The sequence below is a fragment of the Carettochelys insculpta genome, chromosome 26, assembly GCF_033958435.1.
Source record: "Carettochelys insculpta isolate YL-2023 chromosome 26, ASM3395843v1, whole genome shotgun sequence".
NCBI classification, from domain to species: Eukaryota; Metazoa; Chordata; order Testudines; family Carettochelyidae; genus Carettochelys; species Carettochelys insculpta.
Window position 1 is genome coordinate 3,612,450 of NC_134162.1, and position 55,686 is coordinate 3,668,135.

A 55,686-nucleotide genomic window follows, 5' to 3' on the forward strand; every position below is an offset into this window, starting at 1 on the left:
TCTCCCCAAAATCCTTCCATGATCCTGGCCCTGGGTGACTTAGCCCTTTGTAAACATTCTGTCCTCCTGTTTACTAGATTTTAAACAGGCAGGATTTCTGCAGTGCTGACCCTCTCTGCATCAGGGGAAAGGCAAGGGCACTAGCTGGACCACTCACTAGCCCTGTTCCTAAGCCACAAGTGTATGTGGGACCCCCCTCGCTGATGAGTGCGAGCTACAATGAATAGGGAGCCTTATCCAGTACTCAAAATGAAACGCAACCATTTCCATAACTCTAGACAGGACCCCAAGGTAAGAAGTAGGAAATGGCCTAGTCCAAGCCTCCTGTGAGTTACTGGCGTGGAGTAGAGACATCTCTGAGTTCCCAGGCTATAACAGCAAAAGGGTGGTGGTCTACACTTAAAGTAGACATCGGTTCCTCTGACCATTCATGGGTCAGCTCCCATGCAGAGGCCTTCTGTCCTGCTTTCTGACATTTCCTGTTGTCCAGCTACGCACCAGTTTGGTTAGGGCGATCAATGCTTGGTTCCTCTGACATAATTTCTTTACAATGAATGAAATAACAGAGCCTAAGCCACATTATAGCAGGACTTGGCCCTGTCCACAGAGCCATGGGACCTTTCTAGGAAGAGCTGTATTATAAAGGTTGTATTTGTGAAATATATCCCAAATAAAAGAAATCCTATCAAGAATTTAAGTCGATTAGTGATGGAGATGGTAAAACTGTATATGTTGATTGAGAAACCAGAACCTTCTGTGTTTCAAAAAGTTATATGATGTAGTCACATCTTACAGTGATAATGAAATACTCCGATTTCAGCAGCAATGAGGGAGGGTATTAAAACAGCTGCTAAAAGATAAGCATTCTTAAGTCAGCAAACTGCATAACTTGTTCCCACGAGTTTGAGAACTGCCTGAGTGGTTACATCAACCATTGATGAGAAATTTTTAAAATCTTGGGTCATTCCAGAAGTTTCAGAGGACTGCTTTTAAAAATAGGCAGTGTAGTATCAGGATTTAGAAAGAGGAAATGGGGTAACTGAGGTGACTTTTTTATGTGGTAGCACTCCTCCCAGAGCTAGCATAAATCCCAAGATTCCTGATCCCAGCATCCTGCAGCTGTCTGGCAAATAGTTCAAGTAATGCATCTGGGGGTGCTCCACTGTAGTTGTATGTGTACCCTGCACGTCTAATCAGAGATTTTTTTTTTGGTACCGCTGTGGGGAGGTGGAAAAGGATCCCCCCAACACCTTTTGCCTCATGGAAAGAGCAGTTTCAGTGTTAGTCTGTATCTTTGCAAAACAAAGCAAGCAGTCCTGTAGCACCTTAAAGACTAACAATTTTATTTATTAGGTAATGAGCTTTCATGGGAAAGACCCACTTCTGCAGGTTGTGGAGCAGAATAGAAAGAGAACTGAAGCATCAGCTAGACATAAAAAGTAAGTGGGGAAGGAGGAAAGTGGGGGAGAGTTGTCTCCCATCCCTGCCAATATCAAAGGTAGGGAAATTTGTCCCTGTAATGCGAAAGATGATTGAGATCCTTGTTTAGTCCCTGTGAAAAGGTATCAAACTTGCAAATGAATTCCAATTTAGATGTCTCCCTTTATAATCTGGGGTTAAAATCTTTTTGTAGTAATAAACAAACCTCACTCATTTATGGAGTGCCCTGCCAGGTTAAAGTGCTCAGTTAGCAGTTTAGGAGCATTCAGATTCCTAATGTCTGATTTGTCCATTAATCCTTTGGCAGAGGGGCTGTCCAGTTTGCCCAGTATACATGGAAGAGGAGCATTGCTGGTACGTGATGGCATATACCACATTCTTTATCTACATCATTAGCATAAAGTACCTGGCTTTGGTTTTCTTTTCCTTAATAATCTAAAATATCGTTTCCTTTTTAAACTCCCTTAGGAGTTTAAAATAAAAGTGAAAGAAAGTAAAACAGAACTTTAGTCTCTTTTCTGTCTGGTGGCCTCCTCTTTACACCCCCTTGCCCCACCACTGTTTCCCCCTGTGTTTAGAAGACAAGCTGTTTTTCTTTTCCAGAGAAGGAGAAGAAAACCTTTCTTCTGCATTCTTCATTGCTGGAGCTATTCTGCTCTGAGGGGTGCCTTCTTGCAAGCAATTCTTGTAAAAGCCAGATGTTCTCACTGTGACTGCTGCTGGACTCAGCCTCACAAAAAGTGCTTCACCTAGCACAGCTAAAAGCGCAGTCTCTTCAGAACTGGGAGCTGAAGTTAAAACTCCTCCTCATGGAGAAGGCACTTCAGTCTGCAGGGGACTCCTTTGCTGAAGGACCTGTCCCTGAGCCGTAACTTCAAAGGGATAGATTCCTGTAAAGAGCTTGTGAAAAGGGGCTCTGAGTGGCCGGCCAGCCAGAGGGGTACCTCTCCTGGCTGCCCCGCCAAACTCAAATGAAACAAACTGCAGCCCTGGGCACCAGCAGAGGGAAGAACAAACTCTGGAGTGCTGGGCCAACCAGAGGGGGTTCCCCAATGCACAGCTCCTTCTGAAGAGCAGCAGTGGGAGGAGACACATCACCTGACAAGCCAAGGCAGTCAGGCTCTGAGGCAATACTAAAGAGACAGACCATGACTGTACTATCTCTAAAAGAGTGGAACACTGGAAACTTTTGGCACCAGGTGCGATAAAATTCTCAGCCAGGGAGTGTTCTGCAACTTCCCAATCATTACCACTGACAATGTTTTATAAGCAGATCTCTGAGGTACTATGTGAGCTCATGGTAACACGTGAGCTCTGGTAGTCTAGCAAGGGCTCTGCACTGTCTCAGAAATTGGTACTGATAAAGTATCATGGACACTCCTCTGTGGTACAGCATGAACCCAAGCTGTCACATGAACTGTAGTACCCTGGAGCCCTGATGGTTGGGGAAGAATGGCAAAAATCCCCAAAAGTCTCCAACTGAGGGGTACCTACGCCTACAGTGGAGCACCCAGAGGGGGACACATCTCAAAGAACCATCATTACTGCATAAGGTGAGTAACTGCCTCTTGTCTGACTCATAGGCTAATAGCTGGTCCACACAAAAAGTAAATTCTTCTGCAGCAGAAGTCTGTGGTGCACATCGGAACTGCCAGTGTCTTAGCCCTGCCAATGAGCCATAGCAGAGTCCCTGTGGTTGTACAGAATGCCAGCTGGGGCCTGACCAGGGAAGGTGCAGAACTGGTTCCCAGCATGAGAGGAAGCACTTTGGACAGATCAGTGTTTGGGCAGGCTAAGTAAGGGGAGCTAGGGAGAGGCTCACGCCTGACAGGTGCTGGGCTGCTGGCCCTGATGAAAGGGATTACAGGGAAGTAGAGCAGGGGGAGAGGAGGAGGGAAGGACAAGGGCTGTAGCCAAAGGGTCTCTAGGCCACTACCTAGAATAGTGGGTCAGCCTGGGTCCCACCTTGGCACTAAGGACAGTGAAAGAGAGACTGCAGCTTGCCCATGAGGTGAGGAGTTAGACCTTGGTTGTACTTATCACAGTGGAAGGTGTAGAGACTGAGGACTGCTGAGAATCCCTAGAAGGGGGCATGAGACCAGTGGAGGTTACTGCCAGAGAAGAAGGTTACTGTCCTGAAGAAGATGCTGTGATCCTGGCAGTCTGAAGTTTCAAAAACTTCAAAAAGATCTCAGCAAACTGAGTGATTGGGCAGCAAAATGGCAAATGAAATTTAATGTGGGTAAGTGTAAGGTACTGCACATTGGGAAAAATAACCCCAGTTATACATACAATATGATGGGGGCAAATTTAGCTACAACAGATCAGGAAAGGGATCTTGGAATTATGGTGGATAGTTCTCTGAAAACATCCATGCAGTGTGCAGTGGCAGTCAGTAAAGCAAATAGGATGTTAGGAATAATTAAAAAAGGGATAGAAAATAAGACAAAGAATATCTTACTTCCCCTATATAAAACTATGGTACGCCCACATCTTGAGTACTGCATGCAGATGTGGTCTCCTCACCTCAAAAAAGATATATTGGCGTTAGAAAAGGTTCAGAAAAGGGCAACTAAAATGATTAACGGTTTGGAACGGGTCCCATATGAGGAGAGGCTAGGGAAACTGGGACTTTTCAGTCGAGAAAAGAGACTGTGGGGCGATATGATAGAGGTATATAAAATCATGACTGGTGTGGAGAAAGTGAGTACAGAAAAGTTATTTACTTGTTCCCATAATGTAAGAACTAGATGACACCAAATTAATGGGTAGCAGGTTCAAAACTAATAAAAGTTTTTCTTCACACAGCACACAGTCAACCTGTGGAACTCCTTACCAGAGGACGCTGTGAAGGCCAGGACTCTAACAGAGTTTAAAAAAGAGCTCGATAAATGTTTGGAGGTTAGGTCCATAGATGGCTATTAGCAAGGGGTAAGGTATGGTGACTAGCCTTTTGTTGAAGGCAGGAGATGGATGGCAGGAGACAAATCGCTTGATCATTATCTTAGGTTCACCTCTTCTGGGGCACCTGACATTGGCTACTGTTGGCAGACAGGATATTGGGCTAGACGGACCTTTTGGTCTGACCCAGTATGGTCGTTCTTATGTTCAGAGCAGAGTGTGTGGCGAGAAAGCAGAGCAACAATGGGTGACACCTCAGACAGAAGGGATTTCCCTGCTTGCTATTGAGCTAATTCCTAGTGTGACCAACAGCAGACACAACAACAATGAATTGAATCCTTTTGCAGGTCCTAAGACCAATTCTTCAGGAGCACAACTTTCCTCCAAGTTGACAGTTGTAGCATGATGTGTTGTACGTTCTCCTTTAACCAGTTCCTTACCTTCCTTTTGATTCATGTATTAATCCCCCTCTTTTCTAGTTTAATAATTTTCTACATGGAATGTCATCAAATGTTTTAGAGAAATCCAGGAAGCTTAGATTTATTGCACTTCTCCCCCTTGGCCACTTGCACCATTTGGTGCTATGCCATCAATTGAGGGGAGCCTGGGAGGATTAAAGCATCATTATGATGCATCTATATAGCCTTACGTTAGTTTGTAGAATCATGACAGGACCAAGTATTATCCTTCTAGACCATGGGCGTCCAACCATTTGGCTTGCCTGGGCCACATTGAGTGAAGAGGAATTGTCTTGGGCCGCATATAAAATATATAATATAGTTAATGTATATAAATCACATAATAATGTTAAAAGTTTATGATCTTGTGAGGCCGCATTACTAGCTGTTGAGGGCCGCATGTGGCCCGCGGGTTGGACACGCCTGTTCTGGACCATTCCTGCCATGGTTGTTTAACATACTCTTAAATATCTTTATTATACAGATTCCTCAACCTCCACAGGCATTTTACTCCAGTGCTTAACTGGCCTACTGGAAGCTTTTCCAAATGTGCAATCTAAACTTCTCTTGCTGCAGTTTAAGCCCACTGTTTCTTGTCCTCTCCTCAGAGGTTAACAAGTCTCACTTGTCCCTGTGACAATCTTTAATGCTGTTCAGTCTCCTTACACTTGTCTTTACCCAGACTGAAGAAATTGGGTTTGTTTAATCTTCCCTCGTAGGTCATGTTTTCTAGACCTTCAGTAGTTTTTGTTGCCCTTCTCTGGCCTTTCTCCAATTTGTCCAAATCTTTTCTGAAATGTGGTGCCCAAAATTGGACACACTAATCAGCCCAGAGTGGAAGAATCACTTCTCCCGTCTTGCTCACAATACTTACAAATTAGGTTTATAAGAGACCGCTGGAGGTCATCTATTCTAAACTTGTTTTTGAAGCAAAATCAACCCCAACTAAATTATCCCTGGCAAGGCTTTGTCAAGCCTTGGAGCATATCGGGCTGTGTTAGTAGGATGAGCAATGGTCTGAAGTGGTCCAGGGGAGAGTGATGAAGCACTGGAATGGGTTGCCTGGTGGAGGTGGAGGTGGTGGTCCCACACCGGCCCCAGCACAGGTTTTAAGGTCTGGCTTTGACAAACCCTTGTCCGGGATGATTTAACGGGTTGGTCCGTCTGGGAGCAGGAGTTAGGCCTAGATTACCTCCTGAGGTCTCTTCCAACCCCAGCCTTACAGGAGTCTCTTCCCCCACACCAGGAGGGGGCTAGGGCCAAACGTGCGTACCGCGCTGTGCCTCTGGCTGTCGAGCTTGGTGCACCGGGTGGGCGGAAGCAAGGGGCGAGTGTTTCACGGTGTCAGGGTCGGGTGCACAACCCCCGCGAATGCTTGTCACAAGACCCACCAGCGCGGGTCAGAGCACAGATCCGTCCGGCCCCCGGCCTGGCTGCGGCCAGAGTCCCGGCCTCTCCACCGCTGATTTCCTAGCACCGAACGCGTCCAAAGGCCTCGCCCGGGACATCCCCCTTCCCCGCGCCGGTCCCAGCGTCGCCGCCGGCAGCACACAGGAGACAACGGCCCGCGAGCGTCACAAAGGGGCGGGGGTGGGAGGAGATGGCGCCCGCGCCCCTGAGGACGGGACAGGGCCGTGGGGCGCAGGCGGAGCCCGTGGCACTGGAGCGGCGCCAGCCCGGGGCGTGGTGGGGCTGAGGCGATCCCGCGGCGGGGGGAGCTTCCCCCCGCTGCTGCGCGCGCGGGGCCGGGACTCTTGCGCATGCGCGGCCATGGCGGCGCCCTGTGCGGGGATGGAGCCGGCAGCCGCCCCTCCGACTCCGGGCGCGGCGGAGCTGGTCTGCGCGCGGGGCCGCAACTGCAAGGCCGTGCTGTGCCAGTGCTGCGGCTCGCGCGTGCTGCTGCCCGGCGCCGCCACCTTCGCGCGCAGAGAGGTAGGCCCCGGCCGCGCCACTCCCGCCCCGCTGCCCCGTGAGGGCTGCGCCTGGGGCCCTGCGCTGCTGCGGATCGCACCGAGCAGGGCCGGCCCCCGGCCTGGCCTTTGTCTTCCACGTAACTTGGTCGCTCAGCACCGCCCGGCCTGTCCCGGCCCCTGACCGGGTGACACGACTGAGCGCTAGTGACCGTCTCTGTGCAGGGCCGGGGCAACGCTGTGCAACCGGCGCCAAATATATTGATGCCCCGCCCCGCCAGTCGTTAGCGGTCCCTTCGGAGCGCGGGTCTGGTGCGGCGGTGCTGTAGACTGCTCAGGCGTTTTCACTGTGAGCACACACCTAGGTAGCCGCAGGCAGAGCCCGTAGGGCACACCTAACCCTGCAGCACGGGCCCCCAATTGCCTGCCCCCCTCAGCTAGCACATAGTTGTGCTGAAAGTGCAGCCTGAATGCTTCTGGAGGCGGGGGCAGCAGAAGCATCCCTTCTCTCTGCAACAAATGGTCACTGCCCTCTCTGCTGTTTGGCCAGGACCCTATAAAGACAGTGGAGTTACCCCATGTTTAACTAGTTCTGCCCAGAACCTGGTGGAGTGAGAATCTTTTCATTGTCTTTACTGGGCTGTGTGTATAGAAACAAAGACTCTTCTTCTGGATTCCGGGAGCAAGGTATATTCTATGCTGTACTTGTTTATTATTGTAACAGGAGGGTCTCACCTTACCTAATGAATAATCAACACCTCCTGCAGCACTTTTCTGAGCGGCCTTCCACCCCATTACTAAATGTAAACCGATTTAGCTTACAAGGGCTGAAAATACCAAGTAGTCTGGTTACAAAAGGAAGGCACTTTGCATTTAGTAGGAGTTTTGGATGTGCATAAAATAGAGGTCTCTCTTTTCTGCATGGTTACAGAACCACACTAAAGTGGAACAATGTTCAGTTTATGTGACTGGAGGACATCTGGACCTATATTTTAAGACTGTCCCATATAATGAGGGAAAGTTGAGGTGCCTCTGTAGTCCTTTTATTCCATTCTTTGTTTCTGTGGGGAATTTGTCAATGCAATATAGCTGTGCTCTTTATAAAAGAAGAAAACTAAAAATGCTAATGGCTGTTGAAAATAGCAACTCCAGTCCCAGTTAGCACTTGGAAGAAGTCAGCATTTTTTACTCAATTTTATCCTGCTTTTTGTACAGCATATTGCAGAATGAGAGTATCTTATGTGGGAAGAAATGATGTAACAGCTGCCCACATTGAAATTGAATTTGGAGGGTATTCAAAGCTGGAAGGCAGGGGCTAGTTTTCTTTTCGGGGTATTAGCTAAATCGTGAATGGAAAATCCAATTTCTGCTTCCGTGGCTCAGAAGTAGAAAGTGAGTCATATCCTGCTTTGTGCCTAGCATTGCACCTAAAGCTGCCTATGGCCACTAGTAGAGGCTTCCCTCCCTTACTTATAAAGTTAACCTGTCCTGGCAGGGCCCATGTACCTGCTTGCTAAACTTTAAAAAGAAGTGCATTGTCCACTCAGTTTCCTCCCTGGGGGAGGCCATTCATGGCCACCAGCATCTCCAATCCAGTCCTCTTACAGGGAGATCTGGGTTAAAGCCTTCTAGTTCCCTGTGCGCACGCTCCCTTTCTAGCAGATAGCTCTCCATTCACAGCAAGCTGCTTGGCCAGGGGTGGGCAACCCTGAATAGAGGGTGGGACACATAAATAGGTTTCACTTCAGTGGTCTGCAGCAGTCTGTAGCTCCTCAGGCTCCCCTCCCTCCCCAGGTTCCTCGTTCCCCAACGCACCTCTTGCACACCAAGACACTGGAGCCTCTCACTTACCTGCTCCTCCCCCTCCCTTCCTCCCAGGACTTTTGGAGCCTGTCAATCACCTGATTCATGCTGCATCCCCGCTCTTTCCCCTCCCTCCCAAAGCTGGATTTGCTCTGTGAGAATGGGGACAGAGTGTGAATCAGGTGATTCTCGACTCTGAAAGCCCCGGTAGGGAGGGGGAGGCACAAGAAGAGCAGGGCTCTGGTGCCCCAGTGCACAAGAGGTGCATGGGGGAGGGACAGCCAGGGGGTCCCTGGGCCACAGGTTGCCCACCATTGTGCTTGGGTCTCACAGCTACCCCACTCCTTCCTCCTCCGTTTCCTGTTTCTAGCTGCCAAGGGAATGCTGGGAAAGCTGGCCAAGAAACTACAGCTCCCAGGCTACCTTGGACTCTCAGTTCACGCTGGATTTGAATGCCGCTCTGCAGCCTGCTCCCATAGTACTGTTAAAGAGGGAGACATGAGTGAAACGAGCCCCTTCTGACCTTGAGTCCAACACCACAGAGACACTGGCACCATGCTAAATGAGCTACTGCCTCTCTGTGTATGCTGACTTCTGAGGCAGGGCTAGCTCTCATCCTGTGTCTGCTCTGTGTGTGTTGGAGGTGGAGCAGGTATAGTGGTGATTGTAAATGGCTGCTGCCATGTTTTGTTCCTTGACAGCTTTTCCTTCCCTCCATGAAGAAGAAGACCGCACTGCTTGCAAGCAGCTCTCCAGATGGGGATGTGCTCCAGGAACACTGGCTTGTGGATGACATGTTTTCCTTTGAGAATATTGGGTTCACCAAGGACGTTGGGAATATAAAGTTCCTCATATGTGCAGACTGTGAGATCGGGCCGATTGGCTGGCACTGCCTAGATGATAAGAAGAGCTTCTACGTAGCCTTGGACCGCGTTTCTCATGAGTAGCATCCTGAGTGAAGCTGAACCTCTTTGCAAGGCCATCCCAGCTGGCAGCCAGGATTCCTCAGCGCTACCATTCCACAGCTCGTAACATAAACCAAGATGAAGTCAGAGGCACTGGTGCATGGACTTGAACATGTCTTGAATTCACCTTAACAGCTCCTTTAAAGCCATGAGCAATGGTTATATTTAGCACATTACAGCTTCCTTTGGTCCTTCCTCCCACAGTAATGTGAGGGTGACAATTCCATTCTTCTCATTTCTGATTTATAGTCCTAACTCATGGGCAGTCTCCTCAGGGCTCCTGAAGTCTAAAATGTGAGCATAACTCTTTTTGTCACCCAATGTCTTTCCCACAGAAACTCATAATTTGTTTTTTAATTTACATTTTGACTGGAATATGGAACATTGTGATGTACTTCAAAGAATATGTTCCTCCCTTTTGGAGAAAGCTATCTGGGAGATGTACCTTTGAGAGGAGTGTTAGGTAGGTAGAGCTTTGCCCACTCTTTCAGGAATTTTACCCAGTTGTAGTGATTTTTCACTTCTGTTTTGGACTACAGGGTTTGCCCTTTATGCCATGAGTAAACATGTAGCCAAGGCAACTTTATCCCTCCTTCCAAAACACTGTTTTCCCCACTTGCATTTACAGTTTTAATTGTTCATGACCTAGCAATGAAAGATGGCCTGGGCTGGCACTGCTGTGGAGGTTTTATTTTGCAGGGAGTTTCCCGTGTAAGAGAAAATTCACCGTAAGACTGCAAGAACTAAATGTATTTGAACTGCTATAATCAATATTCACGTTCAATTAAATTTATTCCATGTTTTCCAGTTTGATGTTTGTATTGTGTATAGAGAGTAAATGGGAAAGACTGTAAAATGCTTATACATTTTTGCAAGCTTGTACTGCTTGCTGTAGACTGGTTGATCACACTGCAGTACATTTGATTAGTATTCATCAGAGAAGTTTATGTGATTGTGAAACTTGCTTAAAGTTAGAACATGCTGCCTTAATAGAAAAGTCAAGCTCTTAACATACTGTATGGGGAGGAAAAAAATTGGAAACTGAATGTCAGTTAATATGGTCCTTGATATGAACCAGATAACTACAAAAGTTAGCTTTGGTGGCAGGAACTTTAAGTGCATTTGTTTTAGCTAACAATGCATTACAAAGAATCATTATTTTAAAAACTTCATTATCTTGGTGCCTGTGAAAGCATTGGACTCAGAATTTAAAAAATAGGAGAAAACAGTGTCATATCTGAATAATACAGAAATGACGCAGCAAGGGCTGCTGACGAATCAGCTGCTTTGTCTTAGATTTTGGGATTGTAAGGTAAGATTGCCACACAGACTTCTTAAATTTCTGTGGCAAACTTCCTAAATCAGAGGAAAACCAAATCATTCTCCAATCACTAGCTGACTCAGTAATTGGACAGGATTAGGGAGATGCAACTATAGCGTTTCCAGGAAGGGTGTGTGCTATTTGAACTCATTTAACCATGGGCAGACCAGTCAATGTGACAGGTTGGCAGACCAGTCAAGGGGTGTGTCTACACAGGTACAAATCTTCTAAATGGCCATGCAAATAGCCATTTCGAAGATTACTAATAAGGTGCTGAATTGAATATTCGGCTCCTCATTAGCATTAGCCTGCTTCCAGCCGCGGCGCTTCGAAAGCACTGCTTTTGAATGCGTGTGGCTCGGCACAGCTACGTGGGGGTCCTTTTCAATAGGACCCCGCACCTTTCGAAATCCCCTTATTCCGTTCAGCTGAGGAGGGTGGTGAAGCGCTGGAATGGGTTACCTAGGGAGGTGTTGGCTTGTCCATCTTTAGAGACTCCTAAGGAGAGGCTTGAACAAAGCCCTGGCTGGGATGATTTAGTTGGGGTTGGTCCTGCTTTGAGCAGGGGTTGGACTAGATGAGTTCCTGAGGTCTCTTCCAATCCTAATCTATCATTCTGTGATATCTTTTCTTTGGTAAACATGTCACGTTAAAGTGCAGCATTATCTATCTGTGCAGTGTTACCAGAAGTGATTCAATGTCATGTGGACAATATTATACATACATTACATTGCGCGTATTCAGAATTGGAATAAAATTTGGTTTCTGGATACTTTGTCTTGGGTCTCAGCTCCACAGGATCACAGATGCACAGTGGTATCCTTTAGATTCTAACTTTCAGAGCATGGGAGTGTCCTCAAAAGCAATTGAGTTGCAGAAAAAAACTGAACCAGTGCCTCTAGTTTTAAGAACACCTCTGCCTTCCCGCTCCCCTGTAGTTTTGTCGCTCTGATGTGCTCTTTTGCCTCAGTTCTTCTGAAATGTATGTACAGCAGAATTCATAAAAGCTAGTAACTGCATAGAAATCATGGTGTCAAAATAAAGATAAATCATTGTAGGACAGGAGAGAATCACAAGGGAGTTCTCTATTCACCTCATCCTGCACTGTGTTGCATGTGAGTTACAACACTGCAACAAATCATTAGCTAAAAGCAAAAAATCTGTCTGTCTGAAACAATTTCATATGTTTGAGGCTTGTTTTAATTCTGGTTGAAATTGTGAATCATACAAAGCTTAATTAGAAAAGAAACAACATTCCTCTCCTCTGCCACCTACTGTATGTATGAAGATTTGCATGAGTGTGGAATAACACTCTACCTATGAAAACAAAAAAGCAGTCAAGTAGCACTTTGAAGACTAATAAAATAATTTATTAGGAGAGCTTTCGTGGGAGAGATCCACTTCTTCAGACCAGTTATCAAGGTGAGCAAATCGGAGACCAGAGGGATTACTTATGAGGCGAGGCTGAAGGAACTTGCCTTATATAATCTGCAGAAGAGAAGAACGAAGGGTGATTTGATAGCAGTCTTCAGCTACCTGAACGGGGTTCCAGAGAATATGGATTATCTAATTATCTATCCAGAGAATATAAATTTTATCTAATTCTTGACTCCCCCTCTACTCTCTGATTTGCTCACCTTGATAATTTTTTTTTTTCTGATTTGTCAACCTTGATTACTACTTTTGGTTCTCTGTGCCTTAAATATTGAGTCTGTTCTGGTATGGCTATGGTCTGAAGAAGTGGGTCTGTCCCATGAAAGCTCACCTAATAAATTATTTTGTTAGTCTTTAAAGTGCTGCTTGATTGCTTTTTTGTTTTGATAGTATATAGACTAGCATGGCTCTCTCTCTTACTACTCTACTCGTGGAAATGGACGTTATCCCCTTTATTCTCCCCCACATGGTGGCTGCTGCTAACATGCATGACGAGCATCAGGTACGTTGTTATGGTCAAACACACACAACAATCATTACAAGGTTCATAATGCAGTTCTAGCAAATGATGCCAGACTTGGCTCACCTGACTGTGGTTCATTACTAACATGGTCCATCAAGGCCACCCTCAGCCAAATAGCCCTGTTGGGCTTCTTTTGTAGCCTTCTTTTATAGCTGTTCTTTATAGCCTTGTGTTAATAACACACAGCACAGTACTGAAGAACAGCGCAGAAGGCATCCTTTCAGACTGAAAGGATGGCTTCTGCGCTGTTCTTCAGTACTGTGTTGATGCAGGAGCTGCTATTGTGGATGTGCTCTGCCAACACGAGCATAGTGTGGACATGCAAAAGGTTTTAATTACAGGGGTGCTTGTATGTTGGTGTAACTTAACTTGACTTAACTTTGTAGTGCAGACAAGGCCTAAGAAATAATTTGTCAAAGAAATATATCCCTGTGATAACCCACTGCTTATGATGTTTAAGTTTCCCTTGCAGCTTTTTGTTTTCCAGAATATCAGAAGGTGTGAATACCAGCTGAAGAATAACTGAAAATACCATGGTTCTTTTGTCACGACAAAGTCTTGTGTTCCATGTCTGTCTTGTAGCGCCTATTTTATTGTTGGCATTGTTGTGTGTTGTATTTAGGAAAAGAGGGGATACTGCATTATACAGGTAAAAGTAGGCCATAATCAAACCTTTCCCACCTCCCTACTTCTCCACCCTCTGCCAAATTGTCCATGCATCAGCATAATGATCTGCCTCCATCCAAAACCCTGCAGTTCCTGGTGCACCAGATTTATGATTTTGATTATTGTAGCCTTCTTACAGTCATTATTTTGCATTATTTTATTGTTTGATATATTTTGTTAGTGTAGCTTTACCTATAGTCATTATTTTGCATTTGAATATATTTTGTTCTTGTGTCCTTGCTTAGTTACTATTTTGCATTTTTTGTTTGATATGCATATGCATTGTTATTGTGGCCTTGCTAATATTCACTGCTTCATTATTGAATGTATCCTGTCATTGTCTCTCCAGGTATGATACTAATAACAATGATGGAGTCAAATGTTAGTGAGTCACATTTATGATTGTGATCGGTAAACATAAATGCCAAAATAATTGGAAAAATAAATTCCCTTTCTCAATAAGAATAAAAAATCTTAATCATGTACATTAAAATAATGTAAATACATTTTTAGCAGGGCAAAAACAATTGACTAAAATGGAGTAGATAATGGCAGTAACATTGTGTGTTGGAGAAAGTAAAGATTTTATTTATGTTTATTTCCCTCTACTAAAGATCATGCATAAGTTATCAGACTAGTATTTCTAATATCTGTTTTAAAGCTTCAGAATTATTACCTCAAGGGTTGGGTCTGGGAATATTTTGCAGTATTATCTACTGAGTGTTTAAAATATACACTTAATGCATTTTTTCATGGGTGTTTTTGTGTGTGTGTGTGTGTGTGTGTGTGTATATATATATGTATATATATATATATATATATATATATATATATATATATATATATATAAAATATTCTAATACACAACAGCTAACATATGTACCTAGCATTGCTTGAGTCCTTTAAATGATTTTTTTTTCTTCTCCCAGCTCCCCCACCAGACCTGATCCCAATGCGGGAGGTGGTAGGCGGGGAGGGAATGTTGCAGGGGAGCTTAGTGGTCTGGAGGCTGACAGGAGCCCCATATCTAGCTAGCCACTGTTTTCCTGTGGCAGCTGCCCCCAGTGGTCATTCTGCAGTATCATTGTTCCCTATACTTGCTGCCCTCAGTGGTGAGTCTGAAGTATGTTATCCATCCTGTCTTTCTCTCCCTTTCCAGGTACTGGGAAATCCTGGAATATCAGGCATCTCCCACTTTCCAGGCACAATCAAATCCTGACTTGGGTTTAAATCAGGGTAAGAGGATGCTATATACACACTTGGTGGTTGTAGCTCTTACGTTTTAAGAGGAGTTCTTGAACAAATACAGCACAACAGATAGACAAGCACTAAAATATATAGTAGATTAGATACCATTCTCCTGTAAGATAATTTCTAAGTGATTATTTGCAAAAATACCTGGAGTTTTCAGGTGCCTAAGTAGCCCTTGGAATCACGGTGAAAGATGCGCTCCCCCATCCTGAAATCATGCCCCTGATGAGCCAAGACAGGTACAGGGCTGTGGCACAGCTGTGAGCTCTGGCAAGTTACAGCGCCTGTGTAATAACACAGCAAGTCTTGAGCTGCAGGCAGAGCACATGGCACCAGGTACCATGAGCCACAGCAAGAGAGCAGAAGGGTGGCAGTAAAGGTGGTGGCATTGTCTGCACAGCTGGGTGCCTAGCCAGCAGCAGCTGCCAGTATCAGCCTTCCAGCTTAATTTGTGCCCGGGCAGAGCTCTGACACCTCTTTCAGTACAAACTAAGCATGGAGGGAGGTATCAGGGCCCAACAGTAGTGCCAGATTCACCAAAGTAGTCCTGGTCTTGAAGCACTGTTGGAAAAAAAGGTGCAAGGGGCAAGGTCTGTGTTACTCAGTGGCAGGAAACTGGCATGTCCATAAGCTTCTATTTAGGATTGGCAAAAAGTCTGCAGATCGCTGGAAAAGTTTTTGCCTCTGGTGGCTACTGGATGGCTGTCTGATGGCTGACTCTCTTGAGATACAGAAAGCAGGTATTTCTGGTACTCTGGACTCGCATCAACCTTGTGATATGCTGATAACGAGCTGCACCAGAGTTTGCAATGCAATGTAACTGATCACAACTTGCTGAATGTTTTGCCTTAATATTTGCTAATTAGATGCATCTGCCAAGTATGTGAAATTTAATCCAATATATAGTATGTGTGTTAAATGCAGCATTATGTCACTCTGATGCAGCCTGAAGGGTGCCTCTGTTCCTATGTGACTTTACGTCCCCAGCTTGGAAAACATACAGTCCCCCTACTCCTAAACCACCCTCATGCCCTGCAATGGAGAGTCCTGCGTAGCTAATATTTTACACAATATAGCAATCCCAAGGTGCCTGCTCAGTATGCCTTCTGGCTTCACACACAATGTATCAGTTTGGAACTTTTTTTTTTCCCCACAAAGTCCCTATTTGTTCTTGGAATCAGATACAGGGCTTGTATCCAGCCAATTTCCTGCCAGTTACTTTTTGCTGGATCAGAAAAAGTGGCCAGCTTAAAATATCGCCAGGGTAAACTGGCTTGATGTGCTAGGGTTGTTCTGCACGTTGATTGTGGCCCAGATGCAGACTGATTACACTTTAAAATTTGATTTGTAACTTGGGCACTTTTCAGTTGACTGTGTTAACAGTATTTTGAGTGAACTCAGTGAGGTTGATGATTCAATGATCCATGTTTAACATTCACTTAGCACATATTTTGCTTTATTTTTCATATCATAGAATCATAGAACAATAGAGCTGGAGGAGACCTAAGAAGCCATCAAGTCCAGCCCCCTGCCCAAGGCAGGACCAAACCCTATCAGCCCAGCCAGGGTTTTGTCGAGCCGAGACTTAAAAACCTCCAGGGATGGAGACTCCACTATTTCCCTAGGCAGACCAGTCCAATGCTTCACCACCCTCCAAGTGAAAAAGTTTTTCCTAATGTTCAACCTGGACCTTCCCAACTGCAACTTGAGACCATTGTTCCGTGTTCTGCCATCTGTGACCACTGTGAACAGCCTCTCTCCAGTCTCTTTGCAATCTCCCTTCAGTAAGTTGAAGGCTGTTTATAAAATCCCTCCTCAGTCGTCGTCTTCTGCAGACTAAACAGACCCAATTCCCTCAACCTTTCTTCATAGGTCATATGCTCCAGCCCCCTAATTATTTTGGTCATCCTCCGCTGGACCCTCTCCAGTGTGTCCACTTCCTTCCTATAATTGGGGGCCCAGAACTGGACACAGTACTCCAGATGCAGCCTCACCAAAGCCGAATAAAGAGGAATAATCACTTCTCTGGATATATTGACAACGCTCCTCTTGATGCAACCTAATATGCCAGTAGCCTTCTTGGCCACAATGGCACACTGTTGACTCATGTCCAGCTTCTCATCCACTACAATTACCAGGTCCTTTTCTGCAGAACTACTACTAAGCCAGTCGGACCCCAGCCTGTAACAATGCTTGGGATTCTTCCGGCCCAAGTGCAGGACTCTGCACTTGTCCTTGTTGAACCTCATCAGATTTCTTGAGGCCCAGTCTTCCAATTTGTCTAAGTCACTCTGGACCCTATCCCTACCCTCCAGCGTATCTACCTCTCCCTCTAGCTTAGTGTCATCTGCAGACTTCCTGAGGGTGCAATCCAACCCCCCATCCAGGTCATTTGATAAATATGTTGAACAGAACTGGAACCAGAACTGAACCTTGGGGCACTCCACTAGAAACCAACTGCCATTCTGACATCGAGCTGTTGATCACGACCTGCTGGGCCCGACCTTCTAGCCAGATTTCTATCCATCTTACCATCCATTTATCCAATCCACATTCCTTTAACTTGCCGACAAGAATATTGTGAGAGACCATATCAAAAGCTGTCCTAAAATCAAGATAAATTACATCCATTGATTTTCCCCTATCCACAGAGCCAGTTATCTCATCGTAGAAACTAATCAGATTGGTCAGGCATGACTTGCCCTTCATGAATCCATGCTGACTATCTCTGATCACTCTCCCCTCCTCTAAGAGCCTCAAAATGACTTCCTTGAGGAGCCCCTCCATGATTTTTCCAGGGACTGATGAGCCTGATGTAAGACTGACCAGCCTATAGTTCCCTGGACCATCCCTCTTCCCTCTTTTAAAGATGGGCACTATATTTGCCTTTTTCCAATCATCCGCGATCTCTCCTGATCTCCACAACTTTTCAAAGATAATGGCCAAGGGCTTGTCAATGACATACACCAACTCCCTCAGAACCCTAGGATGAATTAGGTCCGGGCCCATGAATTTATGTACGTCTATCTTTTTTAGACAACTCCTAACCTGTTCTTTCTCCACCAAAGGCTGTCCACCCTCATCCCACAGTGCATCACCTGTCGCACTAGTCTGGGACCTGTCCTTGTCCGTGAAGACAGAGGCAAAGAAAGCATTAAGTACTTCAGCTTTCTCTAAATCATCTGTCACTGGGTTACCTCCCTCATCCAGTAGGGGCCCCACACCCTCTCCGATCACCTTCTTGCTAACATGCCTGTAGAAACTTTTCTTGTTATCCTTCACATTCCTTGCGAGTCGCAATTCCAGTTGCACTTTCGCCTTCCTGGTAACTGCCCTGCATTCTCGAGCTATACGTTTATATCCCTCCCTAGACATCTGTCCAAGTTTCCACTTTTTGTAAGCTTCGTTTTTGTGCCTAAGTTTTCCAAGGATTTCCCCAGTAAGCCAGTCTGGTCTCTTTTATGTATCTATTACAATTTTACTACATTTAAACTAGTTTTTAGTAAGGATGTTTATGAATAGAAGTGTTTTTCAACTCATCTCTCACTCATTTGGGCCAGAGAAAGAGTGAGCAAGCACACGTAAGTATGAAGCTATAGCATTCACCCAGACTAAGGGGGAGCCAGACTTCCTGTCCAATGAATCTTTAATTACCCACAGTGAAATGGCTTCAATGGAAGAGTCCGAGGGAGCCCCACATTAGAATATCTAGAGCTCAGTGATTACCGAACACATTTGAGAAGTGGCAGAGTCATGTTCCTTTCCATTCTCCCCCAATTCTGCAGAGGGAGGGATTTGAACAAAGGGCACCCTAACCACTGGGCTAAAAATTATGAGGGAAGTTCTCTTTCCCCTGTCATCTTGCAAAACACGACATAGCTACCTCATTCCAGAGCAGGCTTCCCATTGTGGACCTCTAGCAGAGGCAGGTTGCTACATCTGTGGGAGTTGGGGCACACCCCTTTTGTCAGCATCTCTCAGATGGCTCCCTGTGACCATGCTGGCTTCTGTGAAGCAGTGCGCTCTCCCTGTTCATTGTACAGATGCTTTGGTGCCTAACTCAAGCTTTGTAAGTCAGTGATTTTCTAGGTGTCAAAAACTTAGTTGCAGTGATGCTGAGCACCACAGATGCTGACTCAATGAGCACTCCAGAACCATAGGAAAAAAGGGTTTACTAAGTGCAGGTAAGACAACTCCTGCCAGCCATTTCAGGACAATCAGTGTGCTTGTGTGGGTGTTCCAAGTCCCCAGCTTTCTAAGCTGAGCCAGGGTGTGCTATAATTCCCCAGTCTGCCCTGCTTGGCTTGTTTGGCTGGTTAATTAAACCAAGGACACAGCAACTTATGTCACCCACAAGAGAACAAATGAGCTGTGACTGTTTCTCCCAGTGTGTCTCTTTCTCCCTGTTAAAACAACAAGAAGTCCTGTGGCACCTTATAGAGCGACAGATATTTTGGAGCATAACCTTTGGTGGGCAAAGACCCACTTCTAACAAAGTCTATAAGGTGCTATAGGATGACTTGGTTTTGCAGATACAGGCTAACATGGCTATGCCTCTGATACTTCTGTACCTGTAGCAGTCTCCTGTGACTAGTTTCTGCCCTAGAACATCCCTGAGGATGAGTGGAATTCTATTTTGGGATTCTACATGGCTGCCTGTACAGAATTGGACCTAATGAACTGCCTCAGGTGGAAGGGGCTTTGGAAGGGTGACTAGTATGGCAAACCCTAAGTGTGCAGGAGTGGGCTTAGAACAGGGCACTGGCAGTTTGGGCATTAGCCTGCTAAACCCAGGGTTGTGAGTTCAGTCCCTTGGGGGCTCATTTAGGGAGCTGGGGTAAATAGATAAGGCTGTGTCTACACTAGCCCAAATCTTCAAAATGGTCATGCAAATTCTGCTGATAGGAAAAAGGGGATTTTGAAGTTGGCAGGCTCCTTTCGAAAAGGAGCCCTGTGTGGCAACAAAAAGCAGCAATTTCGAAGAGCTGTGGGTGCTGGCATACTAATGAGGAGCTAAATATGCACTTCAGCACCTCATTAGTAATCTTCAAAATGCATGACCATTTTGAAGATTTGGGCTCGTGTAGACGCATCCTAAAGGAAAAAATCCGTCAGTGAAATCTGTTATTGTATGAGGTGCCCCAGGATTTCTTATGCTTTTGAAGACACGGACTAACAGGGCTACCTCTCTGATACTTGCCAGGGATGGTAACAGAGAGGAAGCCGTGCTAGTCTATACACCATCAAAGCAAAAAGCAGTCAAGTAGCACTTTAAAGACTAGCAAGACGCTACATTTAGGCGTTTGGATGGTCTGAAGAAGTGGGTCTGTCCCACGAAAGCTCACCTAATAAACTATTTTGCTAGTCTGTAAAGTGCTACTTGACTGCTTTTTGCTTTGCCAGGGATGGTGACAGGTCCTGCTGTGAGGGCAGGAGCCCGGACTCCATGATCCCTTCCAGCTGAGACAGGTGAATCTCCCTGCTGGTGGAAGTACTACGGCGGGCGCTTGCATTTGCCTTCTGGATCCCGAGCGGGCAGGTCACAGCGCTCAGGGTTTTCTGGGTAACCAGGCAGGCGGGACGCCGACGTTTTGCGACCTTGCCGGCTCGTGGCTGTGCGAGGCCCCGGTTATTACCCCGGCGCTGCTTTCAGATGCTTTCCCCTCAGCGGCCGCGCCAGACCCGAGCACGGCTTCGCGGGATTTCGCCGACTGACTTCAGCCGTCATCTGACAGCGCGGCCGTTGGGTTCCACCTTAGTTGGACGCTCCCGCAGCCGAGCCGTGCAACGGCGGGCAGCGTCACTTCCGGCGGCAGGAACAGCGCGCACCCCGAGCCCGCCAGAGGGTGGTCAAGCGCCGCGCGCCCGCCGGCTCCGCCCGGCCTAGGCTTCTGCCGCAGCCCGCGAGCCCCGCTTGGCGGGAGCAGAGCTCAGCTCCGCCCCCGGTTCGAACGGCCCAGTGGCTGGCTCCCTCAGAGCAGATTCATACCCGCTGGCCAATGGCAGACGAGGGAGGAGAGGCGAGTTGCCCGACCTGGCCAATGGCGAGCGTGGCGAAACTTGAGGCGAGGGGGCGCTCTATATAAGGGTGGCTCCGGGAAGCTGCGGCTGCTTTCGCGGTGCTGATCAGACCCGTCGCGCGTCTGCTGCCACCGGAGAACCCGCCTGTCAGCCGGAGACATGGTGAGTGCAGCGGGGGTTCGCGGCCCTGGCGTGTGTGGCAGCGGTGCCAGAGCGCCTGGGCTGGGGGGCTCGTCCGTTCGGGCAGGCAGGGAGCGCGGCCCCAGGGCTCGCCTCACGCGGCTGGGGAGCCGCTCTCTTCCCTAGGTCGCCTCACCCGCCAGCTTCCTGAGCGCCGCGGCTTGAGGTGGCGGCTGCGGGCACGTCGGGCCCGGCCGGCGGGGTGGCCAGGCGGCGGCCTCCTCCCGCCGCGATGGCCGCTCCCGAGCGGGCTGGCCGGCCGCCTGAGGCGGTGGCTGGGCCGACCCTAGGCTGCTGCGGGTGGCGGGGCCTCGCCCGGCGCTATGGGCGGGGCGACGTGTAGGCGGACGTGGGGGCCGGGAGCGGGGGAGTGCCTGGAGCTCTCCGGAGTGTGCGCCGCGCGGCCGGTTTCCGCTGTTCGTCCGGTGTCCGACTTGTTACAGACGAGCAGAAGAGGGTTGAACTCTGCCCGAATTCCTGGTGTTGCTGCGGCTGCACTTGGACGCAGCCGTCTGTAGCCCACGCTGCCTTTGTCCCAAGCAGCAGCTCGCTGACGCTGCTTCTCTTGGGAATCAATAGGACGCTGCACTTCCGCGGGTGCTGGATGTCGTGGGCGACAAGGTTTTGAAACACAAGGTCCCGTTTTGAATTAAAGCGCAATCCAGGCTCTGCCTCCAGCCCAAATGCTGTACCCTTGCCCTGGCCTTCTCGCTCCACCCCTTTCCCCCACTTTCACCAGCCCGGGGCAAGGGAGTTGAATGCATGCTCTGCTCCTGAGCTAAGCGGGTTGGAATGTGGGAGGGGCTCCCCCTAGGTAAGGGGTTGGGGTGTAGTAGGTTCTCAGGATGCTGTCAGGAGGTCGGAGTGTAGGATGTGGTTTAGGGCTGGGGTGGAAGTCCACAGCGTGTTCTTTGGCTGGACACTGCTTGACTTAGATGGCTCCTGGGTGATGCTTCAGTGAGGCTAAAGCAGGCTCCCTGCTGCCCTGGCCCTGAGCTGCTCCCTGGAGCCCCTAAAGACCAGGCATGGACTTTACACACACTGTCCTTATCTGGCACCACTCATGCAGCTCCCATTGGCTGGGAACAGGCACCATAGCCAATGGAAGGTGGATAGTCTGTGCTTGTGGACAGAAGTCAGGAGGTGCATGCAGCCACCTGCCTCTTTCCCTGGGCCTGCTGCTGGACATACCATCCACTTTTGGGAGTGGCTCAGTGCACATTGCTAGTCGTTAGCTTGCAATTAAAATGGAAGGTTGCACAAGGTCTGAACAGGCTGAACCAGGATTCAGGTTTTAAGGCATACATCTTTAGTCTACGCTGCTGGGTTAGGCTGATGCAAGTTGCCTTATGTCAGCCTAACTCTAAAGTATCCATGCAATAATATTGCTTCTGCCAATGTAAGTCACCCACTGTCTGACCTAATAACATCTCCGCAAGACATGTAGTTCAGCTAGTTGGGTAGAAGTGCTCTGGTGAGGATGTGCACCCCGATCAGAGAGCATAAGGTAGACAGGAACACACTAAGTTGTCTGTTTTTTTTGTGTGGACTAGGCCATAGTGTCTCATGCATCTGTTGTATGTGAAGTAGGGACTGCAGAAGTAACGAAAGATGGTGCCGTGGGAAAGGGACTGGGTTAGGGACAGAAGATTTAGGGCTTGCCCATGCTAAGGGGAGGATTGACATGGCCATGGCTGATCTTCTAGGGGTCATGTCAGCATGCTTAGTAGAAAGGTGCTAAATGAACCTTGAGGGCACCTCCATCAACTGTGGTACCCCTCTCTGTTGTGAGGAGTCAGGGAAGTGGACAGGAGAGTTTCTTCCAGTGACCTTCCACTGTGGGGCTGTGCCCGAAATTTGACTTAAGGTACATCGACTCCAGCTATGCAGTTATTGTATCTGGAGTTGCATATCTTGGGTTCAATTTGTTTTGTAGTGTAGACCTGCCCTTAGCTCTGATGATTGCTGTTCAGTTTTTTCTTTCCCGTCCTTCTGGGCTTGGAGCACAGAACTATTTTAAGTGGGATGGGTTAGGGTTAGGGTTAACCCTGTGGATAATCCAGTGACCTAAGATTCAGGAAATGTAATTTATGTTTTTCGACCTCCCTGCAAGGCCTTGTCCAACTTGCTTAATCTTTGTACCCTAAGCAAGGTCTACACAAGGTTAAATAGTTGATCCAAGATACACAGTTCCAGCTTCTACAATTGCATATCTGGAACGGAGGTATCCTAAATAGATTTTTCTGGAGGGAGGTCAATGAGAGAAACTGTCCCATTGACCTCTCTTACTACTCACAACAATGGGGAGTACCTGATAGTTCGATTTAGTGCATCCCCACTAAATCAAACCCTGGAAGATTGACTCTGCAGGAATTGCTCTTATAGTAGTTCGGGGGCTGAGGGTTTTACTCCTGATATTTCCTTATTCCCAAGGTCAGGCTCGGGCTCAGGCCCTTTCTAGACCTGACGAACCTAAATGTCTATCTAGAGGTTTAAGTTTCAGATGGTCTCTCTAGCCACAATCATACCCTCCCCTGGTACCCTTCTTGTATTCAAGGTACTTGTACACTGCCCTCAACTTGGACAGAAACTTCCATATTTCTTTTACCTGAGCTCATAGATGTTTTCTCTGGTTCCTGGTCAGATTGGCACTATCGGTTATGGTTCTTAATCGGTTATGGCAGGTCTAAGAAACAGGTTCTTGCACATGTTACCATAGCCAGGGCCATCTTCACGGATATTTGCTTTCTCCTGAATAAGGCCAAGTCTACCCTGGTTATGCCCAAATAATAGATTGCCAGGGCTCTGTTGTACTCCACAATGACAACAGTCTCCCATTCAGAAGGCCACTTCTGGGCCATGTTGGACCTCATCTACTCTCTTCAGCAGATCCCTACCACCACGTTGCAGACCTGCATGAGACTCCTGGGTCACATGTCATCCTGCACCTTTGTGGTTCAGCATGATAGGCTGCCACTGTGCCCACTGCATTTGTGGCCAGTGGAGGTCTACAGGCCCAGCAGACATTCCTTAGACAGATATTGATCTGCCTAGATCATCTCCAGTCCCTGTCGTGGTGACTACAGCCTCATGTGTTGCTGAGTTCCCTTCTACAAACAATGCTCACCCTCATCACGGGTGCTTCAGAAATGGCATGAGGGTGCACGTTGGCATTCTCAGGACACAGGACAGCTGGGTTGAGTCAGAGCTCTCCCTTTGCATTAATATCCAGGAGATGCGGGCAGTGCACCTAGCATGCCAGTTTTTCCTATTCCAGCTGCAGGACCAATGTGTCTTGATACTGACACAATACCGTGATGAAGTTGTATAAACAAACTTGGTATTGCTTGCTCCTCTCCCTTGTGCCAAGAAGATCTGCTCCTGTGGGATTTTTACATGTTATGTTAACCTGTGTGCTTCCTTTTATTGGGGTCCCTGGTTTGGGGTCCCTGGTGGACACATTTCACTTATTCTGGTCAGGCCACCTCCTGTACGCCTTCCCCCTTAAGCACAGTGTCCTGCTGAAAGTTTGGCAGGACAAGACGTATCTCATCCTGGTGGATCTGGCATGGCATTGACAGCACTGGGTTCACTGTGCTTCTGATGCTGTTGTTGGACAGGCTACTGGAGTTAGCTCTGCTCCCAGACAGTGGCCACTAACCTGGAGTCACTGTACCTCATGACATGGCTTCTTTGCGGCTAACCTGAGTGGCAATGCTCAGAGCCCTGTCTGAGAGATGCTTTGGAGCTGGCCAAAAGCCTTTCACTTGAGCAACATATGTGGTAAAGCAAAACATTTTTCCGTCTGGCCCATTCAGAAGGGAGTCCTCCCACAGCAAGCCCCTATCCCTGTAGTGCTTGACTACCTCCTGTACTTGAATTACTGGGGCCTAGCTATCCCGTGTATTATCAGCCATTTCCACCTTTCACCCAGGGGGGAGGGAGTAATTCAGTCTTTAGAAACTGTATGGTGGGGCAGTTCCTAAAAGGATTTTGACAAGTAGTACCCTTATGTCAAGAACCAGGTCTCAATATGGGATCTGAACCTGGTCATTTCTTAAGCTTATTGGTCACCCATTTGAGGCCCTAGCACCCTGCCCCTTGTCAAGAGTGTCTGAGCTCTGGGTTCTCATTTTATCACCATGCACATCTTTTCAAACACAACGCATAATTACACCCTCAGTCAGTTTCTGCCTGAGCTTTCACAATTTCATATGAATCAGGACTTCTGTTGATGTTTGTTCCTTAACCTCATGCCAACAATAGGGAAAGGGCCCCTACTCACTGGATGTGAAGTGTGCCCCAGCATTTTTACCTTGATTACGCAAGACTATTTTGTAAACCAATGCAATTTTATTGCAACAGTGGAGAGAATGAAAGGCCTTCATGGATCGCATCCTGCATGGGGGGCTGCTATGACCTGGCCATGGTTCCAGTGCTGTCAATAACAACCCATTCCACGAGAGGGCAGGCTTTTTCTCCAGCATTTCTCATGTAGGTTTTTATCCAGTACATCTGTAGGGCAGCCACGTGATTGTCCATCCACCACTTCATTTCTCACTGCACCATCAACCAGCAGATATGAGATGACGTGGCCTTTAGCAGGGCAGTCCTGCAATCAGCAGCAATGTGATCTCTAATCCCTCCTCCAGGGAATGTGCTGGTGAGTCACCAATTGAGCAATCACTCAAAGAATAAAAGGGCTACCTAACTTCCGTAACCCTTCTTTGAGATGTGTTGGTCATATCCATTCTGAATCGCACCTACCTGTGCTCTGTTGGAATAATTGTGTAAGAAGGAACTGTGGGGGCAGGGTAGCAGTATCATACATTCTGTGCTTTGAAGGCACCATGCTAGGGGCTCCCTGGCTGATCAGACTAGTACCATTAAGGGAAAAATTCTCTGATCATGCAGGTGGCACATGCACATATGTAGCAGAATAGACATGTTTTGTTCCTTAATCAAACCTGTCCTTGTGTCTGTGCCTAATACAACTCCAGTCAGTCTTCCTATTCAGTCAAGTCCAGTGACCCTCATTGTTCTCTGTGCAGCACCGCTAATCTGGGGAGTGTTCTATGTTGGTCATCACAGACTGAGGAAGGGTAAAATATCACTGGAGTTCAGGGTGCTTGTGATGGGTACCTAACAGTAGGACATTGCCAAATGCATATTTAAGCACTTCAGCAGCTTAGAAACTGAAATCAGGTCACTTACTGAAGACCCAGAAGCTCTTAAGGGTGCTTATTTGGTGCCTAAGGCCTTGTCCTCGCTATAGTTTTGTTGATGTCTGTTATGCCAATGTACAGCCACCACTTTAATTAAACCACTGTTGCATGCTGTACGCTGCTCCTTATGTTGGCAGAGGGCATCCACACTAAAAGCTCCTGCATCTATGCAGAGCTGTGCATTCTGGGTGCCTGTCCTAATGCAACTGGCCAGAGGGTGCCTTGGGAAGGGTTTGCAATGCCTCATGGGCAGGGCTTTCCGAAATTGAGTGCAATTTGGGGAGCTTCAGTCAAACGGTTTTAAAAATTGTGAATTTAATTATTTCAGATATTTTGTATTTTGACTGGAGAGATCCCCACTCAAAATGAGGCTGTGGAGTGGGGTCACGAGTATCGGGGTGAGTTGTGGTATAGCTACTTTTTGTTCTTGTGTTGCTGTTGGTAGCAGCACTTTCTTCAGCACGGCATGGCCAGAAAGCTGCGGCTGTTGATCTTGCGGTTTGTCAGAGATGGTTGATGGTGGTTGGTCCTGCCTTGTATGCAGGAGATGGGACGTGACCACTTGAGGTTCTTTCCAGTTCCATGATTCAAAGACAGCACTGCTAGCCTCAGCACAGAAGTAAGGGTGGATGGTTGGGTGGCAATACTGTGGTGCTCCTCCCTTTACAATAACTTTGAAGCTTCCATCCCTGTGGCCTTACTTTGCATCAGAACCCTAGTTTGAGAATTTTTGGTCTCCCTCATGAAATCCCTATAGTACTGAGCAGCAGGGGTAACCATGGCTGGTGTTAGACTTGCTAGGGCCAGAGGCAGAGTCCTGCTGTGCAGGACAGCAGTCTTTGGCCCTAAGCTCTGCCACCTGGGGCTGAAGCTGAAGCCTGGACATCTTAACTTCACAGTACCATTTATAGCATGGGACCCTGGGCAGCTGCCCTGCTTGCCATTCTCTAATGCCAGCTCTAGCTTTTATGAGAACAGTGGTGTGAGGTAAAGTACACAGAAGGCTAGGTTTTTATGGACCCTGATGATGATTTTTTTTTTTTTTTTTTTTTTGGTCTGATGTCAGCCCCTGCTTCCCTCCCTGGTTTGGCTCTGCAGTCCACCACATAGCAGTGTTTTCTCCCCTTTTTGACCTCGTCTCATCCCCCTGCCCAGCAGCATTGTGCCCTGCTTACTTGCTCCTTTGTTCCTAGTGCCTGGGAGAGCAGGATTCCTTGTTAAAGATTTCTGTAATTTCTCTTGGAGTTCTCCAGGCAGGAGTGCATTCTCTTCTCTGCTCCGCGCACCCACCCACATGCTCAGATGGACAGTAGTTTTCTGAGCTGTGCACACTGAGGAATTTCCACAATTTCTTAAGCTTTGCGTAGCTGACTCACAGCAATGGAATTCAAAATAGTGAGGAAAGTGGTTACAATGGGCATTGTGGGATACTCCGTGGAGGCCATAGGACATAATCGTGTCTACACTAACACTTGGTTCCTCTAACTGTGACAAAAAGTTGTGTTTTAGGTCATTGTAAGGGGCTCTTTTGCATACTTGGCTTAATCTAATTCTTGGCTCCCCCCGCCCTCTGCTCTCTGATTTGCTCACCTTGATCATATTTTTCTGGTTTGTCAACCTTGATTACTAGTTTTGGTTCTCTGTGGCTTAAATATTGAGTCTGTTCTGGTATGGCTATGATCTGAAGAAGTGGGTCTGTCCCACAAAAGCTCATTACCTAATAAATTATTTTGTTAATCTTTAAAGTGCTACTGGACAGGTTTTTTGTTTGGGTTCCTCTGTGACAAAAAGCTCAGTGCCTCTTGTCAATGTCGTTTAACTTTTATTGGCAGAAGAGTTGTCACCAAAAGTAGCGCTGTAGTGTGTACACCCCCACTGTTTTAGCAAAAGACGACAAAACCATGGAGTACAGACAAGCTCTAAGTGTAGACTTGGCAGCATAAATCCAGGTACTTGGCTGCAAGGCACTTTGACTATAGAAATGAGAACAAAATTGGAATGCAAAGACTGTTTCAATTGAAGCTTTCTTATTAACTTGCATAGCTGAAATCAGGTTGCTTAACCTCTGCATCAGCTCATCCATATATTAAATATAAAACTCTTCCTGCCTTCCAGGGGTGTGACAAGGACCTGTTTGTACAGGCAGGCCTGCTGAATATGGGTTAGGCAGGCCACATGTTCACACATTAAAAAGGGCACCAAAAAGTTGTCTTGGTAATGTAGGACAGCATCCATGTTCTGAGAGTTTAATGCTGGTGATGACATTTTGATACTGGTTTCTGACCACATCTAAGCTGGGAACCACGTGTGCTGAGTAGCTGAGCTGGCTGGTCAGGTTGCAGCATAACTTTGCTCAAACAGCATTAGGAAATCTTTTAGTGCTGACTTTATTTGAGTAGAGAATTTTGAAAGAGTAAATCCTGTTTACACTAGAACAGGCATGCCTAACACCCTGTTATGGGGCTGCGTACAACCCTATTGCTTTTTTGTGGCCCCCAACTAAATGTTAATGAAACATCTAAGTGTGGCCTGCGCAGGCACTCAGGCACAGCCCAAGGATCCCCTTCTGCTCATGCATGGAGAAAGTCTCCCTGGGGTTTTGGCTTTATGGGGTTTTTTATGCATGGGCTGGACATAAGCAGCCCAAGGAGGCAGGGACTGGGACAAACGCCTATCCCATATCCTGTGGCCACAGCCCGGTCCACTTCTTCCTGCTGCCAGAGGCTACAAGCCCCTTGTTTGGTTGACCTGATTGTCAGAGACACTGTGGAACTCTCCGGGGACTTGGATGTCACTAGTGATTTTTGCAGGGAAGAAGCCCAAAGACAGTCGAGGCAGGAAGGCTATAACCCCTTGAGTGAGTTGCTGCATGAGGTTGGTAGAAGGGGTGGGGTGGTGGTTTTCTGGTTCTATGGGGGGGGGAAGAGCAGGTCCTTGACTGTGCTTATGTTGTGCCCTGCTCTCAGAGCCACAAACAGAAAAGGGAGAGAAGGAAAAAGGAGAAGGTGTGGGGGTGAAAGAGGTTTGAACAGGAAAAAACACCAGTAAAAAAGCTATAAAGAAGAGAACCCATTCAGCCAAGCTGCAAGAAAAGTGGGGGCTTGCTCTACCTGCAGCTGACATTGGGTGTGGGTGGGAAGGAGTGCTCTGTCTCCTTCTGGGCATGTGAAAGCATGTGTTTTAAGAGCTCAGGGGCTCAATGGGACTGGCTGACAGTTTACTTAGGCTGCTGCTTTTGGGTCAAGTATGTTCGCTGTCTTCCTCCCTCTGCCACGCCTGCCTGCCCACTGTGACCTCAGTGCACAGGTTTTTCCTGTCTCTTTCCAAGCTGCTGTTAGAAAAGAGCAGGTTTTGAAGGAGAGTCAGGGAGAGCCAGCCTCCCCACCTACCCCCTTGCATGTTTTTCCCAGCAGGCAGCAGAGTTTACAGCCCGCAGGCATAGTCATTGGAAAGTAGTTGTGTGTGTTTTCTGCTCTGGGCTGAGTGCCCCCGTCCCCCCATGAAAGGTAGGAGCATATGTTATGTTATGTTGCCTTGCTTTCTTTTTTTCTCTTTCATTCTCTTTCTGGGAGCAGCCTGGGGCCAAACCTTTCCCCTGCTGCTCAGGAACACCTGGGGCACTTCTGCAGGGAGGGGAAGAGTGGGTCTTTTCCCTCCTCCCCCCACAAGCAATGCACACTTAGCTCCTCACTGCTACTGCATGGAGGGGGCAGGCAATGCAAGCCTCACGTGGCCCGGGGAGCCCCTGAACAACGCATGGGGGGGCAGTGCAGGCCTCAAGGGGCCTTGGGGAGTAGTTCACGGAGAGGAGCAGGGCAAGCCTCAAGTGACCTCTCTCCCTGCTTCCTCTGTGCAGGAAAAAAATATGTTTGTGATGTCTTCTGTGGCCCACTGAAATTGGTGGGGGTGGGGGAAAGAATCTCTAACCTTCTCCTGGGAAGAGATGCTGCTCTTGGTCCATGGTTTCACTGTGTTGTACTGACCCTGTACAAAGGTGAGAGGGAAATACATAAAATCTGCCGAAGCATCATTCAGTCCTGGTCATAATGACTGACCAAGCAAAGCCTGTATAATTAATGTTATATAAGTTAATATCCTGACTTAAGTACTCCCTTACTGACAAAACATCAGGGGCGTTCCAGCAGTGAGCTGGTGGCAATTAGTTTCCCTCAGTCTTAATCTTCATTCTCTTGGTCTGCACAGTTCCGTGCCCCTCAGATAGTGCTTGTTTAACTCTTGCTGTTGTTCCTTCCAGCCACAAATCTCAAAGCCCATTTATTCACATTGCTAACTCACAACTTTCCTGTGTGGTAGGTTGTACTCACTTTTTGAAGTGATGAAGCTGACAGCACAGAGTGCAGAGCTAGCCTTAGAACACGGGTATCCTGAAACCTGGCTTTGCATGTTCACTGTAAAACTATCTCTTCTTCCGTTGAGTTGTTTTGGCTTTTCTCCTTGGTCTGCTTTTATCAGTGTTTTCTATCTTTCTTCCATCGCTTCTAGGTGTCTCTTCTCAATTTTTATGAACTATTAACAAAAATATAAAACAATAAAATTCATATTACAATAATTTGAGAATTTAATACTTATTATAGTCAAACAAGACTTGAAAAAATATTATAAAATATACCTAAAATTTATAAAATATGCCTATAACATAGTCTATAGCAAATAGGACTTGCTGATGGCTTTCAGGGCCACCAAAGAAAATGTACTTCTATCAGTTTTTGTTTCTGTGGCCCTCAGTACTCTGAGTTTGACATACCTGCACTAGAATATACATACCAAGAAGTATATGCATGGATAGCAGGGGTCAGCATTCTTTACAAGGCAGAATACTGAAATTTGATCTTTTGACCTCTGTGAACGGTCTGAGTCCCAATGAAACTTTTTAAAGTCAGTAATAGTCCTTCTTACAACAGCTTCATTACTAAATGAATGAAGATCCAGCGCTTTAGTGTTTAGGTGGTGGTTGGTAGCATTAGCTTTTTTTTTTGCACTAATCCACAGGCAATTATGGCTTTGAGCACGCTATCAGCTGCATGGGGGAGGAGGTCTGGGCTCAGCTCCTGCCTTGCATACTGATGAAAATTGGCTCAGGTGCCACTTCTGGCAGCCATGCCGGGGGTTACTGACCCCTGATCTATAGCTTTGTGCTAGAACCTAAAGCAGGCGTGTCCAACCTGCAGCCCTGGACAGCTAGTAATGCGGCCCCACAAGATCGTAAACTTTTAACATTATTATGTGATTTATATACATTAACTATATTATATATTTTATATGTGGCCCAAGACAATTCCTCTTCACTCAGTGTGGCCTAGGCAAGCCAAAAGGTTGGACACCCATGACCTAAAGTATCCTGTTGATATGAATTCAACAGAGGAATCATTTTACAAACAAGTACTTTCCTTACGGGATGCACAACTTAATTTGTTCAGTGTGAACCCTAAGCAAGATGGTGAAAAGGTGATGGTTACGATCAGAGTTTATATACCTAAGACTAATAGGAGAGGGAAGGATAGGTTTCTGGCACTCCTGTATACTAACTTAAAAGGGAAGAAAAGAACTGGCCTTGTTCATCTAGACTATTGTGTTTCCTCTGCTGGCTGTGGTGCAGCTAATAACTAAGCTTGGACTGGGGCGGCATGGATAATTGTGCTGTTCCTGGACAACCATGTCTTGTCTTATACCAATGATACCCAGGCTAGTGCTGGCTGTTTGGATGGGATTTCAACCTTTAAATACATCCAAAATGTAAAAATCAGTATTTCTCAAACAGGGAGAGGACAGAATCTGCTCAAGAAGTGTGGGAGGCGGTAAAACTTTGCCTTTAGGCCTCTGAGAGGACATGAACAATGAACAGAAGGATGAGCCTATAAAATGTTACTTGACAATGTCCAAAGGTTTTATCTTGGTGAAAATGGATGACTGAAGGAAGTTTTTTGTTCCTGTTGAAATCTGTTCCAGCTGTCACAAATGCTAATACGATGAAACCAATGTTGTGGATGCTTCAGTATAGTAGTTGAAAGCAGTCTGTGTTGGGTATTTTGTTAGGCAGGAAAGCTGCTGTTCCTACCAAGAAGCCCTAAATTTCTCTTTCTTTTTTTCCCTCCTCCCTCTCCCACAACCTTACAGCGTGAGTGCATCTCAGTCCACGTTGGCCAAGCTGGTGTGCAGATTGGCAATGCATGCTGGGAGCTCTACTGCCTGGAGCATGGTATTCAGCCCAATGGCACTATGCCAAGTGACAAAACAATCGGTGGCAGTGATGATTCATTTAACACCTTCTTCAGTGAGACTGGTGCAGGAAAGCACGTCCCTCGTGCTGTGTTCGTGGATCTGGAACCTGCAGTGATAGGTAAATACAGTCAGCAATGTTGTATTGATTTGGTAAGAGATATTGGGGAAATGGGGGGAGGGGATGTCCCATTTCCCTTGGTTCTGTTGTGGTTCCCTGTAAATGTTCTGAATGTGTCTGAAGCTTACTGTACAAAGCTTACCCTAAGTATGTAATCAATACACTTCTGCTAACCATTGCGTAAGGTTTTCTGTGCTTTTATTTAGTCTAAACAAGGCACCTCACAGTTGTAAAGTTCTGTATGGTAAGAAATGCATTTTCTGGGCTCTCAACATGGGACTCCTTAATAGATTGCTTCATAGGTAAGGTGTTTAAATATAATGTCAGCAAAACATCTATGGGCACCAGCAGCCTTTCTAAATTTACTTGATGCTATACATCCTGAGAATTTTCTAAGCACTTTGGTACTGTGCAGATACTCAACTTTGCATATTTTCCTCTAACAGGAAAAACACTTGTGGAAACTACCAAGACTGACTTGACTTTGTGATACTGGCTGAGGTCTCACTTCTGCAATTCTTTCTTAATCCCCCTTTCCTATCCCCATCATCATCCTTCTTTTAGCTCAGCTGGCATCTTCCAACTACTGTTTCCTCTTGAATTCTTCCAGCTTTTATAAATTTACGTACAGTGCATATTGTCACTATCTCAGCCCCACTGCCCCTTTTGCTGTCTTCCTCTGTTTTTCACTTTCACTCTTCAACCCATGGTTTTTCTGCATGCCTTGAAGTGCTAATGCAAAAAGGTCTGGCAAAGAATGCTTTAGAGCAGGTCATTCCAGAACTGCACAGTGTCTCTTAGCAAGTCCATTTCATTTGGTGGCACTGCTTTTTTTTCCTTTTTCAAAAACAGATTTCCTTTAAATGTTATAGCTTGTCCAGGTTACAAATGATGTTGCTGGATAAACTGTCATATCCGTGAGTAAAGTAAATATCAAATAGCTCATGGTCCTTTTTTAAGGCTTAACTTTTGAGTTAAGAGCAGAATAAAAAGCATAGCAAAAAACAGCAGGGGACATCATCTAGAGTTGATTTATAAAACCAAATATTACTTTCCATCTGGTTTTAATTAAACTGTGATATCTTATTACCACACATTCTAGACTTAATAAAGCCAAATTGTGTGGTGGTGATGATGGTATCCTGCACTTTGTGGTATGACAACAGGAGAATTTGACATCCATAAACACAAGTACAGATTTTTTCCAGATGGTAGCAGAGCTTGGCTTCTAAAGGAAGCATCTTTGTCAATGGCCAGTGCAACTGGCAGAGTGTTCTCAAGTAGGCACAGACAGGATCTCATGACATATGGGACTAAACAGCATTTTAAGAGAATACAGTTCTTTTTGAGTGTAAGGCTATATGAATTTTCCACAATTGGTGATTACTTATTCAGTGTGCTCCTATTGGAGTTTTTTTTTTTTTTCAGTCAGCTGTGTCTTGTGGGCAAGTGTTCTTCCTCTCCTCCTCATGTGCTCGCAAGGGTATAAAGGGTGGAACCACCGAAGAGAGTTTTGTGTTAACAGCATTTAATCTCCTTCAGCCTTGTAGTTGGTCAGTTTGGTTGGGTCTGTTGCAGTCTTTCTCAATTATTTGTTATAAAGTACCCCCAGAATTCTCCACCTATAGAGAAACATGGTTCTAAGGTATTGAAACAAGTTCCATTCAGCCTTTCCAGATTTACTGTACCCTTTTCAGGAGTCAGACTTGTTTTGCATACCACCAAGATACACCTCACTTAAACAACTTACTTACAAAATCATGCAAAAATATCACAGAAGACTACTACTGAAAACTTGCTGACTTTCTACCATCTTATCAAATAAATGAACTGGAATAGAAATATTATACTTACATTTCAGCATGAGGCATATGAAGCAGTAGAAATGAGTCATTGTCTGAATGAACTTTTTAGATTGGTGCTGATTTTTCTAGTGTTCTTTATGTAGCCTGTCTGTAGACCTGGAAGACCTCTGTGTACATGTACCCTTGTTTAAGTAACACTGGTTTATTGGATGCGTGGAGGGGAAAGGTCTTCTCCAAAGATACCAACTTGCATGGCTGACTGTAACAAGTCCTCAGGCTTTAACTTCACACCATGCAAGGCAATTGTCCCTGTGAATATCCTTTCAGTTGCACCAGCTTCCTTTGACTACAACCAGGCAGCAGATTTGACTTTGTGTGCCTGAGGACAGCATATCATTCATTCGTCTCATTTCTATCTGTCTGTCCTTTGTCACCTCATACGGTGGGTAATGGAGGTAGTCCAAAGGAACTGTGGTGTTCAGTTCCTATCCTCTCCGTGTCACTCCTTAGGGAACCTGCCAAACACTATCCCTTCTTGCACTATAGAGGATTCTCTTCCTAAGTAAAGAGAAGTTTTATTTAAGATACTTCCTTATTCTATCTTTAATGGATACATGCTCAGGCATCTGAGGTTGGTATCTCAAGAAATGCAAGTTCAGGGTGGTCTCCTTCATATCAGTCATCCTTTTTCTGTATATGAAGGTCTGCAATGTTATATTTTGTGGTCAAAAGTGAACTTTTTACACCATGTCTGGAACATAAGATTTGTGCTGGATAACAAGCACTACCAGGTTTTGCCTTTCGATCTCTTCAGTGCTGCACATGTTTGTGAAGTACTTTGCAGTAGTGGCCTGCCTTGAAAGGACAGGCATACAGATGTTCTCATGCTTAAACAACTGGCTGTTTGAGGCCACTCAATCTTGGATTTTGGTCAACATCCAGATATTGGCACATTTAGCCTTGCTGGTAAATAATAAATCCACATTAACATCTTTGTGGCACATGGAATTTATTAGGTTCCATATAGCCTTTACATGGAGTAAATGCCAAATTACATTTGACTGGTTCTGGATGGTGCATGGTCTCTGACCTCACTTATTGGCTTCAGGCATGCCGGTTCTTGGTGTCTAGAGTAACCAAACTAGTTTGAGTTATTCTAAAACAAGGTGATCCATCTCCCTCTGATAATCCTCCACTCTTCTAGGCTCCTGGCAGCATTCATGAGATACTCAATCGTTCCCAGCTCACTTTCGAGGGCCTGGGAGAGACCGTTATTTCATGCCATGTCTCTGAGGCCATAATAAAAGTATGCACCATGCCTCAACCTTTTTACATGTTGGATGGCACTTTAGCATTCAATCAAAGATTTGAGAATCTGTAGCTGTTTTTAGAAATCTCTCACATTGGTGGTACTTTGGCATTCGTAAGTTTTCAGAGAAAGTGTTCTTAAAATGAATGTGAGTGTCATCATCCAAGACTGCTGTACTGTAAAGTATATGGCCAAATTCTGGTAAAATGGAGCAGGAGATGTACAGGTCTCCCCCAAGGATTTCAGTCACAAACTTAACACAATACTTTTTTTTTTTTTTTCTTTTTTAACAAGCTTTTCAGCGTGGAAGCACATGGTCTAGAATGGTGGCAGACTTACGAAGGAGTAGGACATATGAATTTTTAGTGTATCTGGTATACAAATATGCTACACCATGTCTTGCTTACAACATACTCTTGTCAATGCAGCCTGGAATTGTAGAAGAGCAAACGGTGTCACGCTGACTCACATAACTAACTTAATTATAATCCTGTCCTCCAAAGCACTTGCAACCTCTGTCAGCTTGGATTTGTCTGCAGACAGTGTACGTGTACCCCCTATGGTGTTTATCTAAATCGTTCCTCAAGACGTTGAATAGAATCCATCCCAAAACTGATCCCTGTGGAGCGCCACTTATGTCCTTTCAGCATGACACTGGATCACTGATATCTACTCTGGGAACAGTTATTCAACCAGTTATCCACACACATATGTAGTAGGAAAAGAACATTCTCAACTCTAGGAATCGTAGGAGAGAGTCTGTGGCCTGTATTACGTAGGAGATCAGTTTAAATCGGCTGTGCAAAGGTGGTGGTGTCGGGGCTTGGGATTATGAAATTTTGTAAGCTGCTGGTCTCAGGCTCATCCATCCCATTAAAAATCTTGAAATATGCTACTGTTTTTATGTGGGTGCATTCACATTCATATACTGATTAATAAAGTTTTTACATTCAGCGTACTTATTGTCTTACATGTGCTCAGGAGGTTTCTTTCATATGACTATAACCAATTTTGTCTGTTTAGATTACATTTGACATGTTGGGGGGTGCTGCTAATTGCAGGAATAAAAAGTGGGGCCTGAATGTATCGTCACCCCGGCCTAGATCACTGTTACCTTCTGACTTTGTATAAATTCTAATTTTTTTAATCTGAAAAATTGCTGTGTAAATCAAAGCATTTATGAAATTTTTCTTCTAGCCATGGAATTTCTAAAGTCAAGACACTTACTTGAGTTGTCCAGAGGTGGGCTTGGGGGGTTTTATTTCAAGCATGTGACATTGAAGAGATTTTTTTTTTTAAACTGAAACTAATTTACTGTAAATGGGTGCAAAATTCTCTTTTCAGATGAAGTACGGAATGGGACATACAAGCAGCTTTTCCACCCTGAGCAGCTAATCTCTGGTAAGGAAGATGCTGCTAATAATTATGCTCGAGGTCATTATACTATTGGAAAAGAGATAATTGACCTTGTTCTGGAGCGTATCAGGAAGCTGGTGAGTTAATTTTTTTTTTTCCCTGCACTGAAAACTGTACTTTTAAAAAGAATTTTCTACATCATGGTTTATAAAGCTTCAAAATTAACTTAGCGCTCTAAGATGTACAGTGCTCGGTATTCAGCTCTAGCCTACTAGGTGGTGTGCACATGGAAAAGCTGTGGAGTTCTCCAGCTGCTGTCAAACTGCTGTTCTCTTCAGTCATATTAAAACAGACTACTCCTGATCAGAGGAAAATCTGACACCTTGTGACTCCTCTTGGTTTGCAATTGAATTACTGCCTCATCTTGCCTTAAGCATGTTTATATTAAACCAAGAAGCTTGTTTCTGGGTTTCAGACAAACTTGAAATGCTAGGGCTAAATCCTATTTACATAGTACCTTGGTTTGCCTTTTTGATGGGAAAAGACCAGTCCTTAGGTACAGCAACTGCAGGGTTTTAGCCTCCTACTCCTGAATGCTTGCTTTTATGGGCTGACTTCTGATCTTCATATCTTTGTTCACAAAAAATACAAATGAAGTTAGAAGGAAACATTTGAACATGAAGTAGTAGTTGATGAGCATGCTTTGAGGTGTGAGGCTCCCTCAGTCCGCATACCATGTGGTGAATTAGCTGAGGCGAAGTCAGGTTGCAAAGATACTTTTTGTATATTTATTTCCCAGCTCTCTTTAGAAGTAGTTTGCATGTGCTTTGCATGTTTAATATTATGAATACTGAATGCTCTTGCCAGTACATAGAATTTCCCTCTAGTTCAGTAATATGGCATTTGTGTTGCAAGCTTCTCTATACAGTAGTCCCCGATGCTCTTAGAGCACCTGAATTCCTTGTTCTAAAGTTTCGATTGAAACTAGGGATGAAGTGCCAGGAAAGTATCTTTCTAAACAAGTCTATTAGAGTGCATACTAACTCACTAAATCCTGTCTTGTTCCCTTGTCTCCTTCAGACTGTCAATTTCTTCGAGCAGTGTGTCCCTGTGGGTGCTCCATTCTGGATGTTGGTGTGTCCTTGCACTGGCACTTGGAGATTCTTCCATAGCCATGGTTTCCTACACATGGGCAGAAACGCCTCCTCGTGCTCTCTGGCATGATGCGGTCTCTTCAGTTCCTTCTCTACCATCCTCATCTGCAGATGGAGCATCATGAGTCTGCAAGAGTTTGAGATTGTTAGTTAACTTCTATTTTTTTTTTTTTTTTGTTTAGCTGTTCCCTAGTCCATATTAGTTCCTCTTATTCTTAATTTAGAATGCTGTGTCACTGCTATGTTGGGCTTTCCCGGCATGTGCCGTGTGCAAGGATGCCAGGCATGCATCCACTGCTCTAGCTTGACTGTCCAAGCTCATCAGGACTGAGCCAACAGGCTCAAGACTTTTCATATAAAAAGTTCCTACAACCAGCAGTTCTGGGCAAGCAAGCTGCCCAGGATGAGGCTACGGGTGAGGACTTAAAGCATCCACCAGTCTCCAAAGAGTCTCCTGCTAGTGTGCCAGGTCCCATTCCTGGCCTACAGCGCAGTCTGTGCGGGCCACACCAGAAGGGAGACCCAGCTTGGGCTCCCTGGCACCATCCAGACAAGTGATGGTCCATGCCATAATGCAAACACGCTGTTTCTGTAACACCAAGAGCACCGCCAGGCCTGCCAGCGGCTAAGGCCAAGCAGACCAGACCAGTGACAGTGTCTGCCCTGCCTCCAGCATCACCTCAACAGGGTGTTGCTGCAATGGTACCACCCTCACATAGACTCTCTTGCCACCAGGACCAGCAAAGTGCCAAAAGTACTATTGTAGACCAGGGTGTGAGGGGAGACTCCTTCGGGGATGCCTTTGCCATCATGTGGAACATGCTGCTGCTTTATGCAGTCCCTCCCATTCCATTAATCCACAAGATATTACTGAAGGTCAGACAAGACTGAGTCCCTCTGATCCTAGTAGCCCCAGTGTGACCTGGACAGGCTTGGTACCCTTACATCTTTCAGATGTCAGTAGTGTCTCCTTATCAGTTTCCTACTTACTACGGCCTCTCTTGGGACTTTGGCTGCACTCTGCATCCTGATCGTCTCCAAAAACTTCTCCATGCATGGCTCCCTCATGGCTCCACAATGCCAAAACCACATGCTCTGAGGGAGTAAAGAGAATCCTCATCAACAGTATACAGGTATCTACATGCAACTCTTAGCTTTATAAATGGTGGCAGTGTTCTCACTAGATAGACACCCATCATTCAATGCCACCTCATACTGTGCCTATGCCCATCCATTTAGACTACCTACTGCTCTTACATGAGTTGCGTCTTGGCCTAAGCACGGTCCAGGTACATGCCACAGCCCAAGCTGCTTTTCATCAACCAGAATGTGGGTTTTTATTTCTGGCTCATCCCATCACCAAATGCTTTTTAAGTGGCCTTCAAAACACCTTTTCTGTTGGCCTGGTCCCCGCTTGGGACCTCAACCACGTGCTTCATTGCCTTAGCAGGCTGCCTTTTGAACCTTTTGGTGACATGTTCCTGGCTTCGCCTGCCTATGAAGGTCTCATTCCTCGTGGTGATCACATCAGCCAGACTTGTTGGGGAGCTCACTGCCCTAATGGTTGAGCCTCCCTACACAATCTTTACCAAGGACAGAGTTACTTTGCAACTTCTTCCCAAGGTTCCCTCACCATTTCATATTCATGAACCTATTCACTTCCCTACCTTTTTTTTCCCAAAGCTGCATTCCAACCCCGTGCACACAGTGTAGCACATGTAGAAGGCCGATGCCTGGCAGACATCTGACATAGCTGTGGTGCAGATTTCCCAAACTCTTCCTGTCCTTCGCAGAGCAGTCCAAAGACCTGCTCATCTCATCCCAGCAACTTTCTAAGTGGGTTTCCTCTTGTGCCCACACCTGTTATGTGCTTCACCATAGGGAGCTGCCGGGTACTGTCACAGCCAACTTGACCTAGGCCTTGTCTTCCACTACCACCTCACTCAAGAACGTACCTCTTATGGACATTTGTGAGGCAGCCGCGTGGTCTTCCAGTAACATTTGCTTGTCCCTATGCTCTCTCATCCACCATTGCATCTTCTATCCAAGTGGGCTGAGCTGTGTTGTCCACTGTGGTAGTGACCACTCCAAATCCATCTCCATTCTGCGTCTACTGCTCTATAGTCACCCAGAGTGAAGCACTCACGGGGACACTACTCTAAGAAGTTACTCACCTTGTGCAGTAACAATGGTTCTTTGAGATGCATGTGTCCCCGTGGGTGCTCCACTTCCCTCCGTCCTTCCCCTGCTTTGGAGTGTCCTCTATTTGCCAAGTAGAAAAGGAATGGAGGAGCCCATGCCACGCATGCGCCAGAGACAATGAGGAGGCATGTCTGCATATGCACAGTGCGGGGAACCACAGCTATGGAAGAATCTCTGAGCACTGGCCCGAGGGCACACTGACACTGAGTGGAGCACCCACAGGGGGACACATCTCGGAGAACCATCCTGACTGCACAAGGTGAGTAACAGTCTCATGTGTTAATTGGTCCTGGGAGTCTTTGCTAACCAGTATGTGACTGCACTCCAAAGAAAGTGCAGTGTTAATCTTTAACAGCTCAGGGAACAATCTGAACTAGAGTTTCCTAGAATAGTCCAATATGTTAAAGTTCACTTCACTGAATTCAGCAACCTTCTTTTGCCTGGGAATATGCAGGTTTGGATACACCACTTATCACACTGGAGATGAGGATAGTAGTAAGCTGTTAGGTCTGTCTGGAACATGAAGTACGCTTTTTATAAATAGTAAATATAAAAGCTTTTGGCGGAACCTAGACGCTGCTACTATGCAGAGTAATAACTGTTGTTCATATGACACAAAGAAGCAGACCAATCCAGCTACATCTCTCATTGAGTGGAAGAGTATAAATGGGTCTTGGAAATATGGTGCCACTAAAATGAAGTGAGATCTGTACTAAGAGGATTCACTGTAAAGGGACGACCAAGAATACTGCAAGCTGCAATTGTCTTTTTGGCTTCTGGAAGAAGGGTTATCCTTGCTTATATTCTGATGGATAAATCACTTTTCCTGGAGCTTGAGAGGGACTTTCCCACATTTTTGTATTGGTAAGAGCTAATCAGACATGTGAGCTCTTCAGGTGTTTTTGTTTGCTGCTTATTTTTTTTATTCTAAATGGTCAGACCTGCCCACTATAAATTTTTTCTTTCTTTCTTTCTTTCTTTCAGGCTGACCAGTGCACTGGTTTGCAAGGCTTCCTGATTTTCCACAGTTTTGGTGGAGGCACTGGCTCAGGTTTTACTTCTCTGCTGATGGAGCGCCTCTCTGTTGACTATGGAAAAAAATCCAAGTTAGAATTTGCAATCTATCCTGCACCTCAGGTCTCAACAGCTGTTGTTGAGCCATACAATTCTATTTTGACTACCCACACCACGCTGGAGCATTCTGACTGTGCCTTTATGGTTGACAATGAGGCCATCTATGACATTTGCCGTAGGAATCTGGACATTGAGCGCCCTACCTACACCAACCTTAATCGCCTCATTGGTCAGATAGTGTCTTCCATTACTGCTTCCCTCAGATTTGATGGTGCCTTAAATGTGGATCTCACAGAATTTCAGACTAACCTGGTGCCTTATCCCCGTATTCACTTCCCTTTGGTAACCTATTCCCCGATTATTTCAGCAGAGAAAGCCTATCATGAGCAACTCTCTGTTTCTGAGATCACCAATGCTTGCTTTGAGCCATCCAATCAGATGGTAAAGTGCGATCCTCGTCATGGCAAGTACATGGCATGTTGTATGTTGTACCGTGGTGATGTTGTCCCCAAGGATGTTAATGCTGCTATTGCTGCTATCAAAACCAAGCGCACAATCCAGTTTGTTGACTGGTGTCCTACTGGCTTTAAGGCAAGTCTCTCTCACAGCTGCTAAATGGTTTATATAATGACTTTTCCTAAAGCTTTGGTGAAGGTATTTAGTGGGCTTCATAAAATATTGTGGGGGTGGATTCTTGCATTTATTGTCATGCAGAGCTCGTTAGGAAGTTTATAGCAGTGAAACAAATGTCCTTGCTTTTACTACTATTGTTAGTCATTAACTAATCACAGCCATTACAAGGACAACCTTATTTCCCTATACTAAATACTGAACACTTGGTAAAATTATCTATATTCAAGTGAGTTCAAGGGCTATCAATCCTACAGCTATTCAAATCATCAAGTTGATTATTGAACTGGTGTGTTTTGTTTTTTAAAAAAAAAAAACCCTGCATTGTTGGATTTTTGGATTGAGGCTTTATGGGCCAAACAAGGAGGGGTTGTTCAATCATTCTTGCACACATGGGTGGGTGTGTGACTGACCCATCCTTCACTGCCCTCCATGCCTCATTGGGCTCCCAGGACAGACCCATGTCCCCTGGTGCCTTGCCCAGTGTCTTCCTGTGGCAATGTGGACAGGGGGAATGCAGAGGCATATGTCCCCTCTCCCAGGAGCACCCTTTAGCACCATGCAGGAAGGAGAGGATGGAAGGTACTTCCAGCTGCAGGAGGAGTGGGAGGGAAGAAGGGATAGTCTGGCAGAGCTTACTTCTTTCCCCTGCCACTACTCCCATGCGGCTGGAAGCAGGTTGTCCATTCGTGCCCCGCAGTGTTGAAAGGCAGCTAAAATCTCTAGGGTGCTGCTGGCCATGAGTATAATCAGATACCACTTATCCGCTGGCTGCAGCCTGTGCAGGAAGGTCTTAAGCCCTAAGGATGCATTGAGCACCAGGGCACCTGACTGCAGGGGCTTCAACCAAATTAGCTAGAGAGGTGGCTCAGCAGAGGAGGCTTCCTAGAGCAGGGTTTGGAGCTTGGGTGGTGGTGTTGAAGAGGGTGCTAAGTCTCTGATCTGGGTGCTGCTTTGTCGTCTTCAGGTTCATGGTGTATTCTTCTCTCTCCCCTGCCCCCCCCATGCCCCTGTTATGCAAGAGCTCAGCTGAGGGGTAGAGAGGCTTCCTTGTGCCAGGTCTGTGTGGAGCTTTGGCATAAGAAAGGCTTGGTTCTTTCAAGCCAGCTCTTTGGACCACAGGGTCTTGGCCTTTCCTGGGGTGCTGACTCAGCCAGAGACAGTGGGGGACAGAAGGAGCCTGACTGCCAGGCTGTTAGTAAGCTCACTACTCCAAGCAGAAGCTGGGAATGGGATGTGCCTCACTGTGGAGGGTGGGGGGAGAAGAGAGGAAGAGATAAGGAGGAGCAGAAGCTGGGCAAGCTTAAAGAGGCAAAGCAGGGGAAGCAGACGCAGCAGGGCTGATGGGTTGCCTGTCACCTGCCTGTACTTCTGAACCATTGCATCCAATGCCAGCTAGAAACAAATGGGAAACAGGACCCTGCTTGCCAGCAGGGGGAGCATTTGGTCTCATGCACTGTATCTTTACCCTACCACTTGCCTTGCACACCTCAGTGTGTGCCATTAGACCCCCACCCTACTCACCACTGGTAGGCAGGCAGCTGGCAAGTAGGGATGGGGGTGTGCGGGAGAGAAAATACAGTACAACTTGTCCATTTTTAAGAAAGTTGGGATAGCTGCAGGAGGGCTCACATATAGGACTGCCCTTTAAAAATGGGATATCTGGTCACTTTAGCAATCCCCAAACCCTCCAGGAAAATTAAGTATGTTCTCTTCTTTTCCAGGTTGGTATAAATTATCAGCCGCCAACTGTTGTGCCTGGAGGTGACCTAGCTAAAGTTCAGCGTGCAGTTTGTATGCTCAGCAACACCACAGCCATTGCTGAAGCATGGGCCCGCCTGGACCACAAGTTTGACTTGATGTATGCCAAACGTGCCTTTGTTCACTGGTACGTGGGAGAAGGGATGGAGGAAGGTGAATTCTCAGAAGCTCGCGAAGACTTGGCTGCACTTGAAAAGGATTATGAAGAAGTGGGCACAGACTCAATTGATGGAGAGGATGAAGGCGAGGAATACTAAACTTCACAAAAGCAAAATGCTAAGTCTTTCCCATTCTGCTCCTTTTTCCTCAGTGTAAATTGGAAACCCCTTGTGAATGTTATTCCATGCAATTTGGTATAGAATACTAAGAATCAGTGGATTTAACCTATTTAATCAGGACCCCTTTCTATCTTTTAATTTTGCAACAGCTGACTCATTCCACCATATTAAATGAATAGCTTGAAATTTCTATGTATTTGGTTTCTTAGTGACAAGCAAGTTTCAATTATGAGAACCACAGTCAATGTGCTTTGTACAGTACATCATTAATTTGCATTGCTTCATTAGAAATTGTACCAAATGAACCATATTTGCTTGTTACATTTCCATTCACAGATGGGCTGTAAGATTAAACTTCACTGGGGGAAAAAAAATCACGAGTTGGAGCTTCATAGTTCAGAGGATAGTCTCAATGAAACTGTATACACAGCACCTGACCAAATTTGCAGCCATGAAAAACACATCTTGGATGGTGAAATCTGGTCTCTTGTGTGTGTGCTTTTACCCAATACCTGTGCTGTGCTGTCTGGGGCCTGCAGGCTGAGGCTAACACAACGTTAGCTGCCCTGGGTCAATTCAGCTCCTGGAAGCAGCAACCTCATTACCTATGGTGTCTAGGTACATAGGCACCCAGGGAGGCCGAGTGCCAGTTCTACTGCTCCCACTGGCTAGGAACCATAATCAGTGGGAGGGAAAGAGCCTGCAAGTACATGGTCACTGTGCACTGCCTCAGTGCCTGCCCATGTGCCTAGGACCTGTGGGAGGGAGTCTGGCAGGTGCTGCTTGGGAGCTGTCCTGGACCACCTCATGCACCCCAATCCACTGCCTCAACCCTATGAAAGTGAATGAGTGGGGGAGTGAGCAATGGGAGGAGGAAGGGGAGCACATGATCCAATCAACTGCTTTACATGGTTTCCACCCTTCCCACTAGTATACAGGGTCCTTCATAAGAATTGGCAGGAGAAAGCAGTGCTCTCTTCATGGTGCTGGCCTGGCCCTGGCAGCATTGGTTCACCATGCTGCTTTACCAGGTGGTAAGCAAGCTAATAGCCTGCCTTTCTGCTCTGTCCTGATCTCACTAATTAGGTGTTGCAACTGGCTATAGTTCTAACTTGTCTCTCCACTTCCTATTATGGAAACTCTGGCTGGACCAACTGGACCTCCAGTGCTTGGACACAGGAAGATCCTGATGGGTAGCAGAAAACTTTCCATCTAGGTAACACACACAGCAAGTATGGCTCAGTTTGGTCCCTCCATTTGGACACATCAGACAACTATACTGTACCCTCCTTGCCTCAGGAAGAGGCCAGAGAGTGGCTCCCTGCACAGCCCAGTCCTGGGTCTCATTCCTCCATGTAGGCCTTGGACTTTGAGGAGCAGTGGGTGCTCTCTGGGGTTCTCTGCTTGGTGTCCTCCTCCATGCCCTGCCCCAGTTGTCCTATAGAATTAGTTGAGGCTGGGTCCAGTGGCCCCTCCCACTAGGCTGGGTCCTTAGCAGTAGGCAGCTGGACTGCCCTATGAGTGCTTATGGGCACACCATCCCCCTTCCCTCTGGGACTGGGCCCTCCTACCCCAGCTACTCTCCCCCAATGCTCTGCTTCTCCCTTGAAGCAGCTTGGCCCCTGGTTGCACCACCCTAGCTCCTGAATTTTAGTTTGTCTCCCTTGCCCTAGCCCCACAGTTTGATTGTTACCTGGCCTGCCCTGAGCATTTGGTTTCTTTACCTGTCCCACCCTGCCCAAGAGCTTTTCTCTTGCCTACCCTACCCAAGTTTGTTCCTGCCCCACCCTAATACTTGGCTGCCCATGCCCTCTCACCTCTTTGTTTGCTCCCCTGCAAGCCTGCTGCTGGATCTGCCCCACCCAGACTCTGCTCTTTCTCCCCTCCCTCATTTCCTGCTGGCTGCCTCCACCACCAGTCCTATGCCCTGTGCACCTCAGCCCCTCCCCTAAAAGTGCTCATGCCCTCTACCCTCCCTTTGATTTGTAGCCCCCTCCTCCTGCACCCTCCTGATGCTTTTTTGGTTCCTGGTCCCAGTGCAGCCAGAGGAGCTGCCACTCCTGCCTGGCGCCTATACAAGATTCCTTGTCTGACCAGCACCCTCTGGCTCCAGCCTACCTGGGAAGAGTGACTGTTGTCTGCCTACCTGTAGCCCAGCAGGGTGGTACGGTTGTCCATTTCCCACTCCCCATGCACCTGCCCTTGCCTTGAGTGCCCTTTTTTCCCTCAGGAGGGAGTGGTGGCACCCTCCTCTGCATCCCTAAGCAGGGAAGAGTGCTAAGCCCTTTCCCCTTCCCCCGATATCCTGCCACACCCATCCATGATGGCAGAATCTCCCACCACCAACTCTTGCCCCTACCCCTCCTCACCTCATGAAGACCCCCTTTACCACCACCCCCAAGTTTCCCATGGCAGACTTCTCAGCCCCCAGCCCAGACACTGCTGCTGCCCTGGGTGATGCCCCCTCCACCTCAGGGAGAGCTCCCACCTCAGATCCTAAGAAGGGCAAGGCCCAAGCCTAACCACCAAACCCCCTGTGCCTGCAGCCTGTGGCCCCTACTTCCCCCATCATCCTCTGCGACTAGCTCTGCCAGCATGCCAACCCCCCGCCAAAGACCACCACACCATCTGCCACACCCACCACCTCTGGTTCTATCTCAAATGTCTGCAGGCCCTTCCCAAATCTCTGTTGCCTCTTGGTGCCCACCTCCCCCCACGTAGAAACCTTTGTGGAGGCATTGGCAAGGGTTGTGAGCTCCACAGCCATCCTGGCAGACTCCAAGATTACAAAAGAGCTAATTGAATTGTTCCCAGGTGAAGAGAAGCTTTTTACATGGCTCACTGTCTTTGTTGATGGGCCATTAGCACTATCGAGCTTCTTCAGTATTGGGCCTGACAGGATATTCATGGGTATTTCTAACTTCACGATGTCTTTCAATAACATGCACAGCATAACTTGACGTACAATAACATATGTAGTCCAACAGGATACTGATCTGTGAGATCATGACTTTGAGAATGTTTTCTCTTAACCCTTCTTTGAGTGAAGTGTTTGGAAAGCTGAGCTCTGGTAACAGTCAAGCAGGCAGCAGACTAAGTTGAGTTTGCACCACATGTACCTCTGTACAGTGCAAGATGGCTTAATTCTGGACTTCAATTCCAGTCAGGGTGCAAGGCTGGGGAGCTGGGAATGTGGCAGTGGTGAATGCAGAGTGCTAGGGTATCATGGGTAGTTGTAGAAGGCAAGGATGAAAGTATGTAGCTTGCGTATTCCCTTCAGGGGCCTGGTCTCTGTGCCCAGGGAGGGAGTCCTGTAATGGTGTACCTGGGCATAGAGGAATAGAGGCTTCACTAGTCAGTGCCACAACCTCTCGTTTTAGGTACAGTAGAATAACTCACTCCGAGACAAGGGTTCTGAGTTTTTATAAATAACGAAGCAGCACGAACATGGGCTGGGCGCTTGGCTAAGTGCTTATTGTGGGCAGTGGAATAAAATTTCTAACAAAGAACACACCCTCTCCCCAGCGTGTGTCAAAAAATGCAGACAAGGGAGTCCACTTGAATCAAGATGGCAGATGGGATGCTCTGGTGCAGCCCACTTGGCCTCCTGTTCATATAGTTCAGTGCAACCCTTGCGTGGCTTGTTGCAGTCCTCAGTGGGAGAAGAGTTGCTGTGGGCAGGTTGATCAGTGAGCTGCCTCCTGCTTGTTTCCAACTGCACTAGCACAATGGAAACAAAAAAGCAGTCCTGTAGCACTTTAAAGATAGACAAAATAATTTATTAGGTGATGAGCTTTCGTGGGACAGACCCACTTCTTCAGACCATAGCCATACCAGAACAGACTCAATATTTAAGGCACAGAGAACCAAAAATAGTAATCAAGGTTGACAAATCAGAAAAATATTATCAAGGTGAGCAAATCAGAGAGTCAAGGTATAGGGAGCAATTTCATCGTATCCCAATAGGTTACTCCAGCCCTAAAGGACCAGCCACATTCCCAGGTCAGATTCCCAGATCTTACCCAAAAGAGCACGATGTGCCTATCCTTTAGAATCCAAAATCTAATGGTTTAATAGAAAGAATAGGCAGAGAGTAAAATTGTTGAAGCAATCAAATTACATATGCCAATCATAAAGTTATTGATGCAGGCTTGCAGGAGAGGTGGAGTGGGTTGCTTTCTTAAAAGTCTGGAATGTGTCCTATATTAGGACAGATCAATCCTTGTGGGCTCAGCAATGATGCTCCTGAAGTGATGAGCTGGAATGAAGACAAAGATGGCGTAACCTCAGGACCCTGTTTATACTCTTTCTCAGGTAAAGGGAATTCTATTGTTCCTGTGTGGAAACACGTCTGAGATGGAGCGTGTCACATGAGCAGGTCACCTGTCTGTGTTCTTTTAAGGCAATCTTCCACTGTCTCTGCTGATTGGAATCTGATATTGCCCTTTGTCAGGTAGGGCTTCACTTGACTACAAACCCTTTAACAACAGGTTACCAAGCCACCTATTGTGGTTTCCCAGAAACTAAAATTCCAAATACAAGCACAGAGCTAATACTAACAACTCCATGTATAAAAATGATACAAACAGATGAGCAGCATAAAATAGATTCAGCGAATCACCAGTTTGAATAGACACCTCACTTGGACAACTTAGCACAGGATTTGGTACAAACCTAGGACAGTGGTTGCAACAATGTTTTGTCTGTTCATCTTAAATCCCAATAATGTTGCAGAAGGAAAAGAGATGGCCTACATTAGGGGAAAGAGAAAGGGATAAGAGAATGGTGTGGAGGAAAGCAAGAGACCAGCATGCTACATTCCCTTGGTACCAAGAGCATCTGAGGCTCTCTCATTATTCAGGACCTCCAACTTCCCAGCCCTGGTAATCTATGTTGTGGGGACAGTCAGTGGGTCTGGAGAACTGGCTTTGGTGCACCTATCCCTCACAAAACAGAGTAGTCAAACTATGCCTAGGCATTATCTCCCAGAATGTGCTAATAATTCAGGTCACAGTATTACAAAAATCATAACTTCCACCCCCAGTGGCACTGTCAGCCACTGTGGGCCCCAGGGCAAGATGCGGGGGAGGGGCTCCTCACCCTACAAGGTGTGGGGCCAAGGGCAGTTAGTTCTCAGCATTGGCTGGACAGCAGGACTGGCTCCTCTCCCTGCTCCTTCACAGCTGCATGCAGCTGGACCAGTGCTGCTGTGGCACTTCAAAGGGGCCCAGAGCTCTGGACCCCTTTGAAACACTGCACCCAGAGGCAGCACTTTACAACTGTCCCCATCAGCTGGTCTGTCCACCCCTGTGTGGAGAGAAGGGATGTGACACTGGTTCTCAGCATTCCTGCTGAAGCTGTGAGCTGGCAGAAATTCATTTCAAGCCCAAATGATGAAACGTGCTGTGTAGGCCTGTACTGGCTGCTGATTTAACTAGCAAAACTGGTTTGGTTTGCTCTGACACAGGTGTCTGTTTTATGTTTGTTCTCAAGAAGCTACTTGCCAAGAGAAGCACAGAGCCGCAGTATGCCTCCCTGGCCACCCCTGCAACTTACACTTCTCTAACCCCAGAGCAGTAGCACTTCCTGGGTAATTGGTGCATTTGCTTCAGTGGTGTTTCGCTCCTGCCAACAGAGAATCTGGTTTATAGCATTGGGTTGCAGCCCCTGAGCTTTTCTAAAATCACCCTAAAGCCATTGGTAAATCACCAGGTTTGCTGGCCTGTGGCAGTTCTTGACTCTTGGGGCAGGGAGTGTTCCAGATCAGTCTGGAAGGCTCCAAAGCCAAGACTGATATGACACTGTTGGCATTCTAATCTCAAGGCCTGCTGACTGATAAGCATCTGGAATAAATTTATTCAGCTTTTCAAGACAAAGATCTGCCCTGCAGGTGCTACCAGAGGCCTGGGACCTATTGCATTTGTTCCCTGCCACACACAATACTTTGTGGTGTGAGGCTGGTAGCTCCAACACCCCTGTGCCCCAGCAGTCAGTCATGGCATTAACTATCCATTGATTTCTAAAAATCAGAGTCATTGTTTCAAGCAGTTGTGGACTCAAGCAGGAAGTGATGTAATAGATATACTGCTCATACGTTCAAAGTGTTTCTCTGCGACCATTACAGCTATAAACTTTATTTTTAAATGGCAGTTCAGAGTCCTCAATAATTGCCTGCCTTCTGTGTTTTCCTTATTTCATTGTCACGTGTACATTTATACAGTGTTCTGAAGTCAGACCAGTGTTTGGCCCATATTTAAAAGTATGTCTGGACTCCTGATTCAGGCTCAGGTTGCAGGTTTATAAAACTGCAGTATAGATGTTTGGGCAGAAATTTGGACATAGTCATAGTAAGTGAGGCCCGAGGGGAAGAGGCAGACATACTCAGGACAGCTTTCTTTAAGCTGTTAGCAGTAAATTTACACCAGTCACCCATGCTTCCTGCCTCACAAAGGCTTCATGTATCAGAGGGGTAGCCGTGTTAGTCTGGATCTGTAACAGCAACGAAGGGTCCTGTGGCACCTTACAGACTAACAGAAAAGTTTTGAGCATGAGCTTTCGTGAGCACAGACTCACTTCACCAGATGCTGGTCATGTAAATCTGCAGGGCCAGGTACAAATAAGCCAGAGCAAGGGTGGGAATAACAAGGTTAGCTCAGTCAGGAAGGATGAGGCTTACACTTCATGTAATGTTTCCACAGGGCTCCTACCAGAAAAAAGCACTTGCGTGGCGAGCGTCTTTATGCCACACCAGTTAGTTGCACTGCCTTAACTGATTTCAAACCAATAGAATTAACACAGCTCAAGAACCGTGCGTAGCCAAGCCCTTGAACAGCACCTGCCACATCATTATGGGTCACTGATTGCCTGGGGTGCAGGAAGGGGGCTGTGGGGTAGGCAGAGGGGAGAGGGAAAGCCAGGCTGTGGGACTAATCAAGGGCAAAGGCATAGGAGTTGGGAGGGTAAGACAGAGGCCGCGGACGAGAGCTGGGCTGTACGGGAAGCTGGGCAAGCCAGGCGGCAGGGGTGGAGGTAACTCAGCCGCGCCCGCCACTTGGAGGCAACTGAGTGCGCAAGCCGCCCCTCCTCCTACCGAGCCCGCACACGTGTGCTACGTGCAGCGCCTGCTGCTCCCCGCGGTCCTAGAGGGAGACCAGTACGGCCAGATTCCTCCGACCCCGAGTACCCAGGGGAGGGGGCACCCTGAACCCGTGTCTGTCCCGAGGGGCTAGGGCTGGCCTGCCCCTGGGGGTCTCCCCGGGGCGCTTTGGCACAGCAGAGGGGAGCCACCGTCAGGACAGGCGATAGGCTGTGGGCAGCTGAGGGTGTGCAGGATGCTGGCCTAGAGATGCTGAGGAACTACGTTGTCTTGTAAATGTGTCCTGTGTCACTCTGTAGACCTTGGCAGGCAGGTGTGACCCCCTTACTGCCCTTCACGTCTCTGTTTAAAATGGCACCCTGCTCACAGCCTGGTCTTCCATAGCAAGTTCACCTGCTAAAGGCCTACATCCCTGGAGCATGGGTCAGGCCTGCAGCTTTTGGGCCCCAACTCTGGGAAGGCAGAGGCCTGTCTTAGCTTGTGCCTGCAGCAGCTAGGGACCCTTGTCCCTAACACCATCATATTGCAGACTCAAAAGTGAGGGGAATGTCTGAGCATAAGTTTGGGCTCTCCCCTTTGGTGCTGATCACGTGTTCAGCTATGGGAGGTGGAAAGGGCAGATAAAATTTGGGCAGGGGGAACCCCTTTTGTCTTGCGGAAAGGTGCAGGCTCTTTCTGGGGATAGGGGCCACCCAGAAGGAAGTGGGGTTCTTATCGCTTTGCAGGTACTGCTCTGGCTCTCACAGGGATATGTATGAGAGGCATAGCTGTGTAAGTCTGTATCTGCAAAAACAACAAGAAGCCCTGTGGCATCTTACAGACTAACAGATTTATTGGCGCATAGGGTTTTGTGGGCAAAGACCCCACTTTGTCAGATGCATCCAATGAAACGGGTCTTTGCCAACAAAAGCTTATGCTCCAATAATTCTAAGCAGCAGAAATTTAGTACTTTAAAGACAAGAAAATTATTTATTCGGTGATGAGCTTTCATGCTTTGTTTTGTTGGAGTACAGACTAACACGGCTACCTCTCTGTTACTCTCCAATAAATCTGTTAGTTTATTAGGTGCCACAGGACTTCTAGTTGTTTCCACTGGGATAGGACACCTAAACTGAATTCTAACTTCCAGCTGAATGTTCCCAACCCCGCAAGAGAGCACAATGGCTTCTTTCCCAGAAAGCCTCACAATCTTTCCATCCCCAGGTGGGCAGCAGCTCAGGAATTCCCTGTTCAGACCCTGTCCTCCTATTGTACCAGGCTCTCCTACTTCAGGCAGAATAGGTGCCTGCAAGGGCCGCAGCAATTCTGTTGCTTTCCCTTCTGCCATGCAGCCAGCACGCTGGAAATGCCTGGTTCAACATTTCCTCACTGCACTGAGCCTTTGCAGAGACAATGAAACGACTGGGACTCCCCCTGTGACGCTGCCCCAGGCCCTAGCCTATCCCAGAGAACAGAGAGGCTCTTTAAAAAAAGAAGTGCCGATGCTGGGGTGGCTGTCAGCTGTGGTAGATCCTTCCGCAGATGTAAACATACATCATAAAGGGAGAGAAAGTGACCAAGAGACTCATGTGGCTGTAGTTGCCTGGATGGAGCTAATCTAAAGAGACCTCTAGGGATCTCCCCTAGCAGAAGTGGAGGGAATCTGTAATTACAACAGTCCCTAAAGTAATCACCACTCAAAACAAAGAAAAGCCCTGAACAAAGTCAACCGCCATTGTTCAAACAGGAATGTTGGGACAAATTCATACACATTAAGAAAGTACAGTCCTTTTTCATCAAGGTGAGGGCTGTCTCTCAGCACTTGAACTTCAGAGGGGAAGCCATGTTAATTTGTAGCTTCCCAAAAAGCAAGTGGTCCTGTGGCACTTTAAGGACTAGTAAATTATAGTAATTTAAAACTAAGACATTATCTAAACTGTTAAGTTTAAAACACAGCAGTACTTTAAAACACAGCAGTGTGGTCTCTGCACCAGCACTAAGAGAGAGCTCTTCCAGCATTGTAGTAAGGCATCTCCACAAGGGGAAAAGCCACTCGCAGAGCCAGGAGCCTGTTTACATTGCACTGGGTGGGATGGGGTATTTTTTTCACAGTCCTGAATGAGAAAATTACAGCAAAGAGGAAATGTAAACAAACCCTAAGTGAACAAATGGGGCCCGTAACAAAAACAGAATCAGGGATTAAAAAAAGTTCATTTTTTAAAACCTTTGTTCATAGGTCAGTTTTTCTGAAAAGGTATCATTTCTGAATAGGACATAGTATTCATCTGGGACCTCACCAGTGTCAAGTAGAGTGGGACAAGTACCTCTTACATCTCATATACACCATACCAGTTAATACACCATGGAATGCTGTTGACTTATAGTCAATTTTTGACCCACTGTAACCTCCAGATCCTTTTCAGCAATACCTGATCAGTTATTCCCCACTTTGTAGGTATGAAGTTTTTTATTTCCTGAGTGATGTCCTCTGGACTTGTCTTGTTGAATTCAGACCTATTCTCCAATTTGTCAAGGTCAGTGTGAAGTCTAATCCTGTCCTCCAAAGTGCTTGCAGCCTCTGCCAGCTTGATGTCAGCTGCAGATTTTGTAAACATACTCTCCACATATTATCCATATTGTCAATTAAAATATTCAATGGGTCCAGAAATGGGAGTGACCTCTGTATTACCCCATTAGATGTTCCCTTCCACTTTGACAGAGAATCATTTGTAACTATTTTTTTAATACTCTTTTAACCAGTTGTACATCCCTGTTGGGGGAATGTGGACTAAAGTTACAATAGTTTGTTTATGAAATTCTCTTTTGGAACTGTGTCAAAAGTTTACTAACATCAAGATCAAGTGCATCCACTGTTTCCCACTTATCCAGTATGCCAGTACTTTTGGCAAATAAGGAAATTGGGTTGGTTTGGCACAATATGTTCTTAACAAATCCATGCAGGTTATTCCTTGTTATCTTATTATTCCCCAGGTGCTTGCAGATTGATTAATAATTTGCTCTAGTATTTTCCAGGTATCTTTAATGAAAATATGGTCCTATAAAACATGAGTGGAGAACCAGGCTAATAAGGTGCAATATCCTCATGACCAGAAGTTCCTACATTAAATACTAGCATGTCTCATTTCTCTCTAGGATTGTGGCCTTGTCTTCATAGGCAAGTTGCACCAGGGCTTCGTCTACACTTCTAAAATTAAAGTGCCAGCACAACAGTGTTTTAAAGTGAAAGTATGCCACTGCATCACTTGATTTTGCTGATCATCTCACTCTCCTTTCACGCCAGTATGAAAGCATGAAAGAAAAGGCCACAACACTGCCTCAATGACTGGACTGAGCATTAACAAGGGAAAGGCCAAGACAATGAGGATCAACCAGTCCAACACCGCCATCACACTGGGATGGGATGATCTGGAAGATGTGGAGCAGTTTACCTACTTGGGAAGTGTTATGGACATAGATGGAGGAACAGATAAGGATATCAATGCCAGGACAGGGAAAGCAACAGCTGCATTCAAGACTCTCTGTCCCATATGGAGTTCACAAATAATATGTGCAAAGACAAAACTGCAGATCTTCAACACAAATGTGAAGAGTGTGCTCTGGCATGGATGCAAGACCTGGCATACTAAAAAGTCTTCAATTCACAAGCTACAGACATTCATAAACAGATGCCTGAGGTACATCCTTTAATTCAAATGGCAAGACTTTGTCACAAATGAGGAACTTTGGAACAGAGCAGGACAAGAACCAATTGATGCTGAAATCAAGAGAAGAAAATGGGGATGGGTGGACCACACTCTCAGAAAACCATCATCCAGCATAATCTGTCAAGCTCTCACATGGAACCTGCAAGGAAAATGCAAAAGTGGAAGACTTCGGACAATGTTCGGAAGGTCTACTGAGACTGAAAGACCACAACTGGGATACTCCAGGACCCAGCTAGAAGTTTTGTCCTGAAGTGGAGAGACTTGTAGATGACCTATGCTCCAGGCTGAGTACAAGAGTTAAGCAGCAGTGGTATGCCACTGCAGGAACCCTGGAAGAGAGCTCTCCAGTGCTCTATGTAAAATACCTCCACAAGCGGAATAGCTTACAGAGCTGGGAGCCCATTTTATACTGGCCCATTATAGTGCTCAACTTATTTTTTTCACATCCTTTAACCAGAAAATTGCAGTGTAGTGAAGTGGCAGTGTAAACTTAGCCCAGTTTAGCTGAAATAATTTTTAATGGATTTAATTAAATAGGTGCAAACCCCTCCATGGTCACTTATTTCATGCTAAGAATAGTCTATTTTGGTTTAGAAGCTCTTATTTAGCATAAACTAAACTAAAGATAGCCATGCCAATGAGTATCCCCACTGATGTCTGTACTGGTTTAACTGAATCAGATAAATTTACATCCTAGGTCTCTACCACCATCTACTTTGGTATAAGTTATGATACTCAGGGTTTGAATAAGCTATCCCCCCCCGAGTCCTGTAAGTTACATTAAGCGTACAGTGCCTCTGTGGATAGCGCTATGCCAAAATAACTACCACTGCTTGTGTAGCTGGATTTATTATACCAACA

At 46.5% G+C, this 55,686-nt stretch overlaps 2 protein-coding genes across 3 annotated transcripts; both read left to right on the forward strand.

Moving 5' to 3' along the window:
- Window positions 1-6,556: 6,556 nt before the first annotated feature.
- Window positions 6,557-14,091, forward strand: RABIF (RAB interacting factor). Its single transcript, XM_074977422.1, has 2 exons — window positions 6,557-6,731; window positions 9,214-14,091. The coding sequence occupies exons 1-2, from the start codon at window positions 6,570-6,572 to the stop codon at window positions 9,457-9,459; spliced, it is 408 nt and encodes a 135-aa protein (XP_074833523.1). The 5' UTR covers window positions 6,557-6,569; the 3' UTR covers window positions 9,460-14,091.
- A 6,326-nt stretch (window positions 14,092-20,417) lies between these two features.
- LOC142001935 (tubulin alpha-1C chain-like) lies at window positions 20,418-44,453 on the forward strand. 2 transcript variants are annotated; one of them, XM_074977604.1, is made up of 5 exons: window positions 20,418-20,855; window positions 32,234-32,456; window positions 36,915-37,063; window positions 41,267-41,947; window positions 43,711-44,453. In XM_074977604.1, exons 1-5 carry the CDS (start codon window positions 20,853-20,855, stop codon window positions 44,002-44,004), a joined length of 1,350 nt encoding a protein of 449 aa, XP_074833705.1. In that variant the 5' UTR covers window positions 20,418-20,852; the 3' UTR covers window positions 44,005-44,453. The 2 variants fall into 2 exon arrangements, with proteins under 2 accessions (XP_074833705.1, XP_074833706.1); XM_074977605.1 differs by lacking the exon at window positions 20,418-20,855 and adding an exon at window positions 29,470-29,604 and having other exon boundaries at window positions 43,711-44,451.
- Window positions 44,454-55,686: the final 11,233 nt, after the last annotated feature.

Excerpts from the sequence above, each read along its gene's own strand:
- RABIF (XM_074977422.1), top strand. The coding sequence starts at position 6,570 with ATGGCGGCGCCCTGTGCGGGGATGGAGCCGGCAGCCGCCCCTCCGACT. Across the intron at positions 6,732-9,213 it reads CCACCTTCGCGCGCAGAGAG|CTTTTCCTTCCCTCCATGAA; the intron begins GTAGGCCCCGGC and ends GTTCCTTGACAG.
- LOC142001935 (XM_074977604.1), top strand. Across the intron at positions 32,457-36,914 it reads TCTGGAACCTGCAGTGATAG|ATGAAGTACGGAATGGGACA; the intron begins GTAAATACAGTC and ends TTCTCTTTTCAG. Across the intron at positions 41,948-43,710 it reads GGTGTCCTACTGGCTTTAAG|GTTGGTATAAATTATCAGCC; the intron begins GCAAGTCTCTCT and ends CTTCTTTTCCAG.